At 38.9% G+C, this 72,089-nt stretch overlaps 4 protein-coding genes and 1 long non-coding RNA gene across 5 annotated transcripts; 3 read left to right on the top strand and 2 right to left on the bottom strand.

Moving 5' to 3' along the window:
- Positions 1-40,822: 40,822 nt before the first annotated feature.
- On the bottom strand, positions 40,823-41,945 carry LOC147473619 (uncharacterized). The gene is made up of 4 exons (XM_086587238.1): positions 41,838-41,945; positions 41,443-41,736; positions 41,089-41,356; positions 40,823-41,008 (listed from the first exon to the last, which is right to left on the bottom strand). The coding sequence occupies exons 1-3, from the start codon at positions 41,898-41,900 to the stop codon at positions 41,225-41,227; spliced, it is 489 nt and encodes a 162-aa protein (XP_086443364.1). The 5' UTR covers positions 41,901-41,945; the 3' UTR covers positions 40,823-41,008; positions 41,089-41,224.
- A 1,859-nt stretch (positions 41,946-43,804) lies between these two features.
- On the bottom strand, positions 43,805-56,670 carry LOC147473615 (uncharacterized). The gene is made up of 7 exons (XM_086587220.1): positions 55,967-56,670; positions 55,788-55,846; positions 55,241-55,298; positions 54,878-55,162; positions 54,771-54,793; positions 54,500-54,678; positions 43,805-44,325 (listed from the first exon to the last, which is right to left on the bottom strand). The coding sequence occupies exons 1-7, from the start codon at positions 56,668-56,670 to the stop codon at positions 43,909-43,911; spliced, it is 1,725 nt and encodes a 574-aa protein (XP_086443346.1). The 3' UTR covers positions 43,805-43,908.
- On the top strand, positions 44,757-46,077 carry LOC147473618 (uncharacterized). The gene is made up of 4 exons (XR_015210379.1): positions 44,757-44,891; positions 44,970-45,021; positions 45,720-45,830; positions 45,928-46,077. It is a non-coding gene; the product is annotated as an uncharacterized LOC147473618 (long non-coding RNA).
- On the top strand, positions 47,681-48,599 carry LOC147473617 (uncharacterized). The gene is made up of 2 exons (XM_086587216.1): positions 47,681-48,198; positions 48,308-48,599. The coding sequence occupies exons 1-2, from the start codon at positions 47,702-47,704 to the stop codon at positions 48,597-48,599; spliced, it is 789 nt and encodes a 262-aa protein (XP_086443342.1). The 5' UTR covers positions 47,681-47,701.
- Positions 50,760-52,995, top strand: LOC147473616 (alpha-1,3-mannosyl-glycoprotein 2-beta-N-acetylglucosaminyltransferase-like). The gene is made up of 5 exons (XM_086587230.1): positions 50,760-50,953; positions 51,550-51,612; positions 51,699-51,737; positions 51,817-51,987; positions 52,891-52,995. The coding sequence occupies exons 2-5, from the start codon at positions 51,559-51,561 to the stop codon at positions 52,993-52,995; spliced, it is 369 nt and encodes a 122-aa protein (XP_086443356.1). The 5' UTR covers positions 50,760-50,953; positions 51,550-51,558.
- Positions 56,671-72,089: the final 15,419 nt, after the last annotated feature.

Here is a 72,089-nt window from a genome sequence, read left to right as displayed (position 1 = left end):
CTGGAGGTGTGACTTGTTGGTTATTTCTCCAACCGAGGTTGGGATTTTGTCTCCAAGGGGCGTTAGGTTCACTATTAATGGAACAAGAATGTTCATAGGCTATGGGGCGATTGGGAGTCGATGATGCTCGGGACTCCAAATGAAACTACATGGATTTGAATTTACATTCATGACGGGGATATGCTTTTGTTGTACGTAAATGGCCTCTACCTTTTTGTGAGGGATTCAATTAGAGTTTTAAGCTCAGGATCTGATTTAACCTCAAACATACTGGTAGCCTTTAATCTGTTGAAGAAGAACTAACAGAGCGGGGGATATCATCACTACCCCCAATTGTTATTACGCTTAGTTTGATCTTCTAAAATTTGTAAGCCTCGAGGTCTGCTTTACTTAGAAACTACCCCCATTCATTATGTCAAGGACTTCTTTATGGTGATGTTGAAGTCCTTTGAAAAAGGCACGAACTAACGTGTCTTTTGCTAGGTTATGGTGTGGACACTCTATAAGCGGATCGGTGAAACGATTCCAAGCCTCGAAAAATGATTCATGAGGATTTTGTCGAAAAAATGAATCTTGGAAAGCATTTCATCCGTCTTTTATGGGTGGGTAAAAATGTTCCATAAACAACAAATGAACAAGTTTAGCCCACGAGTCCACGCAATTAGGCGTTTGGGCGCTTAACCAAGACGCCGCCTTTATCGGGCTAAGGTGAAAGGAAATACCCTTAGTTTAATCTGTTTCGCATCAACCGTAGGATGGTGGAATGTTGTAAGGACTTGTTCAATCCTACGCGTGTGTTGATAAGGTTTTTCATGGTCTAATCCATGAAAAACGGGTAACAAATTAAAAATATTTGGGGATTCGAAATCCCCATCGGTCTACTAGAACGATGCAAGATTTAGGGCTATCGCCAAGGCTTTATAAAAGTCGAGAGAGGAGTCTCTCTTTCTTCAGCCATTATATCAGGTGGTGTGTGTGAAATAGTAGCTAGAGGTGTCGTGGGTGGTGTACTAGATAGACTTGTTTGTTGCCGTTGTTGTGTAATTAGGTTCGGTGTTTTTGTTCGGCCAGACCTTAACCTCATACAAGGCTAAGACTAAACCTAGCTAAACACATCAACACTCCAAACAATTCTGATATACTAGTATAAACCTCTAACAGGAGATGCGAGGTGTGGAAGAAAGGAATACCGATAAGCGTCCTTGCTTCGCTTTATGAATAGCGTCTTGTATGCTGTGTTCAGTGTATATAAAGAGATTAGAACACTGAAAAACTTGACAACTCGAAGTTCGAATCAAACCTGTGGAAATCCGAAAATTTCAGCTAAGGCGCTGGCGCTCCGTCCGGCTGGTCGCTCGGTGTAAATTCGAGTTCCAAGAACTTAGCTGGTCGCGCTTGGTATGGCGTGCGCTTCGTGGTTAGTAGATGAAATTCCAGTAACTTAGCACGGGTCGTCGCTCCTCTCCTGCCGGCGCTTCGATGGTAGATGAAATTCCAAGAACTTAGCGCTGGTCACGCCTCTCCTTGAAGCGCTTGCCGGCACGCGTATATTTTTTCCCGGAATTTTTCGACGCTGAAACGAATAACCACAGTATGAATCAAACAAGGGTGGGTGGGTTTAATGGGACTTAAAAATGACTAATTCTACTATGAAAACAATGCTAAAGTGCAACTAAGATGGCAGCGGCGCCATTTGATAACTAGTAAAATGAATAGTTTACCTACGAAATGAACGATGAATTCAAAACGTAAGTAAACTAAACTATACTTTTTAATCTCAATTATCAAAGCTTCTACTCTCGATGCGAATTGCACTAAGTGGAGTATGAAGTTCGTTCCACTCCTAGTGCTCTAGCATGGAATGTTTTCTAATCTAATTAGTCGGTCTTAAGTCTAATGAGAGCTTTACGAAGGGGAATTATACTACGATGCAATATGAAATTGATTATTTAAATTTAAACTACGAATGCTATGGAAATATGATTGTTTTTGAATCTAGATAAAGGATTAGAGGGGAATTGAATCCACCTCGAATCCAACTTAATAACCTAGTATAGATTCTTGTATCTCGATTCTCACGCTTCTTACGGCAAGAAATTCGAAGTTCTAATCCCTAGTGTTCATGGCATTTCTACCGAAAGTACTAACTAGCATGTGAAGTCGCCCACCCATTCTCATGGCTTAAACACGACCTTCTAGAGTGGAATAGAATCTACAAACAATTCTACACTAACAACTAAGTTTTCATCAAGGCTTCATCAACCCCTCTAATGGAGGTTTTAGCCTTGATTCATCAAACTAACATTTCCCATTGAATCTAAACTAAACATAATATAAAGATTCTAACTTTATGAAATTTAACTAATCTAAATTAAACAATAACAAAATCTAATTAACAACTAATCATTGAATAACAAGTAGTAAATGAAATTAGATCTAACAATTGTAATTGACAAATCAAAATTGAATCAAGAACAACTATTTTATTATCTAATTCAAGGGAGAACAATCATTCAATACTAAATTTAAAACAAGAATAAAAACTAATTACTTTAATCTAAAACTAGATCTAGAACTAAGGTTTAATGGAGGCTAACTAATCTAATTCTAATCTAGGTCTAACTATCTACCATTAACAAAGAGTTAAGCTTTGGTTTTTATACATTCAGATCCAAAATTCGTGCATGGGCTTGGAGCCATGTTTTGGGCCAGAGAATCAGGCCCAAAACCCAATTCTTTCAGTCCAAAAAGGCCTCTTCAGCTGCAGTTGACTTCAACATAATTTTCGTCCACTTTTGCTCCTCTGATTGGATCAAGGCTTAGACCATTGGAAAGCTCTTTCCAAGCCGGTCGTTTTGACATAAGATAGGCCCAATTCCGAGGTCTGAGTCCAAAGATATGGTCTTCGGAAGTTCTATTGACTTTGTGCACTATTTCTGCCCGCGTGGACTTTGACTTTTCATCTTTTGACCGGGCTTTACAGAGGCTTTGTCTTCTTGAAAATTGGCTTTTAATCACCAAACTCCTTAGCAACCGACCTTTGCTCCTTTATCTCGCTAAAGTGGCACATTTCTGCACATAATGGACTTTGAAGCCTGAAATGCATAAAAACACGTAATCAGTATTAACTCTTACTTATTATTCACATAATTGGTCTAAAAGTACGATTGTTAAAGGGTTAAAACTACAGTTTTGGGCTCTTATCACTTGCCACATAATCACAAATTAATTGTTAACTGTCCGGCCGGTAGTATATATATTGACTGCGAATGCGAGAGAGGGCACTTCCGACCAAGAATGCTCAAGATTACATGTAGTTATCACTCTTTATTAGAAATCTCAAACATCAGCCTCAAATGCACCCTATTCCCCAAACTTGTACCAAATATTAACTTCTACTATTGAACGATGACAAAGAAGCATGGAACTTGGATACCATCGAAAACTTGTTTCCACAACACAGTAGAACTCAAGGACCTCGCCCCTCCAAACTTTTGACTTCACACATTTAGCTCTCAACATTTCAAAAATATTAATAGAATATGCAAGTTGAGACAATTCAATTGAATGAAGACCGTTCAATGCATAGGGATAAGTGGATAACAAATGCTAGCTAAATGAAAATCCAATTACAAGAATGAACTAAAGAACAAATTAAAGGAAATGAGACTGAATGATTACATCAATACAGACATAAAGAGAGACATATGAGTACAAAAGTACTACAAAGTGATGCAATGCTCTTGGGCAAGATCTGTACCACCACCACCACCGTTGGAAAGATAAACATGGTGGCTCCTCGAGGGGCAATTATTTCGGAGCAGGGAGGTTTGGGACTTTTCGAAGCAATAATGGTATATTCCGTATCGCTCATGTGTCAAGATGTGGCTCAAGGCAAAAGTAGTCTAAGCCTCTAAGGCAAGCTATTCCAATTGAGTCGAATACACAATTCACCATCAAACCAACAATTCCCTTCAAACCTCTGTACGTTGAGAAATAAGTAAGTCAATAAAACGTAAATCCCTAGATAGTAGACTTTTAGGCGTAGCATTTTTACCGTTCATAACAAGGTTACAAACAAATAAATTGTTGGTTCATATGTTTATATATTCGTTTTGTTCATGTAGAAAGTGAATAATTGATATTTAAGCTAGATTTCTCTATCTGTTTAGTGTAATTGTTCAAAGTGGAAAACATTACACTTCTATTTTCCACACTCAACAAGCCAACAAAGGAACAACCGAGAAAAAGAAATCATATACTAAAGAAGCTCGGTATCTCTTGTTCTATGGCATATTTTCTTGTTTAATTATCCTACAAGGGGTTAAGGACATGTCCCATGAACAACACCATCCCACTTTCATTATCTATCACCATGAACGTAAACGGATGATCTGCCATAAAATAAACACACTGAAGAGGAGGCGGTGGACCAGCACTTCCCACGATATCACAAATAAAAGTAGCAGCAGCAACTTTAGTTCCTTACTCATTAACTTCTATATGTGACTTGTGATGAACATTTGAAACAGAAAGTTTGTCACCAAATACCATCTCATCAAGTTCTGCTTCCCCAGAGAAAGGCAACTTTAGTCCGACACCTTGAAGAATCTTAGATGCTTCAACGTAAAATGTCATCTTAAACTTTGGTATCATGAATTCTCTCACTTCAACTAACTTTGGATACAACCTTACATACTTTTCTAAGAATAGTGGTTCAGAACCTACCTGCTCAATAATAGACCACAAACCATCTACCTTGTTAGGAAGTATGATATACATGGAAAAAGTTGTTTAATTTTGTTATCCTTATTCCTCTCATATGGCAGTTAAAGAACTTTAAAATCTTCGAAAGTATCAATCCACTGCCTAGCGGGGTTAGTCATGAAAGGAATTTCCACATAATTGCCATCAAGAAGGCTAAATTTTGAGTCCGTTGTTGCGGACTTATCAAAGGGTTTCCTCCATCTTGCGAGCACAAGTACCGTACCCGGAGTCAAAAGATTAGGTATAACAGACTTGTTGAGTCCATTTGTCGCCTCTTCCGCCAAGTTGTTCACTTCCTCAGTTATCTCGATTGCCTTCATCCGCAATATCAAATTAATTAATCCAACTAATTACTACATATATTTCCGAATAAAATTAAATTTCTATAATTACATATTATGGCTATTGTTTTCATCTAATACTTCAACATGTTTTAGGATAAACATAAATTTCCATAATTTTTCGTTCAACTTAATGCATTTTACTGAATAAAGCTGGTTAGTATTACAATGGAGTACTATAATATTTCAAAACCATTTTTGAGCTATTAAAAAAATTGGCAGTATAGACCAAGTTAAAAACATTGTTCTAAGAAAAATTTAAGATCAAATTAAAAGAAAAATGGCTCACCTTGTTTTGGAAATCTACTCTTTCAGCTTTGGCTTTGTACATCTCTTCAGCAACAGTCACGAAGGTTGGTTTCAGAGTGTGATAAGAGCCCAAAACTGTAGTTTTAACCCTGTAACAGTCATACATTTAGACCAATTATGTGAGTAATAAGTAAGAGTTAACACTGATTACGTGTTTTTATGCATTTCAGGTTTCAAAGTCCATTATGTGCAGAAATGTGCCACTTTAGTGAGATAAAGGAGCTAAGGTCAGTTACTAAGGAGTTCCGTGAATAAAGTCCAAGATTCAAGAAGACAAAGCCTTTCTAAAGCCCAGTCAAAAGCTGAAAAGTCGACGCGGGCTGAAACAGTGCACAAAGTCAGCAGAACTTTCGAAGACCATATCTTTGGACTCAGACCTCGGAATTGGGCCTACCTTACGTCAAAACGACCGGCTCGGAAAGAGCTTTCCAATGGTCCAAGTCTTGACCCAATCAGAGGAGTAAAAGTGGATGAACAATCTGTTGAAGCCGAATGCAGTTGAAGAGGCCTTTCTGGACTGAAAGAATTGGGTTTTAGGACTGATTCTCTGGCCCAAAACATGGCTCCAAGCCCATGCATGATTTTTGGATCTGAAAAGATATAAAAACAAAAGCTTAGCTCTTTGTTAATGGTAGCTAGTTAGACCTAAATAATTCTAGATCTAGTTTTCATTAGAATAATTAAGTTTAGTTCCATTTCAATTCTTGCTTTAGATTAAGTCTTTGAATGATTATCCTTGTTTGATTAGATCAATAAAGTAGTTATTTTTATCAATTTCGATTTTTGTCATTTCAATTTCTAGATCTAATTTAAATTATTGTCCTTAGTTCATTTTAGTCATTAAATTAGATTTCCTTATTGTTTAATTAAGTAAATTTCGAATCTTGATATTATGTTTAGTTATAATAATATGGGAAATGATGTTTTGATGACTCAAGGCTAAAACCTCCATTAGAGGGGTTGATGAAGCCTTGATGAAAACTTAGTTGTATAGTGTAGAAGCATTGTAGAATCTATTCCACTCTAGAAGGTCGTGATTCGCCATGAGAATGGGTGAACGACCTCACATACTAGTTAGTATTTGGTAGAAATGCCATGAACACTAGGGATTAGAACTCGGAATTCTTGCCGTAAGAACGTAAGAATCAAGATACAACAATCTATGCTAGGTCGTTAAGTTGGATTCGAGGTGGATTCAATTCCCCTCTATTTCTTTATCTAGATTCAAGCAATCGTATTTCCATAGTATTCGTAGTTAAATTCCACATAGACTCCTTTTTGTTGCATCGTAGTATAAATTTCCCTCGTAAAACTCTCACTAGACTTAAGACAGATTTCTTAGACTTAGAAAACAATCCATGCTAGAGAACTAGGAGTGGAAAAAACTTCCTACTCCACTTAGTGCAATTCGCATTGAGAGTAGAATCTTTGATAATCAATAAAGATAAGTTTTAGTTTACTTATGTTTTGAGTTTCATCGTTCATTTCGTAGGTAAACTATTCTTTTCACGTTTATCAAATGGCGCCGCTGCCATCTTAGTAATCTTTAGCATTGTTTTCGTAGTATAATTAGTCATTTTTAAGTCCCATTAAACCCACCCACCCTTGTTTGTTTCATACTGTGGTTGTCCGTTTCAGCTTTGAAAAGTTCCGCGAGAAAATACACGGGGCGCCTCAGCGTCAAGGAGGAGAGCGACCTACGCCCAAACAACACCGAACTTCATCTACCATCGAAGCTCCCCGTGCCCATACCAAGCACGACCCGCGCTCAAACACTGTAAAGTGAACTTACACTGAGCGCCACCACCTTCAAGGAGAGCAACCCGCCACGAAATGAATCTTGCCGGATTTCCACAGGTTTGATTCAAATTTTTGATTTTCCAAGTTTTTCAGTGTTCTAACTTCTTATATACACTGAACACGCGTAAACAAGACGCTATTCATAAGCAAAGCAAGGACGCAATCAGGTATTCCTTTCTTCCATACCTCGCATCTCCAGTTAGAGGTTTCTACTAGTATATCAGAATTGTTTGGAGTGTTGCATGTTTAGTTAAGCTCGACTTAGTCTTGCATGAGATTAAGGTCTGGTCGAACAAAAACACCAAACGTAATTACACGGCAACAAACAAGTCTATCTAGTACACCACCCATTACACCTCTAGCTACTATTCCACCAACCACACCTGACATAATGGCCGAAGAAAGAGAGACTCCTCTCTCCGACTTTTACAAAGCCTTGAGCGATAGCCCTAAATCTTGCATCGTTCTAGCAGACCCAGTGGGGGATTTTCGAATCCCCCCAAACATATTTAATTTGTTACCCATTTTCCATGGTTTAGGCCATGAAAAACCTTACCAACACATCGTAGGATTGAACAAGTCCTTACAACATTCCATCATCCTACGGTTGGTGCGGAACAAATTAAACCGGGGTATTTCCCTTCACCTTAGCCCGATAAAGGCGGCTTGGTTAACTGTCCAAGCGCCTAATTATGTGGACTTGTGGGCTAAACTTGTTCAGCTGTTTATGGAACATTTTTACACACCCCTAAAGACGGATGAGATGTTTTCCAAGATTCACTTCTTTCGACAAAATCCTTATGAATCATTTTCTGAGGCTTGGAATCGTTTCACCGATCTGCTTATAGAGTGTCCACACCATAACCTAGCAAAAGACACGTTAGTTCGTGCCTTTTTCATAGGACTTCAACATTACCATAAAGAAGTCCTTGACATAATGAATGGGGTAGTTTCCTAAGTAAAGGAGCCCTGAGGCGCATAAAATTTTAGAAGAACAAACTAAACGCTAATAACAATTGGGGGTAGTGATGATATCCCCGCCTGCTAGTTCTTCTTCAACAAAGTTAAGGCACGGTATGTTTGAGATGAAACCCGATCCAACTTAAAAATTTAATCGAATCTCTAACTAAAAAGGTAGAGGCTATTTCTATTCAACAAAAGCCTATCCTCATCATGAATGTAAACTCCAACCCATGTAATTTCTCTTTGAGTCCTGAGCACCTTGACTCCTATTGTCCTCTCGCCTATGAACAACAACAATCAGAGCAAGATAATGCTTGCTCTATTAATAGCTACCCTATTCCTAATGCCCTATGGAGACAACATCCCAACTTTAGTTGGCGAAACAATCAACAAGTTACACCTCCAGGGTTTAATAACCAAAATGTTAGGCAAGCAAACAACTATAATCAAGCTCCACCTAGACAAGGACAGGGACAAGGTCAGAGAAATTATAATAATTATAACAACCAAGCGCAACCACGACAAGGTGTAGCACAAGGTCAGAATAATTATAATAGTTATAATACCAATAGAGGTATCGTTCCAGTTAATAATAGTAACTATCATAACCCACCCATAAATAATCAACGTGAGATAGTTTCACTAGCACCACCTGTGACTACTACACCTACACAACCGGACTAAATCGACGCCTTTATACAGGTTACCCAACAACTTTTCCAATCAATGACCCAATCAAACCAACAGATCTTACAATCCATAAATCAGGGCATACAACAAATGTTAGCCCAAGAGAAAGCCCAACCAAAAGGCGTGTTTCCGGGACAAGCGATACCAAACCCTAAAACAAAGAAAACACGACCTTTGAGGTAAATGGTAATACTAGTAATGAAACTACAATCGTAGGTGACCTAAATTCCATCACCACTCTCCGTTCTGGAAGAGTGGTTGATAACAAAGTAACTATGCCTATAGTTACCCCATCAGTACTCCCTACACCAGATATCGAACTAGATACCGAAATAGAAACTGAAGAGCCGACCATGGTAGAGGTACCAGTTAAATCACAACCTAAGAAACCGAAAGCTAAGGTTACACATCAAGTCGAGCCATACGCGAAATATAGAGCGAAACCACCGTTCCCTCAAAAATTAGCCATGCTAACCAGGGATACAAACTTTGAGGAGATTAGGAACGTTTTCAAGAATCTAACTATAAACCTTCCTTTTATCGAAGCTATTAAAAGCTACCTAACCACGCTAAGTTTCTTAAAGAGTTGTGCACTACTAGGCGAAGACCAACATACCTAAAGACGCCTTTCTAACCGAATGGGTTCCCAACTTTATCCGAAAATAATGGAATTGTTAAGTACAAGGACCCCCGGTCGCCCTATCACAAATGCACCTTAGGAGATTCCCACACGGCGACCGCGTTATTAGACACGGGGGCGAAAAGTTAACTTACTCCCGTATTACTTGTATAAACAAATAGGTCTACAGAAATGCAACCTACAAAAATAACGCTGTAAATTAGCGGACGGTCAATTAAGTATCCTAAGGGTGTAGTGGAAAACGCGTGCTTTCGTTAAGGTTCGGGATTTCTACTATCCTGGCTGATTTTGTTATCCTCGATACGAAGTCGCTAACGACTCAGTACCAATCATCTTAGGGCCCTTCTTGGCAATCGCCAACGAATTATAAATTGCGCGATGGTAAGATGTCCTTATCTTTTGGCCATCTTACAGTTGAGGTAAATGTTTTTAAAATGATGAAATAGTTACCAGATTCGTCTATAGATGGGGAGGTTAACATGATCGAGAGCTTAGCTCAAGATTATTTTGACAACACGTTTCCTGAAAACAATATGTACAAATTCCTTTCTTTTGGAACTTCAGATTTTGTAAATGACTCCTACTTAGAGGAAGTCAACAATATCTTTGAGTCCACACCAATTGTAGACCCGTCGGTTGCTCAATATACTGAGCACGAAGACTTGCTACCTAAGCAAGTATTCATTACACAAGATGAGGACACTTATGAAACATCTACGGACATTCCTTCCACACCAGTGCTTAAACCACTTCCCTTATTTGCTAAAGGTAATTGATTAATAAAGAATAAGGATTACAAAAGTGTCAGATACATATTAAGAATCTGCCTTCTGAGATATTACATCATAAATGTATCATTCCTAAAAACATCAATGCTCTAGTGGACAAAGCGGAAATAAGTGGTGTAGTGATTCTCTAGATTCTTCATGAAGAGTGGTCTACTATCCCACCATTTCCTTTCGCCTTGAACCAAGTTAGCCCCATGTTTAGAACAGCTATCGGCACCAAGGTTGGTCTCTCTCCAAGTGACTGTGACATTCATCCATTCTGCCTGTTCCTTCATTGTTTGCCACCTTTCCCGGACTCTCCAATGTAATTTATTCTCCTGAAAAGCTTGGACTACCGATTTCGAATCACTTTCCACCCATATATACTTCCATCCCATTTCCAGCGCCTTGTGTACAGCTTCCACAATAGCCACTGTTTCCGCCATGTAATTAGTATTGACCCCCAGACCTCCTGCCGCTGCACCTAAGAATTCACCCTTATAGTTTCTCATAACTATTCCCCAACCTGATCTCCCAGGATTCCCTCTCAAGCACCCATCAGTATTTACCTTTATTATTCCAGGTGGAGGAAGAGTCCAGAAGCATTCAATGATTTTCGGTGCTCTTCTCAGCTTGTGATGAATATTGAAGACTCTAAGAATCAGTAAGTCATGAACCGAAGTTCTCCATATGCCCCGTAGATCTGTGGGTCACTCGAATGATTGCTCGTCTAGCTAAAAACAAATATCGCGATAAGCTTGAGTCTTTATTGTCGTAAAGCACTCTGTTCCGGTTCTTCCAAAGACTCACCATCATAGTGATAGAGCAAGCTTTCCACATGTCAAGAATGAGGGAGCTGTAATGCTTACCTTGCTGCTGCACATCCCGAAATGATTCCGGGTTCTTGGAAGTGCTGAAAATGTCACGAGCATAGTTCCAAACTGTTTTGGCCAGCTTGCATTGAAAGAGTATATGCTCTAGAGTTTCTAGCTGAGTGCGGCAAATGCAACATCTAGAGGCCAGCTGCGTTTTCTGCCTTTGGAGTTGATCGTCTGTTCTTGTTGCGCCATGCGCCAGCTTCCATGCAATACCTTGACTTTTCGGTAGAACCTTTGAGCTCCATATGAATTTACACCATGCTGGTTTGGCTGATTTCTTTCGGATGGCATCATGCGCTTCCGAAACTGTGAATTTCCCATTAGAATTGCCTAACCATACCCTTGTATCCTCTCTTGCACTGTTAGGCTGCTGTAGAGTGCCCAGTTCTATGCCCATTTGCTGCAACAGTTGAGTCATGTTTACCGAAAAATTCCAAGTATCTCCCAGAATACACTCACTGAGCTTTGACTGAAATTTGACAATCTCTTTGCTCTCTTCCTGAAAGAAATCGCAGAGCGGTTTATTCAACAACCAATTCTCTCTCCACAGATTGATAGAGTTTCCATTGCCCACCGTCCAGCCATGCAGATGTTTCATCTCACTAAGAGCCCATTTGATACCTTTCCAAACAGTGGAGGTTTTGTAGTTTGACCATCCCCCTGTTCGATTTGTATATTTACCTTTCATGTATGATGCCCAATCACTATCCTCTTTTAGAAGACTCCACGCTTGTTTCATAAGCATAGAGAGATTGATATCGTGTAATCTCCTTAACCCCAGTCCCCCTTCCTCTGTAGGCTTGCAAGCTTTCTCCCATGATACCGTGATAGCTTTCCGTTCTGCCGGGTTTCCACTCCAAATGAAATTTCGGATAATAGCTTCACATTCCTTTATCACTGATCTCGGCCACTTGTAGATAGCCATATTATGCACTGGGATGCTGTTTAGAACGTGTCGTGCAAGAACTACCCGTCCTTGGAAAGATAATAACTTCCCGGCCCATCCCAAAGCTTTGCTTCTGATCTTATCCACCAATTTTACTTAAGCAGAAGATAACAAATCAAAATAAACCCAAATAAATTTTATTGAGGAAAAAAATTAACGAAACAAACTTTTCTTAGTGATAAACTAAAATGATAAAATATCTGGTACAAGATAAACCAACTCCTTTGGAATGAAAGAAAATATGTTTTAGGTCGAATCGACCTATATCCCCTCACAATTTGCACGAGCATAAGAACCCAAAGAGTCAACTTCTGGCAAACTTTTACTGTTTGTATGGTCAATAGAGCAACCAACGTTGATCTCATCCTCATTCTCCTCCTCATGGTAGTCTCTTTCAGGAGCCCTCAATGTTATTGACCATTTTGGGTCGAGCTGGTCGGGTACATAAAATACTTGCTTGGCTTGGGAGGCAATAACAAAAGAGTCTGATTTATGGCCTATTCTACCAAGATCAACAGATGTGAAACCCAATTCATCCACTTTGACGCCATTTCTGCTGTCAACCCAATCACAGTTGAATACTGGGACTTTAAGCGTCATATAGTCAAGCAACCATATTTCTTGAATAATACCGTAATAACACATCTCCGAAATGACTGGGTTTTTATCCTTGGCACTAGCAATTTGCACTATTGAAGCCACTAAGCTTACACCACTATTCTGGTTTACTAGTGATGCTTCATGAGCCTTTGTATGAAAGCGAAACCCGCCAATAACATAGCGAGCATTTTATAACGCGTCTCGACGAGGTCCTTGAGCTACAACTTTCAAGATGTCCGAGAGATCGCTTCCGGAATCATTTTTCCTCTCCCTCAACCTGCTTTTGCAGGTTTTGGGAACTTGTTAGTCACATTTATAATATGGTATTAAATGTGATGCAAGTTCAATTAGTATACCGCTTTTCTGAAGCCAAGAAATAAAGGTGCGGTGGTGCTCATCTTGTAGCCATTTCAACTAAAGGGGATTACTACGCCTTAGGTGCTTCATATATGCTTCCTACAAAGACATAATTAGGAAAATACAAGAACTATCAAACTGTCCAAATTAAGCAAGAAACTTTCATAGTTTCTTGTAGACGGTATTGTTAGGTATAATTAATGCCGACTTACTCAATATAAAGTTGTATGCGTCATCGTGTTTTGCAAAACACACCGATCGCTTTGCTCCCCAAGAGTATTGTTCCACTCCAACAACCTTTGTACCACCAAGAGGCTTCCCGTTGGATATTGTATCTTTTTTTTTTTTTTGTTGTTGGTATCCATGTTTCTTCCTAAAGGAACTCCCACGGTTTGCAGACTGATAAGTACTCGATAAAGAAACTCTACAGCTTCCTCAACAAGATAATTCTCTCGCAATGCATCCTTCGACGATTTCGATTTGAGCGTATCCCTTCAATATCTTCATGAATCTAAAATTTAATACATATAAGAGTTAGAGAAAAAGGGGAAGCTTCGTTGAATTATTGAAAAATATAAGAAATTAGCTTGTACTTGCCTCTCAAATGGATACATCCACCGAAGAATACTCGACCACAAAGCTCGACCTCATGTACAAGATGAATTGTGAGATGCACCATAATGTCAAAAAAAATGATGGTGGAAAGTACATTTCCAGCAAACACAATGTAACCGCCAAATTGTCTTGGATTTCCTGCAACTTAGACACATCCACCACTTTGGCACAAAGAGAATCAAGAAGAAACACACCTAATGATGGCATATCTCACATGTTTTGGCAACACCGATCTTATAGCCACCGGAAGAAGTTGTTGCATCAATATATGACAGTCATGAGACTTGAGACCGCATAATTTCAAATCTTGCATCGACACGCGATGCCGGAAATTCAACAATATCCATCGGCACTTTCAGCTCAAGCAAAGTATTGCGGACTTTTGCTTTTCTCCTCTCTAGTTAATGTATGACATCTTTGGTGGAAGGTAAGTTCGATTTCCTCTTGTTTTTACGTGCCATTTCCTTCCTAATATTCATCTCAACAAGGTCAAGATGACTTTTAAGGTCATCCTTTGTTTTATATTTCATGTTGAGGAGTGTGCCAATAATACTATCACAAACATTCTTCTCAATATGCATAACATCCAAATTGTACCGCATACAAGCAAAAATTCCCAATATTCGAGCTCAAAAATATGGACTTCTTCTTCCAACAAGTTCTACTTTCGCTTTCATTAGTCGAGGCAAGCCGCTTCCTCTTTCGTATCCGACTTTTCATTGGATGCCTTTGACTTCCTTTTTGATGCTTTTGGCTTCGAATCACCAAAAAAAATTTTCCCCATTTGACTTCGGATCCCCTTGACCTTTCCCAAAATCTTCTTCCCGCTTAACGACTCTGGACTTGATCGACATTCTTGCTGCCCATTAAACCCCTTTTCTTTGCTTCCTAAACCGATGGTTTTTGGAAGCCACTTTCGATATTGCTTGATATATGTTTTATTCAATGTTTCAATCAAATGGAATCTGTTTCTTCACCGCAAACCGGACAAGCAAAATAACCCTTGACGCTACAACCAAAAAAATTTCCTATCGCGGGAAAATCATTAATTGTCCACATTAGTACAGCCCTCAATGTAAAAGATTGCTGCTTGTAGGCATCAAAACCTCAACACCGGGACCCCACAAAGTCTCGTAAATCTTCAATCAAAGGTCGAGGTAAATGTCAATATCATTACCCGGCTGTCGTGGACTGATATCAACATTGTCAACATCAAAAATTTTCTCTTCATACACAACCATGGAGGAAGATTGTAAATGACCAACATAACGGGCCAACAACTGTGCCTCTTGCTAAGGTTACTATGTGGATTGATTCCATCTCATGAAAGAGCTAATCGTAGATTCCTTGGTTCTCGAAGCAAAAGTTGGCCACAACTTATCGATCTCTTTCCACGCCAGAGAATCGCCAGGATGACACATTTGACCATCAATTACTTCTCTCTCATTTGCATGCCATACCAAATCTTTTTGTTTGTCGAGCCGATTGAAACATCTTTACAAATCTTGGGATAGGTGAAAAGTACCACAATACTTTTTGCGCGGTAGCTTTACCCTTGTTTTTCTTGGTATCTTGACGCTCCACAAGTCGGACAACTAGTTCTAGACTTGTACTCCTTACCTCTATAAAGTATACAATCATTGGGACATGCATGTATTTTCTCGGATCGCATTCCAAACGTAGACAAAATATCTCTAGCGTTGGACATGGATTTTGGCAACTCATTAATTTCGGGAAGGGCTTTTCCTAACAACTTCAATAAAAGGCTAAAACTCTTGTCCGACCACCCGCTTCTTGCTTTCAAATTGAACATTTCGACAAGGAATGACAACTTTGTAAATGTTTTGCAACCTTTGTACGAGGGCTTCTCCGCGATCTTCAAGCAACTTACAAAGTTTTTCAGGATCCCCATGAAATGCTCATATGCATCCTCAACCATTCTAGTTGTGTGCGCAAAAATCATCGGGGATCTCAAAATCTTGAGAAAGAGGTTGACATGTACTACCACTTCAAGGGCTGATCACTAGGAGAATCTTCCCCATGCAATATCCATGTTGTATAGGTTTCTTCAAAACCGTTTTCATATAGATGATTTTTATCTCCACCAAAGTTTGGTGTTGATTATTCCCACAAACGAGCATGGGCATCTTATCCAATGAAGCATCTTCGGCCTACACTCTTTTCAAAGATTTTAAGAAAGTACAAGACCCCTACTTGAATTGCTTCGTTACTCTATCCATAGTCATCCAGACCTATCCATTCTTATTCCTATTGCAAGTAAACAAAACCTAAAACCCCATAAAGATAAGTCATTTTAAACACCGTAACCACAAAATAAAAACAAGTATGTAGCATACTACATGGAGCTACAGAAAAGTACAAAGAAAAGTTCAGAGAACTGAATGCAGAAAACAATACCTAGCAAGAATACTGGTTTCCACTCAAGTCCTTACACGTACTATTCTCAAGAACTCCAAGAGCTTTCCCAAGAATCTGCAAGACAAAGGAAGAATGTTTACAATAACTCTCAAGTTACTTACTGCAATTACTACTTTGGCAATCTCAAATCAAGCTTATGACTTAAATGGTCTAACAGTAGAGTTCAGTTTGCTATAAGGTTCTCAAACGTCAAACCTGTATCCATGCCTTTCAACCTCTTGTGATGACCGGTCTATTTTCTTAATTTTCTACTTGTTTGAAGTCCACATTTTCTTGATCATTTTAAGTCCATTTGGAAGTAGTAGGCAATGGATATCCATGGTGACTTCACATACAAATTAACACGCACTATATCTATCTCATTGCATCACTCTAGACCATTCAGTTTTTAGGTAGCATCTAGCTTATAGCTAAAATCCAAACGCGTCATATATCAGTAGTGTTCTTGATCAAGCAACATAGTGCAATACATTTCAGTTGTATTATTAACTTTTAAAATAGTTTTAAAGAAGGGATCATTGTATAGAGGTTCTAGAATATATTCTCTTGAATTACCCACAACGAACCAACAAGACAACTCAAGTCTCTGTCAAGCCTTACCACCCAATTGCCAGAGAACTAATTTAGGAGAAATAAAGAGATATATATATATATATATATATATATATATATATATATATATATATATATATATATATATATATATATAATAGTATATTTTATAATAATGGTATTTATAAATGACTACTATTCTCAATACCCTATACAATATGCACCACTTTAGATAAAAAGAGAGTTATAACTAATGGTATTTATGACTATTCTATAAATGACTACTATTATATAATCATGGTATTTATAACTTCAAACATACTATTCTATAGTTATAAACAACTCTAACTGATGACTATTCCATAAATAGAATTCAAATATCAACTCAAAATCCCCTATAGAAGTATTCCATAAATAGCTTAGGTTCTCCAAGTTGCCTCCTACAACTTATTAAGTCTGCCTTCTCCTAAACCTAGGAATTCTTAAACCCGGCTTTAACTTCGATAGGGAAGTAGCAAGAAAGAGCAATCGCAAATCGATAGCATCACCGTGCATTATCCCTCAGCAGCTTATCCTCTTAGCATCCGAGGGACGACGAAAAAGAAAAACCGGGAGTGATTCCTTTTGGATTCCCTCACTCATCTAGTGAGGACTGTAAGAGGGATACTTGGGCAAAGAAAGAGCTTTCAAATGCTTCTTGATCAACCAACTCTCAAAACAAGAAGGACTAGTTCGTCTTTACGCGCTTAACTCTGTCGGGGGCACTCACTAACCTAAAACACACTTAAGCAAAGCGGTGTTGACAGCTTCTAGCAAGGAAGCCTTTCACTCACAAAGGAGCTACTTGCCTTTTCGAAGGAGATATCGGGAAGGCAAGCCTCATCCGAGCTAATGCTACTTAAGTTCGATTGCCATTCCTTCGGTCGGCTCTTTGGAAAAACAAGAGAACCTCTATCTATCACCGTGGGAGGCAACTTGGAGAACCTAAGCTAGCAATCTGGTTGGACAACTAGCAGGCTTTCTCAAACGAGTTCAAACTCTAAGAACCACTTACTTTTAGGAAATTGGAGGCATGAATACATCAGCTAGTCGGGCAGGCTTCACTTTCCAAACAACTCAATAAGTGGGAGAACTGTGGCAAAGCTTAAGCCGGGAGCTATTCAGATCAGGGCTTATCAATACAGTTCCACCTTTCACCGTGAGGAAAGTGGGAATCAAAGCATTCCGCTAAAAGAGTAGATGCTACTAAACGATCAACCTACTAGCAAAAGACCGAAGCCACCGGACGGGCCGAACTCACTTGGGGTTTGAGGGCTGTTGGATAGATAAAAAGCGAGGAGCTATAAGGACTATGCTTACTTAGCAAACCAGGTAAGAAGATAAGAGGCGAGAAAAGCCAAGAGAAAAAACACTTGATAGCTCGCCCCGCCTTTAGTGGAAGCAAGGAATAGAAATACCTAAGAGTGATATTCGCTCTCTCATACTAGCTCCCACCGCCGAAGCTACCGTATCAAACAAAAGGTCAATCCTAACATGTAAGCTTCTTTATACCCTATAAAGTATACCACACTTTTAGAGTCAAAGAAATATCTAATTGTAGATGAAATACCAATACTAACTATATCATAGTATAGAGAAAAAAGCGAGCTCATGTTAATGATCTTCAAACCGCCGAGCTACCGTATCAAACAAAGTAAAATCCTAACATGTAAGCTTCTTTATACCCTCTACAAGTATGCCACACATTAGAGTAAAACATCCCTCATGGTAATGAACTGAAAAGCTCCCACTGTTAACAAACTTCAAACCGCCGCAATGTATCCGTCTTTTGTATTAAAGTTTTTCAGTTCTAAAAAGAAGAAAAAGGTAAATCTTTTACCTTTCCTTCATCCCGCCCCATCAAAATTAGAACCTATAGCCTGTACTAAACAAATGTCGAGGTCTCTTTTCAAGAGATTACTCTACAAAAAGAAGGTCTACACGGCAAGGATAAGCATTGCAATCCGAACTTAGATCGAGAGTAAATAAAATGGTTCCTCATATTCAAATACTATATGTTTAGCCTTGTCCACAACAAGTTGTTGTATAGTTAGGACTACTCGAGTCCTAGGGTAAGGCAATCGAGAGCCGATACAAGCTTCTCAGTAAATTATTTCAGATATAAACAAACGCGCGTTTGGACTATAATTATTATATTACAAATATAACTCAACCCTTACGACGAAGTTACTTTCTCCTTTAACACGCTTCTTACGCCAAAGACCTCGATAGTAGCTATTTTTATAAAATCCTGCAACAATGGTAATTTATCTTTAGTAGAAATTCATTTCGCTTTCAAAAAGAAGCCACACACGGCGTAAGGGCTGCTAAACCTCTGCACTATTTCTTGATGTAATCTTAGCTTCCTCGACTTAAAGCGGTTGTCACTAAGCCACTGGATGGTTGACCGGCTTCAATGACATGGGTGAGGATTGTAACCTCTCCTCGCGGGGAGGCTTAGACCAATTACCCCATTCATAAACTGCCGGAGTTGACCAATGAACGGAATCTTATCCCGGCAAGTAGAAGGTGTATACTTCGGATACCGGTAGGGCAACACCCCCTCCCCTCGGCTCCTCCATCCGTGTAATCAATCAATCGATTTTAAGCTCGCAAATCCAAAGCTATCTGTTTCAAGCTCTCTTGTGAATCAAAAACGACTTTTAGTCTTCCATAGGTTCGTGAAGTCAATCTTTCCAGAGTGAGGGTACTCGCAAAAGGGTCACTAACGGGGCCGCTAATTCATGATGAAAAACGCCAAGCTATAAATAAACCCTTTCGATTACGCAGGCTAATCCCGACCGCATTACCACTGGCTTTGGTCTCTAGTTGTTCAAATTCTAACGGATAGCCCTAATACTTTTACGCTATTCTCTTCCCGAGTGAAAGACGGCGTTGCCTAGAGCTTTAGCCGTTCATTCCGGATGTTCCATATGAAAATATTGGAGATTCACTTAAATCAACTAGGTCCTATTCATAGTCTAGGTCGCATGTCTTATCGCGACACCACATTATAGAGACAATCCAAAGCAAGTAGTACATTTTTAAGATTCGCGGATGCTCGGTTTAAACCGGATGCACAACTACTTACTACTCAATTGATCCAAGGACCAAGATATCAAAGTTTCTACTATGTTGACTTGCTCCCTTGACTACCCACCGACATTTGGAATTAGAAGTGATGGTAAAGGTGGTAATCGTCCTTGACAATGGAAGCCCTTTAGTTTTTATGGAACAGGGAGGCCTATGATTCTGTGAAAATGGCTCGCATGGTACTTCTTACCCCTAAAAGCGCCATTCCTACCAATGTATGGAATGGATTTGTGCTACTTCGCGTCCGGGTACGCACGAAAAGGGTAATGACAATATACTACCGACCATCACATTCCACTTTCCATGGGCAGATTTGATGTGACTTCACGAAGCGTTCTTAGTTTTTCCCGACTATCTATGCGGCTATTGTCCCTCATCAATTTGATTTCGTTACAATGATAATAGGAAACCTTGCTCAATCAAACCATAGGTTTTGTTTAACGCTTTAGAGAATACGCTTACCTTTGCTAAGGAGGAATGTAAACTAGGATCATAATCTCATTGGAATTTTAGGTAACAATAAAACGAACGACCTTTACTTGAACAGGGATCTGCTCAATAAGGAAATACCTCTATTTCCTTGAGTAATCAAGAGATGGGCTCACTCCTCCCATATAGAGGATCGTTCTCGAGAGCTGCGAAAAACTAGTGTCGTTACTATAGTGAATATAGCTTGTCCGAACTAGAGGGTATACAATCATCGCAAAAAAATACTTGAAACTAGAGGGTATCACATCTCATCGCAAAAAAACAAATATATACATAAAAAAATACACGAAATAGACCGCCGAGAATCCTTTGAACTTGGTTAGTTGGTCACCTTCAACAAAACAAATGTGAATAGTGAGGACGACAAAAGTTAAAATCAATAAAAGAAGCAAGTGAAGAAGACATGGTTAAAATCAGCAAAAAAAAAAAAAAGCTATTTTTTATGAAAATGGTTACCTCGAAAGATTGAATAGTGAGGACGATGACGAGTTGATGTGAAGAAGGCGAGTTGAGTTGTAGTTTTATAGGCAACTAACTTTGTGATAATTCTCTCAAAATCCAATTCCCGTTTCTCACGAGATAAGGTTATGGGAGTCCACAAAGAATTCTAATTCTACCAGTTTTTTATCCAAATGGGATGTGAGAATCGTAAACCCGCGGGAATCCTAAGAGTCGTGGAAGAACTGGAGAAGTTGTGAGGGAGAGACGAGAGAATAGCGGGAATATCCAGTTTCGCCGTATTTTTTATTTTTTTTGGCGTATTTGACTATTTGGCATCAAGGCCCAAAATATCGATATCAAGGCCCAAAATGGATATATATCGGTGTACCAAAAAACCGATATATATCGGATATATCCATTTTTTTTTGTAACCAGTCCAAACTATTTAAAATATCGGAAATATCGGATATATCGGAAATATCGGATATATATCAGAAATATATTCGAAATATCGGATTTATATTAAAAAATAATCAAAAAGTCAACCGATATATATCGTAAATATCGGATATATCGATTATAGCGTCGATATAAAATTTTATATCGGAAATTCCGATATATAGCGGGAAAAAAGGGTTCTATAATTGGTGGATATATGTCGGAAATATCGATATATGTGTACCAAAATACCGATATATATCGGATATATCGGCGTCGGATATATCGGCGATATTTTGGTCCTTGTTTGGCATAAAGTCATAAACCACGGTAGAAAGTGAAAAATTTATATACCAATCGTTTATGTTTAAGGTAGTGGAGATGTGTGGAGTATTCTCATGCTGAAAAAAAAACTAACCATGGTATATGGCCCAACTTATCCCACGGTTTTCATGTAACTGTGACATATACTAGTAAACCAATGACCAAAGAAATTTCCGCCGTGGTATATAAGTATTTCCCACGGTTTTTGGAATAACCGTGGTATAAACGTTCTTATTGACCGTGGTATATGTGTCATTCTGTAGCAGTGAAGATTGCTCTTGATATGATGGGCAATGAGAAGCCCAATGGTCAGGACTCCCACATCATGAACATGGTGAAAGGTTTGCATAATTATCATATGATTGTTGGTCTACATATTGATATGCCATATTGGTTTTTCAAATATATTATATGGCAATTATATGGCAATTGATATGCCATATTGGTAAACATATTGTGTGGTATTTCGTTTTAAGAAAACAAGCTTGATTATACTAGAATTAAAACTCCTCTGACAGAAGAAATGAGGAGTGAAAGAAGGAGTACATGAATGCCTCCTTGCTTCGCTTACGAATAGCGTCTTGTTTACGCGTGTTCAGTGTATATATGATGTTAGAAACACTGAATGACTTGAAGAAATGAAAATTTGGAACAAACCTGAGGAAATTGGGCAAATTCAACAGTTTAGGGTGCAGTCGCACTCTGTTTGGGCACAGGTGCGCCTCAGGAATTTCAAATGTCCAGTGTTTTGAGCGCAGGTGCGCTCGTGGCTTGGCTCTAATTCCAGTAAGGTTAACGTGCTCCAAAAAATTTGAAATTTTTACAATAGTTTTCTAAAACATCTATCAAGTAGCCTATACAATTTCAGATCAATCGGAGCTATGAAAGTCCCTCTACTGCCCTTCAAACTTTATAAAACAGTTTTCAGACACAATACAAACAACCGAATAGTTAACCCATAAAAACAAAGCCAAAAATCGCTAAAATTTAACTGGAGACTCCTGACAGATCCTACTTGTTCTTGTAAAACTTTTAGAGCAATTCGAGTTCTACAAACTCTCCTTATAAGCTAGTGTTCCAGAAATTAAGTGTTTACAAAACTGCAGAAACACACTGGAAACACTCGACTATTTAGGAGGTCAAAACAATTCAAAAACTCGTCAAATTATTACTGCAAGCTCCTAACGTAGGATAGATACTCCTGTAAAAATTATAGAATTTTTAGAACTGCCTAAGTAACCTTACTCGACCGTTTTTCCAAGAACACACGGTTTGAAAACTGAAATGCAGCACTGTAAAGATCGTATTTGTTCACAAGGTAAAACAATTAGAAAATTTCTGAAAAAAGTACAGTAAATCAATAACACATTAAGGATTACACCTGTAATTTTTTAGAATTTTCAGAAATTTACAAATACCTTTACTGCACTGTTTTCCTCTGTGAATCCGCAGCCCCTATGCCTAAAACAGTGAACAGTTTTGAAAATTCAAGAAATAGGAATGAAAATTTAAAAGGGTGGGTGGGTAGAGAATGGGGGATTGCCCCTTGGATTCAATCAATTGAATTCTTGTCTTGAACGAGATTAAGACGGCAGCGGCGCCATTTGATAACCCGTAAAACTCAATTAGATTACTCTAACCTTATTCTTACGGTATCAATAATTTATTTCATACTCTCACATATAGATTCATGCAATATATATAGATTTAGGATTCATTCCACTCTTAACTCTCAAGACTTAAACAAATTCAATTGAACAAACACAAAGAACAATGGTGAGAGTAATGTGTTATGTGAAATTTCTATTGTACGATTATACTACGGATTCAATTTATACTAACAAGACGCGATAATTCAAATAACAAGGTATAAACTAAAATGATTCAATGATAAGGAATTAGAGGGGGATTGATTCCACCTTAACTCAACTTAATTCACTAACAGCGAATTGTCGTAATCTGAATTGAACTGCTTCGCAGAAAAATCTGGTTCTTCCTAATCCCTAATTACACATGGCATTTCTACCAATTCATAACTAGCATGTGAATTATTAAACTCATTCTCATGATGAACTAATCATTTCTAGAATGGAAAGGAAATTACAACTATTCAATATTAACGTGAATCAAGCTTTCATCAAGGCTTTTCAACCCCCTCTAATGGAGGTTTAGCCGTGAATCATAACACTATCATTTCCATATGAATCTAAACAAGTCATGAAATAAAGATTTGAACTTTGCTTATTTAAACTCAATTGGAAATCTAATCATGCAAGAATTAATTGAAACTAATAATAACAAGTAAATGGATCTAGGAATTGAAACTAATAATATAAATGAAAATGAATCTAGATTATGAAGAACTAATTACTTTATTTATCTAATGAAATCAATAACAATAATGTAATACTGAATTTAAAGCAAGAATAAAAACTAATTAAAATGAGGTCTAAATCTAGATCTAAAATTATTCTAATCTAACCCTAGCTACCATTACAAGGAACTAGTTTTCTAAATAAAACTAGATAACTTAAGAACTAAGCTTTTCTTTGTTTTTATTGTGCATGGGCTTGGAGCCATGTTTTGGGCCAGAGAATCAGGCCCAAAACCCAATTCTTTTAGTCCAAAAAGGCCTCTTCAGCTGGAGTTGGCTTTGACAAACTTTTTGTCAACTTTTACTCCTCTGATTGGGTCAAGGCTTAGACCATTGGAAAGCTCTTTCCGAGACGGTCGTTTTGATGTAAGGTAGGCCCAATTCCGAGGTCTGAGTGCAAAGATATGGTCTTCGGAATTTCTACTGACTTTGTGCACTATTTCTACCCGCGTGGACCTTGACTTTTCATCTTTTGACCGGGCTTTACAGAGGCTTTGTCTTCTTGAAAATTGGCCTTAAATCACAGAACTCCTTAGCAACCGACCTTTGCTCCTTTATCTTGCTAAAGTGGCACATTTCTGCACATAATGGACTTTGAAGCCTGAAATGCATAAAAACACGTAATCAGTATTAACTCTTACTTATTATTCACATAATTGGTCTAAAAGTACGATTGTTAAGGGGTTAAAACTACAGTTTTGGGCTCTTATCACGTACTCAGGCTTGTTAAAAAATAAAAAATGAAAAATTGTCGCGGAAATAAGCATAGGCGCGGGTCGCACCTTGTGCAAACCAAAACTAAGCGCGCCCCGCCCTCACAGTCCTGTAAGTTGGTAAAGGTTAAAGCGCAGGTCGCGCCTATGCAAGAAAAAAACCAAGCGCACCCCACCCTCAAAGTATTGTCAGTTGGTCAAGGTTAGGGTGCGGGTCGCGCCATATGCAAGGCAAAACTGAGCGCATGCGCTCTCAGTCATGTAAAAATAGTAAAATAATAATAAAAAAAAATTGTCTCGGAAATAGGCATGGGTGCGGGTCGCTCCATAAGCAACCCTAAACTGAGCGCGCCACGCCCTAACAGTCCTGTAAGTTGGTAAAGGTTAGAGCGCGGGTCGCGCCTATGCAAGACAAAAGCCAAGCGCACCCCGCCCTCAAAGTATTGTCAGTTGGTCAAGGCTAGGGTGCACTCAAGCATGTAAAAAAATAATAATAATAAAAAAAAAAAAATTGTCGCGGAAATAGGCATGGGCGCGGGTCGCTCCTTAGGCAAGCCAAAACTGAGCGTGCCACACCCTAACAGTCCTCTAATTTGGTAAAGGTTAGAGCGCGGGTCGTGCCTATGCAAGTCAAAAAACGAGCGCACCCAGCCCTCAAAGTATTGTAAGTTGGCCAAGGCTAGGGCTGCAGTCGTGCCTTATGCAAGGCAAAACTGAGCGCGTGCGCGCTCTATCATGGGAAAAAAAATTGTCGCGGAAATAGGTATGGGAGCTGGTCGCGCCTTGGGCAAGCCAAAACTGAGCGTGCCACGCCCTAAAAGTCATGTAAGTTGGTAAAGGTTAGAGTGAGGGTTGCGCCTATGCAAGTCAAAAACTGAGCGCACCTCACCCTCAAAGTACTGTAAGTTGGCTAAGGCTAGCGCGGGGGTCGCACCTTATCAAAGGCAAAAGTGTGCGCGTGCGTGCTCTGGCTTGTAAAAAAAATAAAAAAATAAAAAAATTGTCGCTGAAATTGGCATGGGCGCTTGTCGCGCCTTGGATAAACCAAAACTGAGCGCACCCCGCCCTCACAGTCCTGTAAGTTGGTACAGGTTAGAGCGCGGGTCGCGTCTATGCAACACAAAAATGGAGTGCACCCCACCCTCAAAGTACTGTAAATTGGTCAAGGCATGGGGTGCGGGTCGCACCTTATGCAATGCAAAACTGAGCGTGTGCGCGCTCAGGTATGTAAAAAAAAAAATTTGTCGCGCAAATAGGCATAGACGCTGAAGTCGCGGCAGGGCAAGCCAAAACCGAAAGCGCCCACCCCCTAGCAGATCCATAAGTTTGTAAAAAGGTTAGAAGCGGCGTGTCGCGCCTATGCAAGTCAAAAACTGAGTGCACCCCGCCCTCAAAGAATTGTAAGTTAACTATGGCTAGGGCGGGGGTCGCACCTTATGCAAGGCAAAACTGAGCGCGTGCGTACTCAGGCTTGTAAAAAAATTAAAATAAAAATAAAAATTGCGGCGGAAATAGGCATAGGCGCGGGTCGCACCTTGTGCAAACCAAAACTGAGCGCGCCCCGCCCTCACAGTCCTGTAAGTTGGTAAAGGTTAGAGCACGGATCGCGCCTATGCAACACAAAAATGGAGCACACCCCGCCATCAAAGTACTGTAATTGGTCAAGGCTAGGGCGCGGGTCGCGCCTTATGCAAGGAAAAACTGAGCGTGTGCGCGCCCCGGCATGTAAAAAAAAAAAAAAAAATTGTCGCGAAAATAGGCATGGGCGCGGGTCGCGGCTCTGGGCAAAGCTAAAACGAAGCGCCACGCCGTATCATTCCAGTAAGTTGGCAAAGGTTAGATCGTGGGTCGCGCCTATGCAAGACAAAAACCGAGCACACCCCGTCCTTAAAGTACTGTAAATTGGTGAAGGTTAGGGCGCGGGTCGTGCCTTATGTAAGGCAAAACTTAGCGCCCACGAATGTAAAAAAAAAAAAAAAAAAAAAATTGTCGTGGAAATATGCATGGGCGCGGGTCGTGCCTTGGGCAAGCCAAAACTTAGCCCTCCCCACCCTCAATCCGTCCCCGTAAAGTTAAGAAAGGATAGAGCTGGTCGTGCCTATGAAAGATAAAACCGAAATGCCCCCCCTCAAAGTACTATAAGTTGGTCAAGGCTAGGCTAGGGCGCCTTAAGCGTATGCAAGGCAAAACTGAGCGCGTGCGCGTGCGAACTTTCGCATGTAAAAAAATAAAAAATAAAAAAATTGGCGCGGAACTAGGCATGGGCACGGGTCGTGCCTTGGGCAAGCCAAAACTAAGCGTGCCCCGCCCTCATAGTCCTATATGTTGGTAAAGGTTAGAGCGCGAGTCGCGCCTATGCAACACAAAAACTGAGCACACCCCGCCCTCAAAGTACTATAAGTTGGTCAAGGCTAGGGCGCGGGTCGTGCCTTATGCATGGCAAAACTGAGAGTGTGCGTGCTCAGACTTCTCAAAAAAAATAAAAAAATAAAAAAATAACTGTCGCGGAAATAGGCCTGGGTGTGCGTCGCGCATTGGGCAAGCCAAAACTGAGCGCGCCCCGCCCTCAAAGTCCTGTAAGTTGGTAAAGGTTAGACTGGCGCCTATGCAACACAAAAACTAAGCGTAACCCGCCCTCAATGTACAGTAAGTTGGTCAAGGCTAGAACGCGGTGTGCCTTTACATTAACTCAAAACCGAAAGCCGCGTGCTTGCTCAGGCTTTCTAAAAAAAAAAAAATTGTCGCCGAAATAGGCATGGGAGCTGTTCGTGCCTGGGGCAAGCCAAAACTTTGCGTGCCACGCCCTAATAGTCCTGTAACTTGGTAAAGGTTAGAGCACGGGTCGTGCCTATGCAAGACAAAAACCGAGCGCACCCACCCCTCAAAGTAATGTAAGTTGGTCAAGGCTAGGGCATGGGTCGCGCCTTATGTAAGGTAAAATTGAGCGCATGCGTGCTCAGGCTTGTTAAAAAAAAAAAAAAAAAAAATTGTCGCGGAAATAAGAATAGGCGCGGGTCGGGACTTGTGCAAACCAAAACTAAGCGCGCCCCTCCCTTATAGTCCTGTAAGTTGGTAAAGGTTAGAGCGCAGGTCGCGCCTCTGGAAGACAAAAACCAATCGCACCCCGCCCTCAAAGTATTGTCAGTTGGTCATGGCTAGGGCGCGGGTCGTTCCTTATGCAAGGCAAAATTGAGCGCGTGTGCGCTCAGGCATGTAAAAATAAGAAAATAATAAAAAAAAATTGTCGCAGAAATAGGCATGGGCGCAGGTCACTCCATAGGCAAGCCAAAACTGAGCGCGCCACGCCCTAACAGTCTTGTAAGTTGGTAAAGGTTAGAGTGCGGGTCGCGCCTACGCAAGTCGAAAACCGAGCACACCCCGCCCTCAAAGTACTGTAAGTTGGTCAAGGATAAGGCGCGGGTCGCGCCTTATGCAAGGCAAAACTGAGCGCGTACTTGCTCAGATTTGTAAAAAAATAAAAAAAAAAATTGTAGATGAAATTGGCATGGGAGCGGGTCGCGCCTTGGGCAAGCCAAAACTAAGCGCGCCCCGCACTCACAGTTCTGTAAGTTAGTAAAGGTTAGAGTGCTAGTCGCGCCTTTGCAACACAAAAACAGAGCACACCCCACCCTCAAAGTACTATATATTGGCCAAGGCTAAGGCGCGGGTCATGCCTTATGCAGTAAAACTAAAAACCTTATGCGTTCTTGTTTCGGACATGTTAAAAAAAAAAAATTGTCGCGAAAATAGGCATGGGCGCGGGTCGCGCCATGGGCAAGCCAAAACAGAGCGCGTCACGCCCTAACAGCCATGTAAGTTGGCAAAGGTTAGATAGCTGGTCGCGCCAATGCAAGACAAAAAACGAGCACACCCCACCCTCAAAGTACTGTAAGTTGGTCAAGGCTAGGCGCTGGTCGCTTTATGCATGGTAAAACCGGTATGCAGCGTCTGGCGCCTTCCGGCTTGTAAAAAAAATAAAATAAAAAATAGGCTGGAAATAGGAATGGGTACGGGTCGCGCCTTGGGCAAGCCAGAACTGAGCGCTCCCCGCCATAACAATCCTGTAATTTGGTAAAGGTTAGAGCGCAGGTTGCGCCTATGCAAGACAAAAACCCAACGCACCCCGCCCTCAAAGTACTATAAGTTGGTCAAGGATAGGGTGCGGGTCGCGCCTTATGTAAGGCAAAACTGAGCGCATGCGTGCTCAGGCTTGTTAAAAAAAAAGAAAAGAAAAAATTGCCGCGGAAATAAGCATAGGCGCGGGTCGCGCCTTGTGTAAACCAAAACTAAGCGCGCCCTGCCCTTACAGTCGTGTAAGTTGGTAAAGGTTAAAGCGCAGGTCGCGCCTATGCATGACAAAAACCAAGCGCACGCCACCCTCAAAGTATTGTCAGTTGGTCAAGGCTAGGGTGCGGGTCGCGCCATATGCAAGGAAAAACTGAGCACGTGCGCTCTCAGGCATGTAAAAATAAAAAAATAATAATAAAAAAAAATTGTCGCGGAAATAGGCATGGGCGCGGGTCGCTCCATAAGCAAGCCAAAACTTAGCGCGCCACGCCCTAACAGTCCAATATGTTTTTTTTTTAAATAACTAGGGGTTTTGGACTCCCCAATCTTTATATATGGGACTAAGAAACTTCCAGATACATCTTCCCTACCTTATCCGCCAAGATCAAATCATTAAGTTTGTGATCCAGCGGTGGTATAAAGTACACACACTCATTACAAAAAATCCTACTTAGCTTAGATAGATAATATGCGGCTTGGTTACCCTAGTCCTGTAAGTTGGTAAAGGTTAGAGCACGAGTCGCGCCTATGCAAGTCAAAAACCGAGCGAACCCCGCCCTCAAAGTACTGTAAGTTAGCTAAGGCTAGGGCGGTGGTCGCGCCTTATGCAAGGCAAAACTGAGCGCATGCGTGCTTAGGCTTGTTAAAAAAAAAATTAAAAAATAAAAAATTAAAAATTAAAAAAAAAAAACCCTCGCCGCAGAATCGTTCACTTTCTTCTTCTTCCCCGACCTTCTTCTTCCCCCGCAACTTGCAGCACCGCTTGTGCTGCCCACACCCTCGCCACCACCCACCGCCTCTCAAAACCCCTCTGCCGCACCTCCACCAGCACCCACCGCCTCTCAAAATTCCATCCACCGCCTCTGCCGCACCTTCTCTGCCGCACCTTCTTCTCCCCTTCTCTGCCGCACCACTGGTGCTGCACCACCCACCGCCTCTCAAAATCCCGACCCTCCACCAGCACCTTCTCTCTCTCCTCGCACCCTCCACCAGCACCGAAAAAATTCCATCCACCACACAGATCTGCCTCTGCACCACTCGCGCGGTACCACCACCGGCCCCACCCCATCTTTACCGCCACCACCATCTTCAAATGCATTTTTCACGCCGCCTAACACCCCATCGCCCCACTGCCACCATAATCCAACACAACCTCGTCCACCACACAGCACCACCACTACACCACCCCCATCCTTTATCTTTTCCCCAATCCCACCACCGCCATTTTCTTCACCACTGTTCGCCGCACCTTTGGCACACCACCATCTCTAATTCCCTAATCTATTCTCACATCCCACCACCACCATCTCTTACCTTCGTCTTCGCCGCTATAAAACCCGCACCCGCACTCTCCGCCATAAGGCCCAACCACTACCTCCCGCAACTATTTTGGGTTAGTTTGGGAGTAGGAAATGACTTGTATTAGGTTCGTTAGGTTTGGGTTGGTTTGGTGAACTCATTTGTTTGGTTTTTGTGGTTGTCGAAGATAAACTTTTTTAGGTTGGTACCTTGTTCTGCTGGAAGGGTTTTGGTTTAGGTTTTGTTTGTTGGTTAAATGAGGTTTGGGGTTTGTAGTCTTGCCGACAGGATTTGGGATTTGCTTATTTTGGGTTTTGTGTGATTGGATTTGGGTTTTGCTGACTTATCGACAGGTTTGGGATATGAGAAAGAAGAATGTTGTTTCTTCTAGTTCTATTGCCCTGCCTCTTAAGAAACGTGTTCATTGCCCTTTCCGAGATCGTCATGGATGCACTAATGGGGTAAGCGGTAATGGTTTTACTATTCCCTACTTTCTCACGCATTTTGATAAACAACACGTAGGGTTGTCGGTTAAGTATTGATAGGTACGGGATGAACTTAAGGATGATTGTGATTTGTATTTGTTATTGGAGAATTCTTTAAAGTCTATTGACAAATGGATGTGTGGTCGTTGTCTTGGTATCCACGCGACTTGGTATACCGCGGTCGCCATCCGGATGTTATCATATCACCACCTATTTTGATGGAGAACGGGAATCCCCATGTTTCATTGTGGGCATACCACAGCCTGCCTCCTAAGCCCGGCACTATAGATCTTGCATCCACGACATACGTAGGGGTCGTGGTGATACCCCCGACCCGCTTTGTTGTTCCTTCTTCTCTTAATGAGAAATTATCGATGATGCATTTCGTGATACCTTTCCGAACCGTGAAAAGTATACCACGTGCTTGTCGATTGGCTTTTCTCGGTGCAATCAAATCGGCTCTCGGGATATTACAACCGATCCTAGTTCGCTTATGCCTTGGGTTCGCCTCCTCCTTTTGCCACGTTGCACCTCGCCGCAAGTTTTTCGACCACGTAATCGCCGCGAACGCCGCTCGGCACTAGGAAAAACTTTCAGCAAAAAACAGATTCTCCATGCTTTGACGACATGGAATGAGCCTAGCGGGATGTTTCGCTTTTTAGAGTCCGTCATAGAGCCTCCTTCATTCCAACCAACTCGAAATCTGCCTCCACTCGGAATGTGTAAGCCGATGCCTCTGAGAAAGTTGTTTGATGGACATTTTGCTCGCTGCAGCCGTTAAAGTGTTATCATCATCAGGAGTTGCATCTAATACTGCGGAGACTATATGTGCATTAGAGGAGAAGCACCCAATGCGACAACCACCTGTAAGACCGACTATTCCCTTTGCTGAGCCCCCTTTAGTGGTAGAGAGAGACGGCCTATTGTCATGTATTAGGTCATTTCCGAAAGGTACTTCTTGTGGTCGGGATGTTCTTCGAGCTCAGCATTTGTTGGATGCCATGAGTGGGGCTGCAGCAGCTATATCGTCTGATTTGCTAGATGCATTGACCCCTGTGGTGAATCTTTGGTTACAGGGTCGATGTCCACAGCCGTTAGCAGAATTCATTGCGAGTGCTCCGCTTACTCCGCTTCTCAAGCCGGATAATAGTATTCGGCCCTATAGCCGGGGGATGGTTTGGCCGCTTTGGTCTCCAAGATTGCGATGAGAGGAGTTTCCAAAGATGTGGTAGGATACTTACAAGATTTTCAATATGGGGTTGGTGTTTCGGTGGAGCGGGTTTATTTTGCACACCGTCAACCGCGATAGTGTATGCTAACAAAGATGATAGTACCTCTCTTCGATGCCGCTTGTAGATTTTCAGAATGCTTTTAACATGGTTGATCGGACTACCATGTTGAGAGAGGGTTCAGATCCGTTGCCCAACTATTGCCCCTTGGGTTGAGTACTTGTATTGTCAACCCGCGAGGTTATATATGGGGATGGCTACATATGGTCGGCTATCATGGGGTCAAAAAAAGCGACCCTTTGGGTCCCCTTCTTTTTGCAATCGGTGTTGCATCCCCGATTCTCGCGGATCCAAATCCGGTTGTCAGTTGATGCTACAGGCTTGGTATCTAGATGATGGGACTCTGATCGGAGAAACAGAACAGGTGGCGACAGCTTTGGGTATGATACAGGAAGAAGGACCTTCTTACGGGCTGGTTCTTAATGTGGCTAAAACTGAGATATTTTGGCCATCACTGGATCCACGACGCTCCACTCCTGGTCTCTTTCCTTCAGATTTATCTCGTCCTCAGCAGGGAGTCAGATTGCTTGGAGGTGCGGTCAGCACTGATTCATCCTTTGTCATGGGCCTTGCTCGCAAGCGTGTTGAAAAGGTTGTGACTTTGATGGACCGTTTAGCTAGTTTGGAAGATCCACAGTGTGAGTTAGCTCTCTTACGTGCTTGTGCTGGGCTCTCTAAGTTGGTCTTTATGATTCGCACTTGTCCACCATCCCTTTTTAGAGAGGCAGCCAAGACTTTTGATCGGCATCTCCGCAGTGTTCTGCAGGGTATTGTGGTTTCTGATGGTCCTTGCTTCGGTGATTTGCAGTGGCGTTTATCGACACTCCCAGTACGTCTTGGTGGGCTAGGTATTTATTGTGCCACTGATGTCTCTACTTTTGCTTTTGTGGCCTCTCGTTGTCGACTTCGAGCTTCTTGAACCACATTCTTCGAGTTGTGGGCCGCCTTTTGGATGAGATTCTTGATGTTGCTAGCGCGTATCGAGTATGTGTCCGCCCGATTTTGACCTCGCTTCTATGGCTGTGAATGCTCATCGTCCCCTCAAAACCACAAAAAGTTTTGGCGGAAGCATTCTATGGTAAGATTGTTGCCGGTCTTGAGAGGGAGTTTGTGTTATCTCGCCGTCGAAGCGATCATTGGATGCTTGCAACCAACACGCAAAAGATTTTCTACTTGCTATTCCGATGGAGGGACTTGGACGGGCATATGTCGCCGGGTGGAGTATCGTTCTATTCTCCTGTACCGCCTCATGATTCCTTTGTACTCGATGGTGGTCTATGCCCCGCTTTGCAAAAAGAGTAGACTAGATGCTTTCGGGGACCATGCAGACATTGCAGCGCACATTTTCCGTGTTTCAAATACCGACATGATCATGTCGAGATATTTTATGTGATGCATTACGGAGGGTCGGGGTACAAGTGAAAAAGGAGGCTCCCGCTAATTTTCTCACCGATCCGAATGAGGGAAGATTTACACTTCGCCTACGATGTATTGATCTACAAATGGTCCGAGGGGAGACATGCGTGTGTTGATGTAATCGAGCCTCTCCGTTGGTAGGGCTTGGGAATGGAGTCTTTGAGGTGGGAGAAGCGACTAAGAGAGCAGCGCAGGGGAAGATAGAGAAGCATTAGGAAGCTTGTATAGCTAACCAACATTGTTTCATTCCGCTTTAGTTTTGACACTTTCGGTTTCTTGGAACAACAATGGGTTGAGCTTCTCAAGAGACTTGTAAGGTTATGGACAAGAACGCTATGACAAAATTTGGTTCCAACGAGTTTGTGTTTAGAAGGATAGGATTTGCTATTCAGAAAGGACTTGCGGCGCAGCTTATTGCACGCTTGTCCTAATTATTTGTAATCCTCGTTATCATTATCAATAAAATTTCCACTTAAAAAAAAAAAAAAAAAAAAAATGGGCAAATAGGTCGCACTCCTAGGGTAAGACAAAAAATTGAGCACACCCCGCCCTCAAAGTATTGTAAGTTGGTCAAGGCTAGGAGCCGGTCGCTTTTGCATGCAAGGCAAAACGAAAGCGCCAAGTGCGTTTAGGTTTGTTAAAAAAAAAAAAAAAAAAAATTAAAAATTGGTGCGGAAATACGCATGGGCGTGCGCGCCTTGGGCAAGCCAAAACTGAGCGCGCCCACCCTCACAGTCCTGTAAGTTGGTAATGGTTAGAGCGTGGGTCGCGCCTATGCAACACAAAAAATTGAGCGCACCCCTCCCTCAAAGTACTGTAAATTGGTTAAGGCTAGGGTGCGGGTCGCGCCTTATGCTAGGCAAAACCGGAAAGCACGCGGCGCTTCGGGCATGTAAAAAAAACAAAATAATTTTTCAGGGTTTGTAAAAGTATTGTAAATTGGTGAAGTCTAGGGCGCGGGTCACGCCTTATGCAAGGCAAAATTGAGCGCGTGCGCGCTCAGGCATGTAAAAAATAAAAATTGTCAAGCATAGTCAGAAAATGAAACCATACCGAATACTGTCATAGAAACTGAGTACCCTACAACTGTAGAAGTTCCACTCCAACCACAACCAAGAGGTACAACCTTACTAAATACCACCTTAGAAATTGATGATCCTACACCTGTAGAGGTTCCAATATGGACACCTATATGGAAAATGGCTAAAAATAACGCAAAGACTAATAATACTTTTGAACCTTATGCTAAATATAGAGATAAACCACCGTATCCTCAAAGACTAGTTGTGTCTAGAAAGGACGTGAATTTTGATGAGATTAGGGAAGTGTTTAAAAATCTGACTATAAACCTACCTTTTCAAGATGCTATAAAAAGTCTACCTGGACACGCGAAGTTTCTAAAAGAGTTATGCACAAAGAAGAGAAAAACCAACATACCCAATGAAGCCTTCTTAACTAAACAATATCCCTCTTTATCTGAACATAACGGAATTGTTAAGTACAAGGACCTTGGTCATCCTACTATACAGTGCACCTTAGGTGATACCTTCGTAACAACTACTTTATTAGACCTGGGAGCGAGTGTTAACTTACTCCCTTTTTATTTATATAAACAACTAGGTCTAACAAAACTTCAACCAACCAAAATGACTTTACACTTAGCCGATCGTTCTATTAAGTATCCCAAGGGTGTAGTTGAAAACATTCTCGTTAAAGTTCAGGATTCTTACTATCCAGCTGACTTTGTTATTCTCGCCACACAGAAGTTGCTCATAATTCCATTCCCATCATCTTAGGGCGTCCTTTCTTGGCAACCGCCAATGCCCAAATCAATTGTCGGGATGGCTCAATGACTCTTTCTTTTGGAAATCTTTCTGTGGAAGTTAACATGTTTAGACAAAAGCAAGGACAACTAGGTTTGCCTGTAATAGGAGAAGTGAAGTCTATTAAGAGTTTTGTACCTCACATTAGTGCGGCTGACGCTTTAGTCTCCACACTAGTAGATACCCCTATTATGGAAGAAGACAAGGATCATAATTTCTACTCCCTAGACATAGATAACATCGAGGAAGATTTCCTTCGACTCTTTTGCAACCCTTATTTACCACCTCGCGAGTCCCCACCTATTGACATTCATTCATCTCTTGACGCCATGACGGAAGAAGAATTTTTCACCCTCTATCCCAGTGATTCTTCTTACCCACCTATTGAGGAGTGTCTTGCATATCTCAAGGCCTCTGATGATATAGAACTAAGAACACTAGTTAAGCACTATTCACCCACCTCACATCCTCATGTCACTCATTCACCTTCCATCACGAATGTTCCTCGCCCTCTACCTTTTCAAAGAACCATTGAGTTTGTACTTGACCTTCTTGTTTATCCTATGCTTCATGACTTTCTAAACCCATCTGGTGAAGAAGTAACACCCAAGGACAAGCCACCTGACACTTTTTAATTTTTCCATTCCTTCCATCTCAAAATTATCCGCAACCCACGTATCTTCCACAACCATCCATTTTCTCACATTCACTCACTTGGCATCCCTTTCGTAGGACGACAAAGAAGAAACTGTATGCTCGATTACGTTCTAGATCTATCAGGCTTCGCTCTCATTCCACTAAGCCACGTCATAGGAAATCTTGGTGCTTAATTTTTTTTGAAGGTGCTTTCCATGTTAACTATTTATGGAAAGATCCACAATTATTTAGATTACTAATATATGGTAAACTGCATATTAATACATATATATCACATTAATTCTATGGAATATGACTTTAAAAGACCTAAGTTTTTGTACAATACCACCTTTCTGGAGTATAGGCCAAACAAAAATTTTCAAACTTAAAAAGAGTTTTCCAATTTTGTTTGGGGGTGACATATTTTGGTATTTCATTTCAAAATGTTTTGCCACCCATTGCTTTTCATGTTTACTCCAATTTAGTTAGTACGTAATAGTTTAATTGTGGTTCATGTTATCATATCATCTTTATAATATTTTTGTTACAAGTACTGCCAGTTTTTACCATATTTCTATGGTAAATTCTTTCCTTATCTCTTTACACTTTGAGGACAAAGCGTTCAATTGTTTGGGGGTGGGATAGAAACATTTGCAAATATTAGGCACTTTTAGGATGTAAATTACGCACTTTTCTTTATAAAATATTAAAAATCATAAATATTGTTTATACTAGGCACTTAGTGATAATGGTATTGTTCCTTTCTCCATGATGATATTAGTCTAGAAATCTCATGTAGTACTTGAATTAGGATTTAATTTTTGAAACTTATATTAATATATAGGTAATAGTCATTGCATCTTTTCACAAACATCTTGCATGAGCATCTTTGATTGTACTTGGCAGTATTTTTCTGAGACCTAGGTTAGAGTACTTAATACATATCCTGTGAGCATCTAGCCTAAAAGGCTCATAAAAGTGAAATATCTGAGTGATGACACAAGGGAGAAGTAAATTCCGAGTAGAGAAATCACACATCTACTTGCTTGATCACCATACCATATCCTAAGCGAGAATTTAGGCCCTCTTTGGATCGATATAGCCAAAAATTCAACCCTATATGAAATTTATTATCCGCTAGACTGTGTCAAAACAACTGATTTAGGACGGCTCATATCTGTCGAGATTGGTCAATCTCGACGGCTACTGACTGTCTCACAAGCCGTTGTTAAAAATGTCGTGGTATTGATTATTAACGGTTAGTAGCTGTCCATTATGTGAAATACAAAGACAGCTGTTAGCCGTCGAGTATTGAGTTTTGTGGACGGCTAATGGCCGTGGTTTAGGGTTTAAAACAACAACTTCGCACTGTCTAGAGCTGCGTCCTGCTCGATCAAAACACGAAATTGAATAGTTTCAATTCCTTATTGCAGACGGCTAATGACAGTAGAGTATTTGAAAATCTAAATCCACCTGCTACTTCAATATGATTGGCTACCTAAATAATTTAAATTCAAACTGCACTATAATTAAGAAACCATAATCAAACTTAAGTACCAAAACATCTTTATATTTATCATCCCATCCAAAATGTTTACATTGCAATACCATATACTATAAAACTTGAAGTCTGACAAAATACCAAAATATTTGAACTCGATCTTGTTGCTCAAGTATTCAATAGCTAGCTAGAAACACTATCCAAAGACCAAAAAACAACTATGTACTTTGATTTACAAGGCACGCCAAAAGAAGATAAGTGTTTGTCGATTAAAAGCTTCATCGATCAATGAAAAACCATGTAATTGTTTGGCCAAGTAATCACGTCACCAAGCACGATATCTCCAAGTCTTCCATCTCCTTCATACAACGGTGCAAAATCATCAATTATCTCATCGATTCGGACATTATACGAACTTGGAGGTGTCGTTAAATAGGTGCAAACTTCTCCAAGTGCAACCACAATCTTTGTTATGAAACTCTTCAAGTGACAAGTTGTAGATTGAGATCGGATATGCGGGAATCATCACGAACTGGTGATTGTTGTATTTCCTAAGAAAATAAGAAAAAACAATGAAGTTAATGTAGGTTATTCACAAAGAATAATGAATATAGAGATTATTACTTACTATATCATTTATTAAATCTAAGACATGATACAAACTCAACAACTAATCTTCACTGACTAGAAACATCACAATGACCAAAACACATAGGAAACAGACATACAAAAAAAATTCATACCATTGCAAATTGAAACCAAACCTTAAAGTCACCTATCCTAAAAAATTCAACATACCCACATGACCAAATCATAAAACAATCCTAAGAGAATCAAAATTCCCAAGATCACAAAGTACTTTAACTTCCAACATTTCATTAAAAATCACAAAGACTAATACTAACTGCAAGGCCAGCAAAGACCAATACTAATACGTAATAGACTGTGACATACTTACTATCATCACATACTTGTATAGTATTCAATTTTTCTGCTGTATGGTTTGAATCATGCAGCAGATGTGTTCTTCTTGTACCCAATCCTCTATTTAACCGTATTTAACAAAGAACTGTAATTGTTGTATCTTGTATACAAAGTGGTAATAGAAATAGTACAACCATGTCTCCATTGATTTTGTTTATTCTCGGTTCTCTTTGCATAACTCGCTTACCAACAACATCATCATCATCAGCCACCGTGCTATCTCGCTTATGACTTCCTAGGACACCGCTAGAAAGAGATGAGCATCTGATATCGGCATTCCAAAGATTTTGATAAAGATAACAATGGGTAAGTGTGCTACTTGTTTATTTATGTACTACTTGCTTGCTCATCCGTCATTTGCAAATCATAGGCTGTCACTCCAAGAGTCGGATATGCTCGTCCCTATCTATGAACCAATCTTTGACATCCCTTTTTCAGTGATAAAATGCATAAAGAAAAGGCCCTTAATGATTCACAGATTAACTTGCCGCTTCAGCTTCTCATCACTCTCTACTTTTCGCCGTGAAAGATGTTAAAAATTATACATGGAATCATGATGAAATTTCTGCCAAAATTATTTATCCCACCTCCCTTCTAAACACCAACGAAAAACAAAAGAATAGTAGAACCCGGTAATCTTTGAGATAGGCTATGGTCGTAAGTGAGTTAGAGAATACACGATATGTTACCACCGCTTCAAAAGCAACTTGGACGAGTCATGAATTAATATTATCTATAAATAGCATTTTTACTCAATGTTCCAATTCTCCTTGTTTGATGAACTTTTTTTTTTTTCTGATTGTACATTTCATTATGAGTTGTCATTTTTTTTTTTTCGTGTTTATCACTAGAGATGAATCGAAACAGACCATGAAAGATCATGGAATGGGTGATGAGGCAACTATTAGGGATATAATAGCAGAGGTGGATAGTGAATGTTGGGGACCTTTAGTCTATCTTTCATCAAGGCTCTTTGTCAAGTGAGGGTTCAGAGGTAGGATTTGAACGCTACGAATTGACGAATGTCTTAAAACCGAAAAATGACTTGGGTCTTAATGGCTTATATACTACTCCGGACTAATAAGTTGAGTTAGTTCATAGACTAGTGGGAAAGGCTAAACTAAGGAGTATTCTTAAGTTATACAAAGAATGAGTTCCCCTCAAAAGTTCTACTGCCTCCATTGATCGTACTCTTGTGATTCTACCCGCCGCCACTCTGCCCTATTTATATGGGTTATCCTTTACACGTCCCAAAGATCTTCTACCATAATAGACCGAAAAGAAGAAAGGGGCAATGTAAGATGACGCGGAGAGAAGACTAGAGCGCTTAACTAGCTGATTTAGGACCAGCCTTCTTGCTTATCCGCTTTGATTGCTATCCGGCGAGAATTGAATTGCTTTCCTTTTGGACTAATTGAAGAAAAGCGATCGAAGTGAAGACCAATGAGACTGAAAGGCTTTTTACAAAGATGCCTTGACCGCAGACGAGTGAGATTGATGAAATTCAAAGCAGAACAAGCAGCGGGGGATGAACGCAGATAAGATTGGACTGATCGACTAGTAGGCACCATAAAGCAAGCAAAAAGGACGAGGGGTGATATAAAGAACTAAACATGTTTCCAAGATCATTGCCAATAGGATCAAGCCAGTCCTGCCCCACCGCGGATGTCAGCAGCAAACGACATTTGTTGAGGGAAGGAGAATTGGGGACAATAATGCAAGTAGAGTCAGTCAGTTAAGCCTACGTTTGGACCCCAGTTTTGCGGTTCAAGAGATGCAATAGAGCGAGTTTCAGAGGAATTGAAAGTGGGTACCACATCTGAAACCAGTCTCATATAGCTAGCAAATTAATAAACAGGATTTGACTTAGTAAAGGCGGTATCAGAAAGTCAATTTTTTTATAACCCCCGTCTTTTGGATTTGACTTAGTAAAGGCGGTAATACAAACCTGCGCATACCCACATCAAGTTAATTCTAAGACGTCTAACTATCATCACAATTTGTAGACGCCTATATTAACACAATAATCTTAACCCGAAGGCCTAAATTAACTCCAACATTCAACTGATAGTATAAACGGCGAGGTATAGTAGATACTTATGTTCATACTATATAAGGATTTGCGATTACGCCTATCTACACAGCGGACACATCTCCACTTCAAGGTGTGGAATGGGAGGAGCAACCGGACACTCTGCTAGAGAAGTATTACCGACAGGTGAGGGTGGTACAAGGTCCGTCCTATTCAAAAATTAAAAGCTAACCTAGCAGGCCTACAAGGTTGCAAACCGATTGAACGTAAGGTGGTGGTATCTATAGATTCTCAAAGAGTCGCTCGAGCATGAATAAACATCTTGCGTGTCTTCCCCATCGCAGATTGTTTGAAGTCGCTTAGTTTTAGGATTTTTACCAAGCTACTGAACTACAAGAAAAGAGAAGTGCTACAGACCTTTTATCTAAATTATTACCTAAGATGCATTTCCAAGCCCCAAGATTGGCGCTTTAAGGTCCGAACTTCATCCTCAAGTATCTTGCGAGCCTTGTCTACTTCATCAAGTCTCGCCATGATCGCCTCATAACCTGACTCACTATTTTCACGCGCTCTCTTCTCTCTTCGAGCAATCTCTTTATAAGGAGCTGAAACATGGTAAACAGTCTTTGTGACACCACCACCTAGACCGTGAACACGTCCCTTTCCATCACGACCAATAACCTATTAAGTAAACAAAAGTTTAGGTAGAACTTTGAACAAAACCCATTTGCAAAACCAAAACAAGATGAGAAGCATCACACCATTGCAACGGGGTCATTGTTTAGATCCCTTTCCACTATGTCAGGCTCATTGCTAACAAGTCTATTAATTTCCTCCAACAAAAGAAATCAAAGTCACCATTTCTTAAGTACCTGGTCATACAAACATAAGCAATTTCTATATAAATGTCTCGTTGTCTCTTACAAGAGATTGCTTCGTTTCAAAATTTATGCAACTCCCATCTCTCCTCGTATGGATGGCCACATATCCTTCTATCCTTGAAACCTCACCAGTTGGGCTATTTTTTTTCTGTAACATATTAAACGAATGTGTAGATAAAGACTAATAATAGTTGAGTGCATACGATAATTTTATGGCATTAAATAGATGTTTACCAACTGCTCAATAACTGGAACTGCTCCCATTCTACCAGTTGTATGTGGGTTCTTCATTTGTTCCCTTGCTAACTTTCCATTGAATCGCTTGGTTTTATCCTCTTCTGTTGAGCACATGTCGACGAATGCCTCCCATTCTTCTTTTTTCACCTTGCTAGGAACATTTCTTTTTCGCTCTGCATCTGTCGGAAATTTATCATACACCTGACGAAGTTCATATTTTTTCTGCTTCCAAGCTGTATTAAGCTTACAAAGAGTGCATTCTTTTCGGATGAGTGGAAGATCAATTTCAACCTGTAAATTGGACATGTCAAAATCATTAGTAAACAAATTTGGATACAATACAAATTAAAATGTTTACTGAAATAAAATTAGGTGGATTGACTTGCACTTACCAATACTTTCTTCCACAAAGCATCCTTTGTTAAATCTGGAACCTCTGCCCAGTCCTTGTACATAGGTGGGCAGTGTGTCCTAGCCACCTGCCCGACTATAATGGCATACTTGCTCGATATTGTTTAGTAGCTTGTCCATCATCAGTAAACTCCACTTGGAATCTTGGACCTAATTGGATTAATTAGCAACCGATTAAGTACAAATAGGATGCATAAAAGCTTCACTACTAGAAAAATGACAATAGACAAAATCAATTTATTATGATCTATTTTTCAAATGATCTCATGATAAAAGATCAAATGACCTAATTAACAAGAATATGAAAAGAATAAGATCTAATTAACATCGAACTTCTGAAAAAATATTAGTACCTATCAACCGCCTCCCCCTTAAGACTCCCCGCTTAATATATTAACAAGTTTTAAAATCAGTGCCATGTTTCACGATCTAACCTGCACTCCAAATCCATATTTAACCATTGATCACCAAGAACAAAACAGTGAATGAGGCAGCTCTGACTCTCGTGAAAATAGCAAAATTTCTAGAAAAGTCCTAAGTCGATTATACTAATCAGAGAAATCTAAAATACTTGAGTAAAAAAACCCTTGGGCACCATCTTAAAACTGAAGTTACATAGACAACACCATATCACTTTTCATTAGCTATGCTCCAGCATTACTATCACTGATTAACAATCTTGTAAAATTGTCTTCTCTTTTTAGTTTATACTTCTAAAGTAATAGTGAATGTTGACTCAATAACAAAGGGGCCAGTTAATGCGAAAAAGAGTTGAATAAAGGATCGAGAATCAGTGAAGATGGTTGGGTCAAGTGGCAAGCAATTTGAAAATCAATACATAACATATAAGAAAAGAACCGTGTATGAGTTCCATGGAAGTGGGGAAAGCGATTAGCAACAAGCCAATACAAGGAACAAGCACCCCTAAAGTCTCTGTTTTCGATCAACAATGCATTTTACTGATTAAAAAAAAAAAAAAAAGTACAGACCTAAGACATCCCAAAGTACAGGCCCAATATATCCTTCACAGAGCGGGGAACAGCCCAAACCACCCGTGATTGTGGAAGGAAATGACACACCTCCCAAGAGTAAGAACAATGGATGAGGGTATGGCTAACTAACACCATCAAACAAACACCAGGGACAAGTTTACAATGATTTTCTTTCTTTTGATAAGGTTGTCTATGGTTGGGATTTTATTTTGTGCAGCACACCACATAAAAAAAGACACTCGGCAAGGAATCTTCGACTTCCAAATCAAAGTGCTAGGGAAATTAGTTAATAAATTAGCATAGGAAGACAGGAGTAGAGAGCGAAATAGAAAGATTTTGAGCTGAATTTTTCATCCTTTCCAATATTCCAAAGTCAGTAATCTCTGCATGGTCTCCCATCTAGGATAGTGTACAAACTGCGTAAAAGGGCTACAAGACTCACAATATCCCTATCTGCCATGGCATTGTGGATTCCAAAGTCCCAACCAAGATGACCACTATCAAACCGTATGAAATCACTAAGGGGGTGACTACATGGGTCATTTTTATAGGTTTAACACTTTCCCAGCCAACTTACGTTATTAAATAAACAATTAATAATCAAATAAAAAAATATTACTTTACCTTTTGGTTTTGTCGTCGTCTCGCTTGATTCAGATTCATTTGCTTCAAATCCACTTGCTTCAGATGCTTCTGACATGACTTCTTTTTACCTAAATATAAAGTTCAACAAAATGGTTAAAATCTAAAGCAACGAAATTAAACAAAACATGGAATAGATGTAGCATGTACCATATGTTGCACCACTCGAAGAAAAAACTAAAAACAGAAAAACCCACTAGACAGAGAACACCCAAGATGTTCAAGCCATACTGTTTAACTCACCTTTACCATGTAGAGAATTGGAAAAGATGAATAGAAACAAAAGACACCCAATTCAAAAAGCTTTCCCAGAAATATCAACCATACAAAAAAAAGATTATTCATTGATAAGTTTCCTAAGAACGTCCTTAATTAAGATTATTCATCAACATAAAAAAAAAAAGATTATTCATTAAGATTAAATCCAGTCTTCCGCAACTTCTAGAACGTCCTCAAATAGAGTTGTTGATGAAGAATCATTAGCACTTGTTCTGGCCTCGAAAACCAATGGGTCTTCATAATCATCTATCTCTTGACTCAACCTCTTTGGAGCATCCAAGACAACATGCCAATTATCTCTACTCAAATCCCGACAATAAAAGACTTGTTTAGCTTCAGAAGCGAGAATAAAGGGCTCGTAAACTTCACTTGTATTCCTCATGAACCTCCCAAGATTTACAAATACCAAGTTCGTATCAGGATCAACTGTGCAACCATTTGTTTTATCCTCAATGCGCACCCAATCACAGTAGAACACAATTTGTTTAAATTCTACATAATCAAGTTCAAGAATTCTTTTGACAACTCCATAGTAAGTGACTTCGTCATCAACAAGCACTACAACAATTTTATGATATGACATCACTTGATCAACGTCACTTCTAAAAATATGATGTCGTACATAACATTAGAAATCACTTTTCTCAAAGATGATGTTAGTAGTTGGTGGTAATATTGTTTTAACGTCACTTTCTACAAAAGTGACTTAGAAAAGGTCTACAACATCACTTTTAGAAGTGATGTAAACGCTGTGATGTCGTTTAATCTTTTAAATCACTTTTTGCATCACTTTATAAATGATGTGAAAATTTGAAATATTAAATCACTTTACAAGTGACGTCTTGATTGGAATAGCAAATCACTTTCAAAAGTGATGTCTAGTGGTAGCTATTTGATGGACACATTGCTTCGCTCTAGGCCCATTAGGCCCATTAGACAGGTGGGGCTTTTTAGTAGTACCTTAATTAAACAGAAAACTCTAAGTTTTCGAAGAAACTAAAAAACTTTGAAAATAAAATCTTTAACCGCGAATAAAATTTTGTTTTCCCGCTGCGATTAGAATTCATTAACCTAGGGCGGCTAGGTCAGTTATGAAAAATACAACTCATCCCGTCGATTCAGGTACTTATTAACTATTTACTTATTTCTCTTCAAAGCCCTCTCGTAGAAAACTAATATTATCTATTTTTGTGACAAAAGCACAATCTTTTTCGGTGGATTTTTCTGGAAATCAAAAGAACAAAGTAACCAGGTTTGTCTCTTTCATTAAAGCCCAATTTTTCTGCCTTCAAAACTTTACGGTTCCATTTGTCTCTTTCATTATAGCGTTAACAATACGTGATATCCTATATTGTATATGAAGTCGGCAAGTCTTACAAAGTAATGCTTCGTCCTTAATATCATAGAATGTGTTGTTGTACTGTTTTTATAATTACAGATTAGAATTATATATATCTTATAATTCTAGTTCTTTAGTTTTATTTATCTTTTTTGGGTTTCTGGCCTGCTAAGTGGGCATTGTGTGTAGATGTACCCTCGACTTGTGCATCCATAGTTGTGGTCTAGACTAGTTCAACATTTAAAATTACTGATTTGAGTGGCTAACTTGGCCATATATTCAAGATGTGTTTTTATATTGCTAGGTGTTTGTAAGTATGTTTATGAGATTGTCTTGATTGGTGACTGCCTAGTTGTTACATTTTTTTTTGCGAGGGTTTAATGATGAATGCTTCATTCCTTATTTTCTTCTTTTTCTTGTTGTGAAATAACTGATTTTCGTTGCATGGTTTTTTTGTGTATCTCTTCTCAGTATTTAATGTGTGATTTGAGCTGTAAGATGTTAAGTCTTGTGGTGAATATTCCAAGTACAAATTAAAAAGTTTAAATCTATGATCTAATTTTTTAAGTTATAATTGTATGTGGTGTGGTTTTAACCTTTAAAATTTCCAGATTTACCTATTTTAGTCTATAGAAGGAAAGTAGGCCGTGACATTCAGTTCCTCGTTCGTAGGCAGAATATATAAATAACGTTATGGACAAGTCGTGGAGATCTCTAAACAGGTTCAGTACGTTACATTATTTCTATTACTTTAGTTAAAAAACATATATATATATAATACTTAAAGGTTATATTGATGATTGGTTTTGTAATTACCAGAGCTGGGGACGAGTATGGATTTGCTGTTGATGAATTCATTAGAATCGCTTTAGCTCCCTTCGAAGACAAAACAATCCTTAGATGTCCATGCAATGAGTGCTTAAACTTTGAACTTTTGAGTCCAGATGTCGTAAAAGACCATTTGATAGAATGGGGGTATTGATATGACTTATGATCCGTTCATTTTGCACGGAGAGGAAGTGCAAGTGCCTCTAGAAAATGAAGGATTTGCACATACAAACGTTGACCAGACAGAGACATATGAAATGTTTAAAGCGACGTATGCAAGTAATGTGAAGGACTTTCCTGGTGATGCAAAAAACACAGCCAAAGTCCGAAAGTCAGTTGAGGAGTCTGAGGAGCCCTCAGATGAAGGCTGTAAGTACAACAAGTTGGAGAGACGATTGTTAGATTGTATAGTCTAAAAAGCAAAGCGTGGCTGGTCCCAATAGAGGATTTACTGAATTGCTGGAGATTTTTAGTGATATTCTTCCAGAGGATAATGTTATTCCTACATCAAATTATTCAGCAAGGTCGTTGTTAAGGAAGTTTGATTTGGATTTTGTAGAAATTCATGCATGTGTAAACGATTGCATTTTATATAGGGGTGATGATTATAAAAATCTTGTGAGTTGTCCAAAGTGCCATGCTAGTCGATGGAAAATTGATCCGCATACAAAGCAAATAAGGGAGAAGGTTCCAGCAAAAGTTCTTAGGTATTTTCCTATTATACCAAGGTTCAAGAGGATGTTTATGTCCGTCGACAAAGCCGAAAGCAACCGACATGGCATGCATCGAATGCAGTAGTGATGGAAACATGCGTCATCCAGTTGATAGTCCTGCGTGGAAGCATATTGATAGAAGTTGGCCATCTTTTGGTGAAGAAGCACGCAACCTTCGTTTGGCGTTGTCGGCTGATGGTGTCAATCCCCACCGAACTCTAAGTTCAAGGCATAGTTGTTGGCCAGTCATTTTAGCGATATATAACTTACCTCCGTGGTTGTGCATGCGAAAAAGTTATATGATGTTGACTTTGATAATTCCCGGTCCTAACCAGCCAGGCAATGACATAGATGTTTACTTGAAGCCATTGATTGATGACCTGCTGCTTTTATGGAGAGAAGGTGTGGAAACTTATGATGTATATGAGAAAAAAACTTTCACGTTAAAAGCTATTTTAATGTGGACCATTAATGATTTTCCAGCGTTTGGTAACCTAGCTGGATGTGCAACGAAGGGTAGATTTGCATGTCCTAAGTGTGGCGTTAATACATGTGCGGTGTGGCTAAAACATAGCAAGAAATTCTCTTACATGGGAAGTCGAAGGTTCCTTCCAGCTGATCATCCATTTCGTTTGAAGAAAAGTTGGTTTAATGGGAAACAAGAACTTGGAGAGAAGCCGGTGCCTTTGAAAGGAACAATGATTTTTGATGAGGTAAAAGGTATTGAAGATGATTGGGGAAAATATGTAGTAAGAGATTTGAGAGATGATTGGGGAAAATCTATATCACTAAAGAAAAGAAAACGTGGAAAGGGTGTGCCATTGAAAAAAGGTCGTGGAAAAGCAACACAACAGATAAAAAGAAAAGGCCATATGTGGAAGAAGAGATCTATCTTTTTGACTTGCCTTATTGGAGATTTCTCTTGTTACGTCATAATTTAGGCGTTATGCATATAGAGAAAAACATTTGTGAAAAGCTTGCTTGGGACAATCGTTGAATATGAAAATAAAAAATCGAAGGATAACATTAAATCTAGGAAAGACTTGCAGGAAATGGGAATAAGAAATGACTTGCATCCTAAGCAAAATGGGGATAGAACATTGCTTCCTGCATCACCATGCAACTTGTCAAAGAGTGAGAAGCAAATATTTTGTGAAAGGTTGAAGGCATTGAAGTTGCCTGATGGGTATTGTTCTAACATATCATGTCACGTTTCCTTAACTGACTATGCTATTTATGACTTGAAGTCTCATGATTACCATGTCTTAATGCAACAACTATTGCCTATGGCTTTGCGGAATCTCTTACCCAAAGGGCCAAGAAACGCAATTTTCAGACTTTGCTCCTTTTACAATGAACTTTGTCAAAGGACTATTGATCTGGAAAAGATGGAGAGTATAGAGGATGAAGTGGTTGTGACAATGTGTTTACTAGAAAGATATTTCCCTCCATCATTTTTTGACATCATGGTACACTTAACACTTCATCTTGTGCGAGAGGTGTGCCTTGGAGGACCGGTACAATTCCGTTGGATGTACGCCTTTGAAAGGTATTAAATTTATTTAAGTCATTATTAATAGGTTTTAATTTAGCTAAAATCTATAAAGTATGTTTTCAGTATATTGGGTTCTAAAAGTTCAATTATTCACCAAATATAGGTACATGAAGGATTTGAAAGCAAGTGTTAGAAATCACGCAAGGCCTGAGGGATGCATGGCTGAGTCTAACTTGGCCGAAGAGACTGTGGCATTTTTCACTGAGCATATGAAACGAGTTGAAGTGAATAACGACCCAGAAAGTAGAAATGAAAACTATGATGATGAATCCATTATTCAAGAAGGAAAACCACTGTTAAAAGGGAAAGTTGTAACATTAGAAAGAGATATGGTCAAAGTTGCACATCGTTGCATTTTACTCAATTTTGAGGAAGTTCAGCCGTACATTGAGTAAGTAACTTTGTTAAATGTAGCACTTAAAAATATACATGGGAAGTCGAAATACTTAACACTTACCTTGTAATTAAGCAGAGAACACAAGAAAGAGCTTTCTGGTTTGTTTAATAAGAAGAGGGAAAACAGGATTTGTTTAATAAGAAGAGGGAAAACAGGATTTTAGTTTGGGAGTCATTATCATGTATATAGCTTTCTGGTTTGATTAAGAGAAGAAAGTTGATTTTCGCTTTTGGTGCTTTTCCCACATATCAATTATGTTACGGTTGGAAAGGAGTCCTACCTTTTAGAGGTCCCAGAGAGTTTGCGAGGGAGCATTCCACGGGACTATGAACTGCGGTCATCAAAGAAGGTTAGAAATAGATTTCTGTTATTCTTTTTCTTTGTTTGTCCGCTAAGATATGTTATTTATCAATTTGTATCTTTCTTTTGTAAAAAAAAAGAAACCGAACTTCATTAGTTGAATCTTTTCTTTTGCATTGTTATTCTTTTAATTTGGATATGCCTACTCCAAAGTGCAATTTTGAGGCTTCATGTGCGAAAATAATCGAGAGGAAGTAGCTTTTGAGCATGGATTGTGGGGGTTCTTTATTTCCTTTGAGCATAGCATACATATTTTTATATTCAGTATGAAGAAACTACTATTTGGCCGTATGGGAGTAATGTCAATGTTAAGATATTTAATCTCGGAATTTGGATTATGTTGGTGGTTGGGACATTTTGATGTTGTAGCCAATTTGGCAAGATGATGGTGTTCAATTTCCTTCCATAGTACCTTGCTAAGGAAGGGGCCTTATGCCTCTTATTATGAGTTGGGAGGCAAATGATAAATGGGTAGCGGTGCAAACCTAGTTGGGCTGTGTTAGCTTCATGTGGACATATATACACCTCTCTTTTTTCTTTTTCATGTATCACATGCTATTGGGTGATAGCGATGTAAATGTTTTAGTCATCAAATCTGAAGAGAGTTACCTTTAAGTCCTTTACTTGTGGGACTTATAAGAAGCAAACACTACCCTCTTTCGGGACCATGTTTGTTGTTTGGCTCATCAATTAAAACAATCAAAGTTGAACCTACTTGCTATTTTCTGCACCTGCGGGGATTCTTAGTCTTGGACTCGCAAATTAAAAAGTTAGTTGGGGAGCATACTCAAGCTGAAGCCGAGAAAGAATCTAAACTTAAGAGTATACTACAAAGATTGATTGCACGTTTCAGTGATTGATGATTGTTGGGGTGAACTTGATAGGGACTCTCAGGTACTTCGTCAGTTTGTCTAACTATGTTTATTGCACATTGCACGTGTAAAACTTAACAGAGTAAGATCTAAATTTATGTTTGGCTGTAGGGAAATTTAGTTCCTAAAGCTTCAGCCTTCCCTTGGGCATTAAGGCGCTTTGCAGATTATGTCCATATATATCAAGGGATTTGAAGCTAGGAATCTACTCGATGCCGGGGTACTAATTTTCAATATCTTTCCTAGAATTTCTATTTGTCTTTTGTCGGTTTTTACAAGTATATTTCCATTCTAATTAATTTCATGGAGAGTTGTCCGGATCATTCTTTAAATGACTAGGATTTCCTCTAATAAATAGAACGCATGAAAGACTGTTACTTAGTCACCTATGTAGGGTCCTCGTGTAATAAGCTTTCTTGAAATCACTACTTGAATACTATACTTTATTTTTTTTCAGACCCAAACCTGCAGCAAAGGCTTCTCGGTGCATATGTTCCTCTTTGATGTCCGACTTTTTTGGTAATGAATGTTGGATTTACTTGTTGAGGGTTACCTTATCTCTTCCCGTTGGGAACCCGGGATGTCAAACATCATTTCTTTTGAGTTTATTATCAGAAAATACTTGCTATCATATACTATTTGTCTCGATTGTTTTATGAATAGTAACCGGCGGTATGAGCGTGGTTGTGTTAGTATGATGACCCAAGTACCCAACCCAACTAGGAACCTTAGTTGTAAATATTTACATGTGTTGAGAGACCGGGGTTCCTTAATGTGAAAAAAACATAATGCTCCCATCTGTGAAGAATCAAAATCGGTATGGACCGACAAAAAACTTGTTATATATGTTTCATAGTACTGGATGTTCTGCATGCATTGTGCATTATTTGAATACAAAAAACTTGTTATATATGTTTCATAGTACTGGATGTTCTGCATGCATTGTGCATTATTTGATAGTTTTTTGCATGATACTAATATCTAGGAAAATATGTAGCCACAGTTAATTATAAGTGTAAAATAAACTTACTGGGATGACTGGCTAAGATTAAAAGAGAACCACAAAGGTCGACAGTTTGTACATCCAAAAGTGTGCAGGACTTACAATTTTGGTGAACATGTATGTGTCTTTACTTGATATGCAAATCTAAAGAACTGTCATTTTATAAGCTAATCAGAAAAGGACTATCCCATGTTGATGCTTTTCCTTTTCCTGTTTCTGACTAGTTAGTGATATTTCACTTTACATAATTATCTGCATTAATACATTATATGTTCATTTGAGACCTGACATATGTTGGTCTCTATAATCATTTGGAACACAAGGTTCTTTCAAATAGATGCTTCAGATTCAGATTAGCATGTGACCCAACACTTGATCTCTTGAGGTTCTGAAATAGTAAAGTCCAAAATGTTTAATCTCCCATTTTCTCAAGGAAATTTCTAATATGCAAACCTCTTTTGACCAGAAGACTCTAGAAAGATAAAGCTTGTCTAATCAATATTCAACTAGCATCGTACTACTAATCTTGTCTCTGATTATAGAAATACAGCTGTGTTGATCAACTCCAGGTTTATTCTCGTTAGACTACTTGATGAGTGTGAATGCAAACCGGTTTTCATTATGCCTATATTTGGCTTTTGTTCCTTTATGTTGTACTTTATAGAAAGTCTTTTGAGTTCAGAATCAGTCAATTACTTTATTTTGGGTTGCAGGGTTCTAGTATGGGGCAGTTCTTCAAGCAATACCTGGAGCCTATTAAGATGAATGACGGTCATGTGAGCAATTTTTGTTTTTGCTATCTTATTATTTTCACTAGTCTTATATATACTTGTTTGATTCTATTTTTTTGTTCTTTCCAAAGGTTGATTGGAAATCAATGGATCTGAGCTATTTGATGGAGGTAAATTATTTCACAAATGGCACGCAGTGAAAGTGTTACTCTTATTTTCTTGTAATCCATAAATACCTTTTTTTGGCAGGAAAATTACGAAAGGCACTTTGGCAACATTGTGTCAAATGCAACACCTGTTCATGGAAGTGATGTCGTCCTCAAGGCATATAATATTGATGGTGATGTGCGCATCCAGTACAAAGACCAGGCAGATTTTGAGCACATAGCTCGTCAGTTTGGAATATTTGAAGAATGGAAGGTAATCCACTCTCCTATTTTGCATTCTCGATATATTTTTCTTCTGTCTAGCTTTCTTCTTCTCGATAAAGTTCCTCTTTGAGATTGACACTATTTATACAAGTCACTGATTGACGAAGTGGAAATATTTGGCCTAGAGCTGGGCAATTAAATTGTTGAGTACTTTCGAGTAACTTCATTTAGCCAACCCGACTAACAATTTAATCCCGATAAGAGACAAGTCCTTGTCTACACTTATTTAATCATATTTATTTTAGGTGATTGAGTGTTTTGATTATTTATAGATTGATTGGGTTCTTAATTGGCTCCATTATGTTGGTATTTCAATGTTAAATATATTAACAAGTATTTGTAAAGAAACAGTGTAATGAAAAATTGCCCAATTAATGCCGATTAATCCCCGACTGATTACACCTGCTCTCTCTTCAAACGAGTAGCGATTTAACTGCACAGCCCTAGAGTCATATGAATATTTATATGATAGCCTCAAAGTGTCCTTAAAACATGACTCGTGATTTGTTCAAGTGAACGACCGATCACGAGTCTCGATTATCTGCGTAACTTCTAATCAAGTATAACTATGGCGGCAGTCCATACACACAAAACGATTTCTCTGTATGTTTGCCGATACCTTAAATGTGATAAGTGCTTGATGCTATTAAACTTATATATCAACTTTTATAAGCCATTATAACTTCTCTTAAATTTTACTTGCTATTATTCTATATAATACATCCTGTGGAACTGCTATCTAACTTGGCCTTTTTGCTTATTCATTATGTTTTCTTCCCTATGTTCAGTTCTTGCATCATTTTGCTACATAAGAAATTAAATTTTTCGCACGTTTTGAAGTGTTCGAGGAAAGGGACTATTATGACTATTAATTAATCTATTCGTTTTGAAGTGTTTGAGGAAAGGGACTATTATGAGGATCCTATGCTGTGGTCATCCGCTGATGCTTGCAACTGCCCATGGCAGGATTTCGCACCATTTATGGTGTTCGCTCTGAGGGCCCGGAACCAATGCATTTTTATTTGGACATGGATGGCGAAATTGAATCCATAAGCTTTTTGTTTGCCATTAATTTTAGTGTTACTTTCACTTGAATTGCCCCATCACCCATTTGCTTGTTTTGAGTAGATGAAGTGAGCATTTCTTGAATTTTTGTCTACCCTTACTACTGTTGATTATCATTGTCTAGGCAACATGGACACTTACATCTAAAGCTACCGACTTGTCAAGGGCGCTTTGCGATATATCCGTCTTATGGGGCTAGGCTTGATTGCTTAAACAAATGGGATACAGATACAGTTGGTGCCTTTGTGATATTAGTATTTCTGGATTCAGACATCTTTTATGGTTTTGTTAAGTTTATGACCTATATACATAGTTACTTGCTGATAGGTTAGACCACGTACTGGTGGTTTTTGCCTTGTGACCACTTATAATTCAGTGAATATATTTGTTCTTTTCTTGGCGCACTGGAGAGCCAATGCTTGATATATACAAGTATATTGCTTGAATATATTTTGTTTGGAAACACAATCTAGCTCTGAGCATAAGAGAAATCACTTGGTACCATGGGCATTGTATATATGAGCATGCAAGTATTAGATTTACTTACAATGTTGAATTGGAACATTGTGTGTCATGAACTAGTCCCTAGGGTTGAACTGAAACCAATTGAATTGGACAGTAAACTTGATATTAATAGTTGTTGCAGGTATTAGATTTACTTGAAGGTGCTTGTGAATCGTTACTGGACAGCATCGTAGTTGGGAAGAGTCATATGACATGTCATGGTTGCTCGAGCTTAGAAGCATATTTCCTAGAGACGTGGTGCAACTACAGATTTAACTCCTTCCAAAGAATTTGAGTCGCAACATCAGCAATGGAGGACCATATTAGTGTGTCATATGTATTTGTAATTGGGGATGAGTTGAGGTGATATATGTAGATGTACAGTGGTGTATACATTTCATTTTTATTTGATGATTAATGAGCAGGAAAATGGTATACTAGGCTAAATATATAATTTTTTTTTAAAATTTCTGAGCAATACGACATCACTTTTAAAGTGATTCGAAAAGTGTTTCACATCACTTTTCAAGTGATGTGCTTTTTTAAATGATGCATCGCTTTTTAAGCGATGTCAATAGTCCTTTTCTAACGTCACTTTTTTTTTGTAATGTCAATAGTCATTCTTTAACGTCACTTTTTAAAAGTGATGTCAAATTGATAAATATTACGTCACTATAAAAGTGACTTGTATACTTACAACATCACTTTTTGAAATCACTTTAAGAAGTAATGTCTTATGTTTTCCCCTACGACATCTTTCCAAAAGTGATTTAAATTGTTACAACATCACTTCTAGACATCAATTTAAAAGTGATGTTAAAACACACAAACTTTTAACGTCACCGCTATTAACATCACTTTTGAAAGTAATGTGAAATAGTTATAACATCACTTTTCCGGTGATGTAAAAACATAAAATTGTTGTAGTGAAGGTTCCTATCCTTGGTGCTTGCCCTAAAACTAGTCACAGCCTTTATGGAAACCCCACTATTCTGTGTTGTGGTCATTGATTTGGAATCCGACGTATAAAAAACATACCCATTCGCTGTGTATCTGTTATATGACACCGCTGTAAAAGATGGACCATCAACAATCCTCTTGAAAGGAGATACTTTTTCATTTTGTAGTTGTAGTCTTAACCAAGGAATGTAGTCCAACTCTTTTGCTTGACTGCCCTACGATTTTTACCCCTTGATTTCTGACTTTGGAGGTACACTTGGTACTTCCTGTGAAAATAATAAAAATTCAAGACAGTTGACACACATAACTCAAGTATTGACTACCAAAACAATGGTAAATGCACGACTTACTCTTCCCACTCGGCATTTTCCGAAGAATGCGTCAAAACCCACTTGCGAACTTGTTGATACTCTATATTTGGAAGAACATATTGCTTTCCCTTTTTATCCATAGGGTTTGCACTTTCAATATCCTCATTCATGATCACCCTTCTCCTATTCTTATGGCTTCCCAAGTTGCCATCATGAATGTACTCCATACAGTACATCATCGCCTCTTCCACGAGGTATTGCTCTTGGATGCAACCCTCGACAAAAGTCTGATTGGTTACATACCTTTTATAAGTTTTCATCATCCTGTGCATATGTCATTAATTAATACAAAATGACTACATGCTAATCACAAGAAAGATATATATAAAGAACTTTACTCACCTCTCAAAAGGATACATCCACCTATATCTAACAGGTCCACAAATTTGTGCCTCTTCTACTAAGTGCACAACAAGGTGTATCATTGAAACAAAAAATGAAGGCGGGAAGTATTTTTCAAAGACACACAAAGTTTCCACAATGCATTTTCTCATGTTCGAAAGGTTCGCACGACAAATGACTTTGGAGCATAGGACGCTAAAGAATAAAGACAACTGGCGAATAGCTTCACTCAATGGCTTGTGTTTTTTGAATAGATGCATCAATAACACGGGTAATAAATGTTGTAAAAGGATGTGATAGTCATGGGATTTTAGGTTCTTGAGCTGAAAATCCTCCAAGTTCACATTATGTTTCCAATTTCCACTATATCCAACATGAACCTTCAATTGGTGCAAAGTTTTACAAAGCAAAACTCTCTCTGCACGTGAAAGAGAAAATGCACCTATTGGATAAGACCACTTGTCATTCTTCATTACCGACCACAAGTGTTTCTTTATCTTCCTAGCTTTAAGGTCCAGACGGGCTTCAAGTCCATCCTTACTCTTACCTGTACCCATGATTGCTGCAAACAGATTCTCTGCAACATTTTTTCCACGTGCATCACATCTAGATTGTGGCAAATAGGCAGATGCTGTAGGAATTAAACATATAAGTGAATATATGTATATATATACATAAAGTTACATGATATACTACTACACAAATGTCAAAAATACCTCCCAATACGGCAATGTAAAGAAGATAGAATCCTTTGAAAATGCTGAATTTTCTAGTTCTTTAGTCCTTTTTCTCTTCTTCTTCCTTCCTTCCGGTGTATCCGGCACCTTGCCAAACTTGTTCTGAATTTGGCTCATTCTAATTTTTACTTGAGAACCCTTTAAACGAATAGGACGCTTACCATGTTCTTCTTTTCCATTAAATTGTGCCTTCTGGACTCTAAAGCGATGATTCGGGTCTGCTAGGAACTTTCGATGACCCATATAAGCAAACTTTTTTCCATGCTTTAGCCAAGTAGAATCTGAATCTTCACTACAAATAGGACATGCATACCTTCCCGCCGTTTTACGTCTAGAAAGATGGTGAAACGCAGGAAAATCGTGTATCGCCCACAAGCAAATTGCCTTTATAGTGAATGTCTCTTTAGCATGGGAGTCATATGATTCAACTCCAGCACCCCATAACTGTTTTAGCTCTTCGATTAAAGGCTGCAAGAAGACGTCGATGTTATCCCCTGGGCTACTTGGACCAGGAATTAGAAGTGTCAACATAGTAAACTCTTTCCGCATGCACAATGATGGAGGCAGATTGTATGGAGTAATCATAACAGGCCAACAACTATAAATGTTGTTTTTGTTCCCAAATGGATTAAATCCATCTGTTGCAATCCCTAATCTAACATTACGTGGCTCCACAAAGAAACTCGAGGCCATTTAAGATTAATTGAGTTCCACATGGAAGAATCAATGGATGACGATATAAGCGTTGGTCAGAAACTGCATTTGCATGCCATTTCATATTCTCTGCAATCCATGGTATGCTATACATCTTTTGCAATCTCTCAGCCAAAGGAAAATACCTTAGCTTCTTCCATGGTTTAATCTTAGCCTTCGGTTTTAACGGGTTCACCGGTTGCCATCTGTTTTCACCACAAGTGGGACAACTAATCAAATCCTTATATTTGTCACCCTAGTATATAATACAATCATTTAGGCATGCATCAATAATTTCACACTTCATGCGAAGAGGTTTGATCAAGTTCTTAGCAGCATAGGTCTTCTCAGGTAGTGTATTCTCTTCTGGTAAAGTCTTTTTAAGGAATTGCAACAACTCTGTGAAGCTACTATTAGACCACTTGTGTCTAGTCTTCATGCTCAACAACTCAATCGTCGTCGATAATTTTGAATCTTCACCCCGACATGATGGATATATTGGTTTTAAAGCATCCTCCATCAACTTGTCGTATTGAACATCCTGCGGTATGGCATTGGGTGAATCTCCATCATCATCTCCATCATCAACTTCGTTAAGACATGCATCTAAGTCAACAGGATGACTTCGTCCAAATGTGTCATTGACCATCTCTTCCGTCCCTCGGCAACATATTTTCGGGACCCCTAGTAGAAGAACTAGTGGGAGCTTCAACATAGTTACTACTTACGAAGATGACTCTCCATGATGTATCCATGATGTATATGTCTCGCCTATACCATCACAGATAAAGATGCTCAAAGAATATCTTTTGTTGTTGACTTCCCCTAAATTACGACACACTTAGCACAAGGACAACAATACCAGTCAAGTTCCTTTCCTAATTTCTCTTGCATGAACTGGATGAATGATTTAACACCTCGAAGGTATTCAGTAGACGAAGTCGGTGCTTTCATCCATTTCTTGCTTGGAAGCATTGAAGACATTTTCTAGATAAATACATTAACATATATAATATTAGTATGATTTCAAAAAGAGTATTGAACTTGAAACCTAGGAAAGGTGTATATCATAGAAAGTGGTACTCAAATTCCTTTCTGCCTCCTAACACACTTAGCACCCCAACAACCCACCTACCAAGTCTAAATGGTTTGCTCAAGATTGGAACAATTACAGTAACAATGCAAACAATATATATATATATATGACACTTGGTGTTACTATATATATATATATATATATATATATATATATGACACTTGGTGATTTCATATTAATAGCAACTTCTTTATTCTCTATAGCCAAGACCAATTAATGCCAAAGAAGTCATATCATTTACAAACAAGAAATCGGGTTATTTGAAAATATAAAGTTTGAAATAAACTAGTCCAACTCAAACTGAAATCTATAGATATATATTGTAAATCAAGAGAGGCTGAATATCCAAACAATGAAAAATAGCTAACTCAATCGACCATGCACTTGATGTTCTTAAAGACCCCACAAAAAAAAAATACAACTCATAACTATACTTATACTTATACCATCGGATAAAAAACAATAATACCAACGACATAATAACATAAAATAACAAGAGAAACACAACAAATGACAAACAAATGATAAAGAAAGTTAAACCATTTTATACCCCTGTCTTGGAGAAGCAAAGGAGAAAAATTCAACCTTTCCTTGAAGAAAATTCCAACCTAAGAAGAACCTATTAAATCAAAACAACACAAACTTGTTAAACTGAAAACTAAAAATAAAAGTTTCAATCTTTGAAAACTCAAATAAGAAAAACAAGCAAACCCCATAACAAAATAAAAAAGTTTCAATCTTTGAAATTTCAAATAAGAAAAACAAGCAAAACCCCATATATACATATAACATAAAATGAAAAATGAGATAATGTAAGTAGGTTTACAACTTCACGAATCATTGGACATACACTTTTCTTAAAGATTTCCCCTCATGGATAACATGTCTATTATGGAGTAGGAGAACAAATTTCTTTAGGAACAAATATATTTGTTTCTCGGAAACTAGAATGTATAGTTCATTTTTCGTGATGCAGAATATTAAGTTCTAGCCTCCAATCTTTTATTCTTTTGTTTTTGTTTTGTTTTCCTATAGGGTACATGACATTCCAGTTTGTATTAAATAAAACCCGAATAGTAACAACACATGATCACTATAATAATGTCAATCATGCATAAAAACTAATCTTGCAAGTTAGAACAGAAACTAGATAAATATGGATTGCAGGAAGATGATTAAAATTATACGAACCACCCAAGTACGTTAGCTAAATTTACCTCTTCACAATCAAACACTACTTATCACACAAAAAAATGTGATAGAGAGAATAGCCTAATTAAAGCTAGAATATTGTAAGCAGCTTCATGATGCTCGGTAAGCTACAATTTTCAAGCCAAATTCACTTTGTGCAAAAGCTACGAGATACACAATTTCGCTATCATCCAAATCCCAATACTACTTGATCATGCATGAAACAACAACATGTTCCGACGCTAGCATTGTAGGCATGCAGTCATCTTAATATTAATTGTGGATGTACTTCAATATTAATTTTCTATGTTTGCAAGGAATGCCAAGCTTCTTAAGCCCAAGTGTATGAGTAACAATCAATTTTTGAAAGTCCCTAATCTCAATTTCAAGATTCTTAACATGGATTTCAACTCCTTTCCCTATTCCACTTCAAATTCTGGTATGCCCATCTTCACGACGTATAGGGAAGAGGTAGAGAACAATCATTTGTTAAATCTTTTGAAACAGGATTGTTCCAAAATGTTAAGTCAGAGCCACTTAAAAGCTTGTCAGTAAAAATAGCTCTGACATAAGCTTGACAGGATTGTTTCAAATCTTCACAACGTTAGACTTCCTACGTTTCCACTTAAAAGCTGAATCCTTTGTAAGCTTTATAATTTCTTATCACTCTAGTTCACTTCCAGAGACTCAGAGTCTGGTTCATGAGTTCATCCACAACTCAACTTACTCTAATGAATCTATGTCCGGAACCAAACCAGTATTGAGTATTGTACCACAAATCATTTGAACAGAGATCATTTCGATGGATACGTATGCAAAATTTTGTACCCATGATGGTCAACCTTTGTTGTTTAATTTGAAATTAAATAACTGATACAGATTGACTCACTACTTCTGATCGCAGTTCTCAATTGGGCCACAAACATAACATCATACGTGCTTTGGGAACTGGTGACATTCCTGATAAACGTGTTGAACGAGAAACCAACAGACGCTGCAGCAATCGTGAATGCGCAAGATGGTTTAACAGCCATAATGTCCCCTCAACGATGCATATATTGGTGGTTACCTGATCATTCTCATCTCAGCATTGCATTACATTGCGGTAAGTTCTTAACTTCGAAATTTCAGAAAACTTTTGAACTGCAAGAATGAAAAGAGGGAGAATAATTGATTTCTGATTAGCTGCCGCTTATGTTTTTTTCATATCTATTAATGAACTTCCGCACCGATTGCAAAACAATAGATGAAAAATCACTTATAAGTCGCCTCACCTAATACCCACTTCATTCATAATTGTCTTGTTTCATCTGCGGGATTGGGACTCATAACAATGTCGGTTCCTCGAGCTTTTCAAAGGTACTAGGAACATGTCATGAGCAGGACGCTGCATGCATTGGCGAGGTACATCACTGATAACCCGTAAAAACTCAATTAAATTACTCTAACCTTATTCTTACGGTATCAATAATTTATTTCCTACTCTCACATATATATTCATGCAATATATAGAGTACGGAATCGTTCCACTCTTAACTCTCAAGACTTAAACAAATTCAACTAATCAAACCCAAAAAGACAATGGTGAGAGTGATGAGTTATGTGAAATATCTATTCTATGATTATACTACGGATTCAATTTATACTAACAAGATACAATAATTCAACTACAGAAATACTAACTGGACTCTATGATAAGGAATTAGGGGGATTGATTCCACCTCGAATCCAACTTAACAACCTAGCGTAGAATGTTGTATCTCAATTCTCACGTTCTTCAAATGAGAATTTGAGTTCTAATCCCTAGTGTTAGTGGCATTTCTACGAATACTAACTAGCATGTGAGGTCGTCCACCCATTCTCATGGCGAAACACGACCTTCTAGAGTGGAATAGAATCTACAACCAATTCTATACTAACAACTAAGTTTTCATCAAGGCTTCATCAACCCCTCTAATGGAGGTTTTAGCCTTGAGTCATCAAACTAACATTTCCCATTGAATCTAAACTAAACATAATGTAAGGAATTGAGATTTACTTAATTAAATAATAATGAATCTAATTTAATGGCTAGAATGGAATAAGAACAAGAATTGAAATTAGATATATAATGGAAATGACAAAATTCGAACTTGATAAAAATACTACTTTATTTATCTACTCAATCAAGAACAATCATTCAAGGATTTAATCTAAAACAAGAATTTAAATGGAACTAAAACTTAATTAATTAATAAAACTAGATCTAGAATTCTATATCTTAATTTAGGTCTAACTAGCTACCATTAACAAAGAGCTAAACTTTTGTTTAATAGTACTCGTCATTCCAACTTTCCAAAACAACGCACAATACAATACCACTTACATTCCATTTATTAAATGTACATATGATAACCTAATTAAATATGAGTTTGGTATACCTTACCTTTAAGCCAACACGTCGTCTTAGGGTAGGATATTTACGTCCCTGCAGAAAAGATTAATAGATCCCACCCTCCTGCAAAACAGAGTTAGACATCAAAATAAAATGATTTATCTCGGCCAGTCAAATTTCCATTCATAATCAAACCTCATTTAAGACATTGAAGTCTAATTGATATAACCTGGTTAGATCCGTGATCTTTGGGGATTACCACTTATCATAATACCTATATCAAGGATAGTCATTCATATGACATCATTACAAAGATAAAAGTTTCTACGTGCATAACCATAGATCTCGGACTATCACAAGTCATTAATATTTTAAAGTAATAACATATCAAGTTAGAGTCATTTCACAGTCACATAGAACTCACAATCATTTACTAATATTATTCACCGTCACACTTCATATCCATAACATCACACAATTCATATACTTTTACTTTAGTATCACTCATCTACTTATGAGAACGAGGAAAAGTCACAACCAAGGAGTACATTAATCCCTTGTGAGTATCAACTCATACAAACCACATATATATTTCTCATAAGAAATTATATACATCATATGCAATAACTCCATCACACGAAAAATCAATATTTCTACTTTGTTTATTAATTATCTTGTTGACTCATTTATTCAAAGACACAGCCCAACCTTTAGTTCCTACTAAAATAAAACTTAGGTTGAAAACGGTAAAAATCCTAATTTCAGCAAATTGGATTTCTGACGGGATATCTTCCGAATGGAACAACTCTTTCCACAGGTATCCAAACGCATCGAAGCTTTTTGTGTTGCAAAGCTGACGCACAGAACTTACTTTCTCATGTTTTACAAAAATACCGAATCTCATTCTAAAAGTGCCAAAACTAGGCTCGAACACAGTCTCTTGCGCCTTTAGTTGTATAGTGTAGAATCGTTGTTAGAGTGATGAGTTCTTTAACATCTTACATGTCAAAGCAGTTATTCCCACTCTCATGAAGAGCTCTCTTGAGTCTGACATTTCTCCAGCGGAAGTTAAGTCAGCTCTTTTTGATATGAAGGATAACATTGCTCCTGGCCCAGATGGATTCACTCCTTTTTTCTTCAAGAGCTGCTAGTCCACTGTTGGTCAAGATTTTACTTTTACCATCTTGAATGCATTTAAATATTGCAAATTTCCTAGAGGTGTTAATGCTACTATTTTATGTCTCATCCCTAAAGACAACAATCCTTCAAAGGTTGAAGATTTTAGATCTATAGCATTATGCAATACCATTTACAAATGCATTTCTAAGGTCATATCTAACATGATTAAACTTGTCATCAATGATCTAGTTAAATTAATCAATCGGCTTTTTATTCCCTCGCAGATCCATCCAGGATAATATTCTCTTATCTCATGAGCTTCTCGAGGATATGACAGAAATATGGCACCCCGAGATGCTCCATTAAACCGGACATAAAGAAAGCTTATGATATAGTCACTAGGATTCTATAACGGCGATGCTTTCGGGATCTTTAATTTTCCTCCTATCATGAGCAAATGGATCAAGTATGTGCATGACTACCCCTTCATACTCAGTTATGATTAACGGAGCTGAAGGATACTTCGCGGGGGGGGAGAGGATTACGTCAAGGAGATCCTCTATCCCCTTTCTCTTTGTGCTTGTCATGGAGATTCTTAATTCTATTGTGGAGCGAGCATAGCAAATAAAGCCATTTTATATCATTCAAAGTGCAGAAGAGTGAAATTATCTCACCTTGCATTTCTTGGATGATGTGCTCATGTTTTGCAAAGGTGAGAGCTCGTCAGTTCAAGCTATAAAGATATGCCTAGAAGTTTTTGGAAAAGCTACCGGCTTAAAGATCAACAACCACAAGACTTCCATTCTTGTTAGAGGATTAAATGCTCAGGATGCCTCTGCTTTAGCTGACATTTTGATGTTGAACTGATCAAGCTTCTAGTGAGATACCTCGGGCTTCCCTTCATCTCGACAAGATTGGGTATTAGAGAATGCCAACCTCTAGTTGAGAAGGTTACAACCGAGATCAATGATAAGAGCCCAAAACTGTAGTTTTAACCCCTTAATAATCATACTGTTAGACCAATTATGTGAATAATAAGTAAGAGTTAATACTGATTACGTGTTTTATGCATTTCGGGCTTCAAAGTCCATTATGTGCGAAATGTGCCACTTTAGCGAGATAAAGGAGCAAAGTCAGAACTTCGAATGCCATATCTTTGGACTCGGACCTGAATTGGGCCTACCTTATGTCAAAACGACCAGCTCGAAAGAGCTTTGCAATGGTCCAAGCCTTGACCCAATCAGAGGAGCAGAAGTGGACGAAAATTCTGTGGAAGCCAACTGCAGCTGAAGAGGCCTTTTTGGACTGAAAGAATTGGGTTTTGGGCCTGATTCTCTGGCCCAAACCATGGCTCCAAGCCCATGCACGATTTTTGGATCTGGATGTATAAAAACAAAAAGCTTAGCTCTTTGTTAATGGTAGTTAGTTAATGGTAGATTTTTAGGTTAAGAAATAAAAGTAGCTTAGAATAGAAAGTAGCCATTAGAATAGCTTCTAGATCTAGATTTAATTGTGTTAATTAAGTTTAGTTCCATTTAAATTATTGTATTAGATTAAACCTTTAAATCTTGTTCTTCAATTTGATTAGATCAATAAAGTAGTATTTTTTATCCATTTCGATTTTTGTCATTTCCAATTCTAGATCTAATTTCAATTCCTGTCCTTATTTCATTTTAGTCATTAAATTAGATTTCATTATTGTTTCAATTAGTAAATTTCAATTCTTTATATCATGTTTAGTTTAAATTTAATCGGGAATGATTACGGAATGATTCAAGGCTAAAACCTCCATTAGAGGGGTTGATGAAGCCTTGATGAAAACTTAGTTGTTAGTGTAGAATTGTTTGTAGATTCTATTCCACTCTAGAAGGTCGTGTTTCGCCATGAGAATGGGTGGACGACCTCACATGCTAGTTAGTACTTGGTAGAAATGCCATGAACACTAGGGATTAGACTCGAAATTCTTGCCATGAAAACGTAAGAATCGAGATACGACAATCTATACTAGGTTATTAAGTTGGATTCGAGGTGGATTTAATTCCCCTCTAATCCTTATCTAGATTCAAAAACAATCATATTTCCATAGCATTCAATTCATAGTTTAAATTCGACATAGTTCATTTCATATTGCATCGTAGTATAATTCCCCCTTCGTAAAACTCTCATAGACTTAAGAGCGACTAGTTAGATTAGAAAACATGTAGAGGCCATTTCTGTACAACAAAAGCCAATCCCCGTCATGAATGTAAATTCAAATCCATGTAGTTTCTGTTGGAGTCCTGAGCATCCCGACTCCCACTGTCCTATAGCCTATGAACAGGCTTGTTCCATTAATAGTGAACCTAACGTCAATTGGAGACAAAATCCCAACTTCGGTTGGCGAAATAACCAACACGTCACACCTCAAGGGTACAATAATCAATATGTTAGGCCCACGCACAGCTTTAACCAAGCTCCACCACGACAAGGACAGGGTCAGGGTAATTTTAATAATTATAACAACCAAGTGCAACCTCGACAAGGTCAAGCACAAGGTCAAGGTAATTATAATAATTATAATACTAATAGAGGTATCGTTCCGGTCAATAATAATTATCAAAATCCACTCATAAATAATTCACGTGAAATAGTTCCAGCCACACCACCCGTGACTACTACACCCACACAACCGGATCGCCTTGAAACCTTCATACAAGTGAGCCAAAAACTTTTCCAAACCATGGCTCAATCTAACCAACAGCTTCTACAATCCGTTAATAATTTAACCCAACAGTTGGCTCAAGATAAAGCCCAACCCAAAGGTGTGTTTCCAGGTAACGCAATACCTAATCCTAAAACAACAAACACAGCCTTTGAGGTAACCGATAATACTAATAATGAATATGAAAATGTAGGTGAGATAAATGCCATCACCACTCTCCGTTCTGGCAGAGTGGTTGATAACAAGGTAACTATGCCTATAGTTACCCCACCAGTAGCCCCTACACCTACTATTTTACTAGATACCGAAATAGAAACTGAAGAGCCTACCACTGTAGAGGTACCAGTTACAAACACAACCTAAGAAACAAAAAGCCGCGGTTAAACATCCAAATGATACCATTGCTAAATATAGACGAAAACCACCGTTTCCACAAAAATTAGCCATGTTAACTAGGGATACAAATTACGAGGAGATTAGGGGCGTTTTCAAGAATCTAACTATAAACCTTCCCTTCCTCGAAGCTATTAAAAGCTACCACATCATGCTAAGTTTCTTAAGGAATTGTGTACTACTAGGCGTAAGACAAATATACCAAAAGACGCCTTTTAACGAGAACAATTCCCAACCTTATCTGAACATAATGGAATTGTTAAGTACAAGGACCCCGGTCGCCCTATTGTCTGATGCACCTTAGGAGATTCCTATACGACGACGTTGCGTTATTAGACACGGGGGGCTAGTGTTAACTTACTCCCATTTTATTTGTATAGATAAATAGGTCTAGACAAGATGCAACCCACTAAAATGACGTTGCAATTAGCTAATCGGTCTATTAAGTATCCTAAGGGTGTAGTCGAAAATGTCTTTGGTAAAGTTCGAGATTTCTATTATCCGGCTGATTTTGTAGTCCTCGATCTGACGAAGTCGCTAACGACTCTGTCCGATCATTTTAGGGCCCTTTCCTGGCAACCGCCAATGCGCTCATTAATTGCCGTGATGGTTCAATGTCCATGTCTTTTGGCCATCTTGTCTGTTGAAGTCAATGTTTTAAAACAAGGACACACGCGTTACCCGATTTGTCTATGGATGGAGAGGTTAGCATGATCGAGAGCTTAAACGAGATTATTTCAACAACACGCTTCCCTCGATAGTCATATGCCCAAAATTCTTTCCTTTGGAAAGTCGGACTCAATATTTTCATCCCTACACTAGTCGATACACATATTATTGATGAGGGGCGGGATAGATGACTTTCTCAAAGATGTAGAGGACTACCATAGTAATGTGGATATGACCAATCTAGATGAGGAATTCGATGAGTTTCTTCAAGTAGGTGCCAATTCACCCTATCAAGATCTACCTTGCACAACATCCACCTCGATTCCCCTCCTTCCACCCTTTCAAAGGAATCTCGAGTTTGCACTCGATCCTTTTGTTTCTCCTGTGCTTCATAATTTTTTAAATCCTCCTAGCAAACAGATAATTCAGAAGGACAAACTATTTGACACCTTCATTTTCAGAATTGAGACAGTCCCTACACACACAATGAATGAGTTCGGTGCTAAAACCACATCCTCATTGTGTACAGGCTGTCTTTCTACAACTTATCCATATCCAACATATTCTCCACAATCATTCACTTTTCCACACTTATTTACTAAAACACCCACGCATTCAAAAATTAAAAAGAATGTGCATGATAGGTTACACAATAGGGTTATCCGACTTCGTTTTCATTCCACTAGGCTGCGTCGTAGGAAATCTTGGTGTTTGATTGTGTTTGGATATGTTTTATGTGATATTTATTTATGGAATGATCCACAACTATTTCGGTTGTTGATATATGATCAACTGCATGTTCATACATATGTTTTAGATAAAGTCTCGAGTATCTGACTATAAACGACTCAATTTCTGTGTTTGGTGCACTTTCTTTCACTTTAATATATTGGTGAGTGCACCATTAAGGTAACCGGGCCCTCCCTATGGAGTGTGTGGCTGTAAGTACCGGATCCTAAGTCCACGGTTCACATAGTTCACGTTTTCCACTCTTGCATGTTTTTCTCGGATTTTTGAGTCATGTTTCTCTATGGTGTGAATTATGTCTTTATTGCTTATTGTTTTACTTCTAAAAATAAAATAAATAAATAAAAAAAATAAAAAATAAATATAGTAATCTAGGAAGTCTCGAATCGACTTTAAAAACCCTTTCTGCTAAAACAAATTTTCTAAGCTTCGTTGTAAAAATTTGTTTGGGGGTGGGTGTTAAATGTTCCGATACTAAAATGTTTTATGTCCCATTAGAGTTGCTTAGGCCGTTTTATTGTATTACGATTCGGATTGACATAATCTATTAATTTAGAGTTCATTCGTTCGCATAACTTACGTCATGCACGCACTTCGAGGCGTTATCCACTATCTCGTATGTCATCCGAAGTCGGAAGAGAGTGTTTTATGGATCATTGGATAGGAAATTCTCTCCTGATCATTTCCATATCTCATTCGCAAAAATCGGACCGGTAACGAAGCGGCAATTTTGATTTGAAGTTCGCGAAAAAATCGAAAAAATCAAAAATTTCGATTTTGGGCTTAGCCCCAACCAGCGCCCATCGGACAACAGCGCTTTACCTTCACCTTCACCTACAGTTCATCGTTCCTTCTCCACACCGCCATTAACAAAGCTTCAAAACCCTAACAAAAATAAAAATTAAAAAGAAAACCAAAATAACCCACGCCAACAATAAAAATTCAATTCAAATCTCCTCTAAAACAATACCACCACAACCACCACCGATTTCCATCACTATAACCCACCGAAAAATTCATAATTTTGGTGCTTACCACCACCACTCCACCACCGCCACCGTTGCTGCTTCAACCGCCTATTAAAATCCCACCACCACATCACATTTCAACCCTCACTCCATTCCAAACACTACATGGCTCAACAACGAATTTTACCGAGCAAGTTTTCATCGCCGACCACTTCATGGCGCCGTTTTCACGGTGAAAATGGCTAGTAGAGACCGGAGTAGTTTGTGGTACTTTCGACCGAAGCCTTCTACCACGAAGACTTGGTCCGACGGTTCTACAACACCAGGGAGTTGGAGGGGAGTAGGATTTTGTGTTGGTAAAGAAGAAGAGGAAGGAGTTAACTATCGATCGTTGGCCGAGATTCTAGGCATTCCGCCTAGAATCCACCCTGATGCCACTTTACAGAGCCCCGGTTTTGACGGGTAGAGCCTTTGATGGCGTGGATCATCAATGGGAGCTACAATACAAACTCCCATTGTGTTCGCCAGCATCCCTAAGGACCAACCAAATGGCTTCTGACTTTCGGTGGATTAGTCGAAATGTCCTAGGGAAGGACAAGGTCGATGACATCGGTCCGACTCGCCTCTACATCTTATGGGTACTCCAGAGCGAAGAAATGATTTCTGTATCTTGGAGTTTTGCTGAGCATGATTAGGGGTTCGAAAGTCTTTGGCACCTCTTCCTGTGTTAATTACCAAGATCATGTCAAGATGAAAGCGACTCCGTCGATAGGATTTACATTACCCTGCACCGTAACCCGCGTATCTATAGGGAGTGTGTCCAACAAGTCTGGAAATTGCCCGAGGGATAGGGAAATGGATGAGGTAGAGGAGGAGGATGAGGATGATTCGGAGGAGGATGAGGAGGGGCGTGACTTGCTTTGATACGGATGCCTTCCGGAGGTGTTGGTCGATGCGTAACGCATGGCTGTGCTTCATAGGGGCATCGCGTTCACTAAATACTATCTGTGCAGACCTCCGGACTCGACGACAGCGACTATTCATCACAACTTCGAGATCCGCACCCGAGAGAGGATGAGAGATGGGAACAAAGCGAGGGCTGAGATGGAAGCCCAGCGCCGGTTTAGAGTGGATATGCTTGCACGCTTCCCACCTCATACTGGACTCGCTTCGAGGACACAGCCTACGAGGCATGAGCGTCGTCGTCCGACGAAGATCTGCTGGACCTTCGGGGAGCCCGGAGCCACCACTAGAGAGTGTGCCCTCCGCCACCGATGGCGAGGTGTTTAGAGAGTGTGAGGATTGATAGTGGTTGTTGTTTTATTTATTTTTGTTGTTTTATTGTAATGTAACTTTTATTTTCGTAATTTGAATTTTGTAGTAAAAGGTACTCGAATGAAAATTTTAATATAAGGGGTTATTTTCAGTATGTGTGGTTCTTTCATATTGATCCCACCTTCCCAACTTGTTTGGGGTGGTTTTATCAATTCAAGCTTTATTTTTATATAACCCTAGTGTTAGAATTTATTCATGAGTAAGGTGAAAATATGGCCGTTAGGCATATCTATGATTGAGAATCATTGTAGGATGAAATCTAGATTAAATAGGTACATTCAATCATAAAATCAACCTAAAAGATACTTGGGTTTGAATTAGAATCAAGAAAATGAGTTGTTTCCATTTTCGGTTTGGAAATTTTAGGATTTCCGAAACCGCCGTTAATACTTTTGGCAACTTCCCCGATCCGTTTTAGCAACTTAAAACCTATATAAACTTCATACATTCTACACTCACAACTCAAACTACATCTAACTTCCATCACGCACCCTTCACACCCGCGATTCCCACATTTCGTCTCCATTTTCGCCGAATTCAGAATTCGGAGCTTCGGCTTCGGGAGGCCAGGCCTTTACACTCTACACTTCCGACAGAAAATTTTGCTTAGAGTGCGCCAGCTTCAAGTCAAAAGCGACTTCGCTCAAAACACCGGAATTCCAAAATACAAAGAGCGCCGACTTCGGCGCCCTAGTTAAAGCTTCCAGCGCCGACTTCCGTGGACCAGAAAAATTCCAGTTTTCCGCGAGTTGTGCCCGGTTGTTTTGCAGTGTTCGAACGTAGTTTTGAGATGACATCTCCTATAATAATACCGGAACAGTCTTTTCAAGATTTGTTCCAAAGCACTACTTACGGTGCTTGGTTTCATGAGGTGATCACATACGTTGGTCGGAACCTCTTATGGTAAGACCGGGCTGAACTTTATTCTCCAAAGACTTGCATCTTATTTTTATAATAACTGCATTTTCTTTGAGAGACCGGATGGAGAACAAGTGTTCTCCATCAACATTGACGATGAACCAATGGAAATTACCGTGTTCTTGCTAGCATTTGTTCTTGGACTTGCTATGCCCGCCGAGATACAAGACCCATGGTGCTATTGGGTCGATAATATGCATGTCTACACTTATGAGTTTTGCACGAGGCTTATGGGGCAGGCATTTTCCGTATTGAGGACCAAGGGGACTATAACGCGTTGCCCTTGGTAGCCCTGTCCATGAACATAGGAACTGTTATGTTTTGGATTATGCTAAACATTTTAGGGAATGGCGTTTTCTTACGTGAATGGCGCCACTTGCGCCGTTTTTCCTTGCTTTAGCCACGGGGCGCCCGGTTCTATGACCTTCCCGAACTTTGATGTCAAGTTTAGCATGAGCCCATACCATGAGGCATAAGTACCTTCTTATGCCTGTTCTAATTTCACGTATTATGCTATGTTTCTTTCCTATTTTTTTGTACACGTTTCACGGATTGGAATAGGGTAGACACGGTCGCGACCCACCAATAGTATTATTCGATCTTTCCGTGCGTGAACGACTGGCAAGGGGTGGCGGATACAACCTCACCAGTTGCACCCTACACCCCATCGGACCAAGTGGCACTTAATAGGTTAGCAACCATAGATGATAAATGGCGTGAAGCTTGGCAAATTATCATAGCATGGCAGATCGCTGAAGGAGCCTCACTTCTTTATAGAAGTAGAGGATGACGAAGATGATAACAAATGGAGTGGAGGTAAGTTTTAGTTTACATTAGTGTCCGCTTATGTCCCAAGCAATTTAATTCTGTAACCCCATAATGGGTGGAACTCTTATAGAGTTGCGTCGGTTTTATTTCCTATATTAGTACGTTCTAACCTTGTTTTGCAGATGTTTCTGAATTTCCGCGCGCTTCAATGGTATTTTTCCTACCCTCTTTTATTTAAATGCTTTGAGGACAAAGCATGCTTCTTTTTGGGGGCATAGAAACACGCGTAATTAAGACATCTGCTAGGATATAAATATATATAATATGCATTTGTTTTCTAGTTAAAATTTCAAAAATTCAAAAATATAAATAAATAAGTTATGCTATACACTTAGGAATATTGGTATTGTTTTCTTTCTCCATGCTCTTAACAATCTAGAAGCCTCACAGTAGCTTTTGCATCGAATAATTGTTAGAAACTTAGGTTAATATGTAGGTAATAATCTTTACATCTATCTATAAATATATTACCCGAGTATCTATGATTGTTAGCGATGAAGTTTAAAATCTAGGCTAGAGTACTTATTCTACAAATCCTGTGAGAATATAGCCTAAAGCCTTATATGAGCCGAAACATTTGAGAAATGACACAAGGGAGAAGTAAAATCGGATAGAGAAATCACACGTCCACTTGCTTGATCACTAAACCATATCCTAAGCGAGAATTTAGGCCCTTTTGGATCGATATAGCTAGAAATTCTGACCTAAGTATATTTTTAAGCTAGTAAGCCCCATCGAGCCTTTTCTTTAGCCTTCCATAAACCACAATTCCTTTTACCCTGTTAAACAAAAACAAAAAAAAAAAAAAAAAAAAAAAAAAAAAAAAAAAAAAAAAAAAATCAACCTACCCAATTTAGAATAAGTTTGAGAATAGAATGATGAAGAAAGAAGAAGAGAAAAACCTATGTAAACAAAAAGTAGTTAGTTGCTTCAGAAAATAAAGAAAAGAAGTTTCCATCCAAAGAAAAGAAAAATAGAAATAGAAATAAAATAAAAACTCCAAAAATAGAATAAAAGGGAGTCAAAAGCCAAAGAAAAGAAAAAGAAAAATATGGCTAAGGATGGAAACAAAGTGTAGAA

Source organism: Coptis chinensis, unplaced genomic scaffold (assembly GCF_015680905.1).
Source record: "Coptis chinensis isolate HL-2020 unplaced genomic scaffold, ASM1568090v1 utg2180_pilon_pilon, whole genome shotgun sequence".
In the NCBI taxonomy this organism is placed as follows: Eukaryota; Viridiplantae; Streptophyta; class Magnoliopsida; order Ranunculales; family Ranunculaceae; genus Coptis; species Coptis chinensis.
This window is presented reverse-complemented; position numbering and strand designations above follow the sequence as displayed.

Excerpts from the sequence above, each read along its gene's own strand:
- LOC147473619 (XM_086587238.1), bottom strand. The coding sequence starts at position 41,900 with ATGTACAAGGACTGGGCAGAGGTTCCAGATTTAACAAAGGATGCTTTG. Across the intron at positions 41,737-41,837 it reads CTTTGTGGAAGAAAGTATTG|GTTGAAATTGATCTTCCACT; the intron begins GTAAGTGCAAGT and ends TCCAATTTACAG. Across the intron at positions 41,357-41,442 it reads TTCCAGTTATTGAGCAGTTG|AAAAAAAATAGCCCAACTGG; the intron begins GTAAACATCTAT and ends AATATGTTACAG.
- LOC147473617 (XM_086587216.1), top strand. The coding sequence starts at position 47,702 with ATGGGAATAAGAAATGACTTGCATCCTAAGCAAAATGGGGATAGAACA. Across the intron at positions 48,199-48,307 it reads TGGATGTACGCCTTTGAAAG|GTACATGAAGGATTTGAAAG; the intron begins GTATTAAATTTA and ends CACCAAATATAG.
- LOC147473616 (XM_086587230.1), top strand. The coding sequence starts at position 51,559 with ATGGGGCAGTTCTTCAAGCAATACCTGGAGCCTATTAAGATGAATGAC. Across the intron at positions 51,613-51,698 it reads TTAAGATGAATGACGGTCAT|GTTGATTGGAAATCAATGGA; the intron begins GTGAGCAATTTT and ends TTCTTTCCAAAG. Across the intron at positions 51,988-52,890 it reads GAATATTTGAAGAATGGAAG|TGTTTGAGGAAAGGGACTAT; the intron begins GTAATCCACTCT and ends TTCGTTTTGAAG.
- LOC147473615 (XM_086587220.1), bottom strand. The coding sequence starts at position 56,670 with ATGGCCTCGAGTTTCTTTGTGGAGCCACGTAATGTTAGATTAGGGATT. Across the intron at positions 55,299-55,787 it reads TGCAGCAATCATGGGTACAG|TAGAAGAGGCACAAATTTGT; the intron begins GTAAGAGTAAGG and ends TTGTGCACTTAG. Across the intron at positions 55,163-55,240 it reads TGGATGTATCCTTTTGAGAG|GATGATGAAAACTTATAAAA; the intron begins GTGAGTAAAGTT and ends ACATATGCACAG.